The sequence below is a fragment of the Gossypium hirsutum genome, chromosome A02 (genome assembly GCF_007990345.1).
Source record: "Gossypium hirsutum isolate 1008001.06 chromosome A02, Gossypium_hirsutum_v2.1, whole genome shotgun sequence".
NCBI lineage: Eukaryota > Viridiplantae > Streptophyta > Magnoliopsida > Malvales > Malvaceae > Gossypium > Gossypium hirsutum.
The window spans coordinates 6,563,893-6,635,981 of NC_053425.1; the positions used below are offsets into that span (position 1 = coordinate 6,563,893).

Sequence of the window (72,089 nt, forward strand, 5' to 3'; positions counted from 1 at the left end):
ACTCAATGGCTCGGAAGGAGCATTCTATAGCATCTTTACTTACTTTAATGTATAGTGCGTCGGTGGAAATAGATGTTACAATGTCTTCTTCTCCCTCAACAGTGACCAAACAGCCATCCATTATAAATTTCACCTTTTGATGGAGGGATGATGGGACCGCTCCGGCGGATTGGATCCAGGGTCTTCCCAAAAGGCAGTTATATGATTGTGTAATGTCCATGACTTGGAACTCAACATCGTATATGTAGGGACCCACTTCTAGGGGGATCTTGATTTTTCCCGTGACCTCTCGTCTTGTTCCATCGAATGCCCTTACTGTGGAATGGGAAGGCCTTAAGTAGGACAAATCCATCGGAATCCTGGAAAGTGTGGCCAAAGGCATGACGTTGAGTGTCGATCCATTGTCGATAAGCACATTTGGTATTATGTAACCCCTGCAACGGGTTGTGATATGCAATACTTTCACAGAGCCTCTACCATTGGGCGGTATTTCATCATCACTAAAAGAAATAAAATTATCCGCGTTTAAATTATTCACCCATCTGTCAAGCTTCTCAACGGATATATTGTTTGCCACGTAAGCTTGATTCAACACCTTTAACAAGGCGTTCCGGTGGGGTTCTAAATTTAACAGTAGAGATAATACCGAGACTCGTGCTAGCTGCTTGCTCAATTGTTCCACCACATTATACTCAATATGTTTGATAAACTTTAAGAATTCCCGTGCTTCTTTCTCATCCACCGGCTCTTTAGTTTTTTGTTGCTCGGGCAGAGTTTCGTGCTTAGTTTCAGCCTCATACATTGGTGCCTTTCCTTTTTATTTCAAATCACTATTCTTCTTCACAGGTTCGACTTCTTTCGAATAACATCTCCCACTGCGAGTGAAATGACCTACTTCTCCAACGTTTCCAGTTACAGCTTTGGATTTTTCGTCTTCAGGTATGATGATATTGACGTCGTATTTCCATGGTACTGCTTTATTATCCTTGTAGGGGAAAGGAGATGGTACTTCAATTATCAGTTTTGGTTTCACCAGTTCCTTCCTTGCATCGTAATAAATTACGAATGGTCGATCGACGCTATACGGAAAACCTGATGATTGATTGTCAGAGGCACATACTTCTCTCTCATTGGCCTCTCCTTCATTAATGATCTCAATCTCCTTATTATCTATCCGGTCTTGCAGTAACCTTTTAAATTCCTCACATGATTGAATGTTGTGCCCTACAATTCCATGAAAATCACAAAAAACTTGACATTCTTTTCTGAGATTATCGTCGGGGCGACAGAGTAATCCCTTCTTAACCAGTGCCTCCCAAATTTTCTGCAGAGGCGTCCTTATTTCTGAAACACATCTTCTGACTTGCCTTTTATCTTCTTTCCCTACTGTGCTCACATTTCCTTCGGTATGGTTAGGGAATGAGTTTCCAGTTGTACCGCCAGTACCATCAAATCGTAGAATACTAGCATCGACGAGTCCTTGAACTCTCCTTTTGAAGGCAAGGCAGTTTTTCGTAAAGTGTCCCTGGTTCCCGGTGTAGTACACACAACTAGCGTTTGGGTCGTACCATTTCGGGTATGGGGGCCTCAAGGGTGCCATATAATGCGGGGATATCAATTGCTTCTCCAAAAGTTTTAGGTACAGTTCCCCATATGACACAGGAATAGGGGTAAATTGCGGTCTCTCGAAATTGGGTTTTGCTGGTTTCTGCTCATTTTTGGGTTGACCTTGGGCGGGTATTATATTTTGTAGGAATATGGTGGTTGGTCTCAGGTTATTTGTAGTGTAAACGGGGTAAGAAGAATAAAGAGGCGATGTTTGATAGTAAGGGGTTTGAGGAGGATAATAGAAATTTGAAGGTGGATAATTTCGAGGTCGGGATTGGTTTGGATACGGACTCGGGGTACAGTAGTTTCCAATCCCCACCATATGGGCTTCTGGTTCTTTCTTCTTCATGGGCGCTACCCTTTTTGAACTTTCTTGACCTTCCATTCTACCACACTTGACGGTATTTTCTATAAGCTCACCGGATATTACAATATCCGCAAACTCCTTCGTGGCACTTCCTACTAGTTTGTCATAAAATGGCGTCTTTAAGGTGTTGATAAAGAGGACGGTTATCTCTGTTTTTGTTAGTAAGGGTTCCACTTGGGCTGAGACGTCCCTCCATCTCTGCGCATACTGTCTAAAAGTTTCTGACGGTTTTTTCTCCATCATTTGTAAAGTCATCCGATCAGGCACCATATCTGATAAATGTTTGTACTGCTCACAGAATGCCGACGCCAAGTCTTTCCAAGATCGGATCCTTTCCTTACTGAGTTGGTTGTACCACCGAAGAGCCGATCCTACTAAACTATCTTAAAAATAATGTACAAGTAGCTTATCTTCGTTCACGCAACCGGTCATTTTTTGACAAAACATGATAAGATGTGGTTTTGGACATCTTGTCCTATCGTACTTTTCGAAATCAGGCAACTTGAACTTCGGAGGCAGGATTAGGTCAAGTACCAAACTGAGTTCTTTAGCACTTACTGCAGAGAAGACTTCAGTGCCTTCTATTGCCTTAAGTCTTTCCTCCAAGCTCCTATACCTCTCTTGAGCCTCGTGATTATCTATTTTCAACTTGGCTATTTCGACCGGATCATCTAAATTTGGAACTACAGGATTGACAGGGGTTGCTCCGGGATTTGACAGAAATGTTCCTTGTCCTAGATGAGCAAATGGCATAGGTCGTTGTTCCAAGCCTATGGATTCCCCTTGAGTATACCCTCTTTGTGCTACGTGGGCATGCGGTGGAGTGAATCCTGGGGGATAGAGTAGATCCTGGTCATGATTAATTCTTGATTGAGGTTCCATACTGTCGGGGTTCTGCATGGGTCCTTTTCCTTTGACCAAAACTGATATCATCTCCATCACTCTAGCCATTTGATCCTTCTGTTCAAGTGATTCCTCTCGAGATCTTACTATCAAATCCCTCGCTTCTTGCTGTGACTTAGCCAGTTGTTCTTGTAATTCCCTCTGGACTCTTTCCATCCTTTCGATTCTTTCATTGAACTCAGCCTCCATTGCTCTAGCTTGTCGACGCGTTTTATACGAATGCCGTGGTTCTAGATTTGAAGTGTTGCAACTGCGAATTATATGATTCTAACCTTAGCGAATAATTATGGGATATGTATAATGAATGAATAAATGTACAATGAATGCCAATCATGAAAGAAATGCAAGAAATTGGTGTTGATTTCAAGATAGTCCCTATTTAGGCATTTCATTAATCAAAAGAGTATTACAAAGCGTTTTGGTCACTTGTGTAATTGACCTCTTCATCAGAAACCCGTTTTTGGCAACCAATCTCTAATCGACATTTTCCTAACAAGATGCCTAGTCGTTTGACTTTTGTCGATTCCCATGTTAATTGAAATAATTTTACCTAATTAGGGTCCTTTTTGTGAAAATCTAATGCATGTGATGAAATGCAATGCAAATGCAAGGGATGAATGCAAAAAGAAAGAGAGGCGTTAATTATGAATTCAACTCCATTAGAACAACTTTTCTAGAAAACAAATTTCTTTACATAAAACGGATTACATATGCAGCCTTGTCCTCATATTCCAAACGAAGACACCGATATTTTTCTTCATATCCGGATGTTATGGTCAAATCTTACGAATTTTTCAAAAGATGTCTCTATTATCTTTTTTCTGCTCGATCTAGATCGTGACCCGTTACTCATTTATCCCTACGATACTCGTTAGCTTCTTTAAGACATGACAGCTTGAATCCTCAGGCGATGGATCAAAGTCGTGTATTTCTTCATGAACTATCAGCCTTCTCTTGTTGTTTACTCGGACCATATTCAGACAACCGCGTTATAATCTACTTTATCAAGAAATTCGTTTTCTTATAACAAACTGTTCTATTTAGTAATCAAATATGAATCAACACCTTCTTTCTATGATGATGTAATGCAATGCAGTCATAACAAAACAAAACTCGTTGGTATATGAGAAATAAATAACAGAGAAAGTACCTATTCGGGTGACCACTAAATTTGGGCGTGGGTCTACCTAAGGGTGAGCTCCTAGGGTTCTCTATATGTGGTTCGGTTCTAGAGAAAGGGTACCTGAACCAGCAGATTCCTCAACCCTCACCCATTATAGGCTCATATGGATCAAGTTCGGCTCAGGGGAATACATTTCCCTATGCCCATGCGGAGGTGAAAACCTCACGAAGACATATGTACGGATGTATTCCGGAAGCGATCCCCTAGCCCATGCGGAGGTGAAAACCTCACGAAGGCATAGTTTCTCACTCCCACTTAAAAAGTGTGACCACAACGGTCATGCGATATGTAATGCGAGGGGACATAAAAACATAGAACTCAAAAAAATATGAATTAACATGATAAAAACCATAAAACCCACGAGATGCAATAAAAGTATCGTATGTTAAAAACCAAATTTTAAATTTTCAACAAAAAGACAGAAAATGATCAATTTTACGGCTTGACTCTCTTTGGTCCCTAGTGGAGTCGCCAAGCTGTCGAAACCATTTTTTGAAGGATGGGGTCGACTTTGCTTGGAAACAAAAATTAAAACGAGAGTCGCCACCAATCTTTATTTGGTGTGATCGGATCACCTTTGTTTTAATAAAACAATTTTAGTTTACTAAAACGGCATTTTGGTCTACGAATTCCAAGAGAACAAGTTCGGGAGTCGGTTACGTGCGAGGAAGGATTAGCGCCCCCGACACGCCCAAAAATTGGTACCGAATTGATTAGTTAGTGTCTTAATGTCGAAAATCAAAATCGGGAATGAATTTGAAATATGATCTTTTCTATCAATATCGATTTTAAATTTTTTGAATTAGCTCAAAACAATTTGTTTAAAGATTTTCTTATCTCGAGATATCGGAGCATCACATCCCGTAAGTTAGGACACAATACCATGAATTCTCGAGCATAGGTGTATCTTTAATTTTAATTAGAATTTCGTGTATTTTAAAACTCAAAAGGATACTTTGCCATTTAGAACCAATGAGAAAATCGAAACCCCGTAAGTTAGGGCACAATTTCTCGATGTTCTAAAACGCGAAACATTGCCTTATTTTAAAATTTTTGTTTTTAAGTAGTAGCAAATATGGTATTTGAACGACGTACATTATTTGTTTGGAATAAAAAAAATCAAGCGATCCAAGTCGGGCAAGTATATTGGGTTAATGTATGATATGATTTAAACTAGATAAAACAAAAAAATATAACATAGAGTACGTAATAACAACACAAATACAATATTATACAAGCAAATGGCAATAACAAAAATACGAATAAACTAATTATACCATACACAATGGCAATAATCACATGACATATGTAACTTGAATACTAATCATTAATAATCAAAGACAAGTGAATTAAAAATATTATAACGCAAATTAAAATGACTAAAATCTAAAACAAATTTTAAAAAAATAAGAAATGAATTTAAAATAAATAATGAGAAAAAAAATTTAATCAACAATGTACAAAACAATTTAAAAATAGAATATATGTACACATATATATAGTAGGTAAGGAATATAAAATAAATAATACATATAAAATAGACCAATATAAAATATATGCATAAAGCAAGTTAAAATAAATAATAAGAATTTAAACAAACAATACATTAAAATAAGTTGGAATAGATGTAAAGTAAATAACATATAAAATATTTTAAATAACACATAGGTGAAATATTATTTTTTTTTAAAAGTTAATAAATGGATTAAATAGATTTAGGACATGGTTGAAAACGAGTTAAAATTTGGGGTACAAAATTATAAATACTGGAAAGTTAATCAGGGACCTAATCAAAAACCAAACGAAATCTGAGGGTTAGAATTAAAAAAACAAAAGAAAATTGGAAATGGGGGCCGATTGAATGGAGTTGCGAATGAAAATGACTGATCGCATAAATATCCCTTTTAGGGAGAATTTACAACCCCCCACTACACTCACGGTACCTTTTCAAATGATTTTAAAAAGCTTTCCTACTTTTCTATTCTGCCGGTTCCTTTTTTTCAAGAAAAAAAAACCAAAAACTCTTTCTTTCCACCTTTTCATTTTCATTTCTCTGAAACAAACCTCTCTCTCACCAAGTTCAAGTGAGAAAGCTCCTATTTCGCCCTCCGAATACTCGTCCCCCTTTCTTTTCCATGGCCTAAACGAGAAACCTGAGGGGTTTCGTGGCTCTTTTGGATCGGGGAATCTCCGATGGTGGCGGGACGCGAAGAATAGGTAAGTTTTCAGCCCCTCTTTCGTTTTTATTTTTATTTTTAAAAAAGATTTAACACAGAAAATAAAATAAAAAAATCTAAAGAAAGAAAAAACTAAGAAAAGAAAATATGAAAACAACCTTTTTAGTTATCTTTTTGATTAATAATCTGTGTAATACAATCCCCTTTTTGTATTTGAAAACAAACCCCCTTTTGTTTATTGATTTGCAATAAATTTGAAAGGAAACTAAGAAGAAGTTAAAACGAAATGAAAACAAATAAAATGAAATCGAAGATCCACCTTTCTGTGTTTTTTCTCTTGATTGCTAGTCTCCTGGTATTACATTTTTACCAGGCTATATAGCCGAATACAAAAATATTTCTACTGTTTTTTCGTTTTTTGCTCTTGTGGCCTCTCTATCTTCGCGTTCTTGTCTCGTTTTTGCAGGTGAAATGGGTGACCAGACGCGTGCATGGAGGCATGTGACGTACGTGGGGAATGGTAGTGGTAGTGCGCAAGGTGGAAGACAGCATGGGAGAATGGGGATGGTGCTGGTGGCAGACAGCATGGGACTAGGGTTGGCTGCTGAAAATTCTTAAGATTAGTGGGCTGTTATTTGGGCTCTTTTTATTGTTTTAGATTTTGTTATTGTTTTATTTGTCTGGACCAAAAATTGGCCATTACACATATGACACCTTTAAAAATGGTTTTTTAAGAAATAATACATTATAAAAAAATAAAGTGAATTTTTTTAATAAAGAAAAAGTTGAAATGATAAATAATTAAATATTCTTTTGAATTGAAAAAGAGCACTTAACTTATAACAATAAACTTAATCTAAAAAAAATCTCAAAAATCATTAATACAAAATATACTTTATATTTGCATTTTGTACCAAATTCTTGTTAAAATAGATTAAGTTATCTTTGGCCATGATTAGCTGATTTCATGAATTATACCAAAAAAAAAAAGCTCACAATCTAACAAATTAGTACTCTATCAATAAGTGATGGATGCAATAGTAAAACAATTTATATTCTTAAGGAGAAAATACATGTTCAAATCTTGATAACTACATTAATATAGAAATTACGCATAATTATAAATTTAATTTTTAATATTTTTTTTAATTATTTTGGTTCTAATTCTATTGATAATAGGAATCAATAAGGGGTGGAAGTTGGTCAGAGATGTGATAGTCATCCTAACGGGCGAAAAGTTGTCGTGCTTCAGTGGTAAGAACAGTGGTGAGAGTGGCTGAAATATAGTAGAGGGGGAATGTTAGAAGGTTAAGGATTTGACTTCAATTTTGAGATTGTTCTCCCTTGGCCCTGTTAGAGAAGTGGGAAGATTTATATACATGGGACAGAAGGGATGTCACGTGTTGAGGCCTCACTAACGGCAATGTTGCATCTTGTCTCCTTACAGAGGCGGCAATGTGATTTTATAGATTAATTTGTTACATTATAGGGCGATTGGTAAAAAATGAGAATGAGATTATCCAGTGCAAGGTTTGTTCAAAGGTGGCTCCACGTTGGAGGTTTGCTCAATGTAAGGTTCATTCAGGAATGACACATGTAACCGTCTATGGCGGTGGTATAACAAATTTTTTTTATCATTTTAGCTCTCAACCTTTAAATTTTAATTAAATTTATTTATTTTTAATGGAAAAACTAACTTGAGCGTTACAATTTTAATAGCAATGACATGGTAGCCCTTATGTATTTCATGAAAATTCAAAAATATTATTTACAAATTTCATAAAATATTTTAGAAAATCCACTCAACAATGAAGTTGATGACCAAAAGTGACAAAAGAGATAAACATTATATGTTAAATTTATCGAAACACAAGTTATGACCTATTGATCAGGTGTTCGCATTCCTTAGAAATAGTTTAGATTCAGATTGTCGTTGTATAAGAAAAAGTTAAATTAATCATTACGTATAAAAAATTATATACTCTAAATGTATCAAATATTAACCTTAAAATGTTATACTTAAATAATAGTTAATAATTTAGTTAAGCATTTCTAATGCATAAAGTGAAAATATTATTTTATAAAGTAATATTAACAAATGATTTTTACACCTTGCTTGGACTAAAAGTAGCAAAGGAAAAGAAAGAGTGGAAAGTTAAAAAAATGATTAAATTTATCTTGTTTGGATAATTAAATTGTGACACCCCAAATTTTGGATTAGAAGTTTTGGGGTTTTAGGGTTAGGGTCATAGGGAAGGGCGTGTTATTGTGTTTAGCCGCGTGTTTAAATGTTAGAATGGATTTGTTGGTTTAGTGGTAGATTATGTGTGAGATGTGTTAGTGTATCTTAAGGTTCTAGGTTCAAGTCTTCAGGTGCACATTTTGAAGAGCCTTTTTTATTTAGTTTTATTTTTAGTTAGTAATTATAATTATTTATTATTTTTATCAAATGATTTTTATAATTTTTCTTTTCTTTCTCCTGAACATTCTCCTCCTCTTTTTCTCTCTGTTTCTTTTCTTTTTGGTTCTTTATTTTTCTTTTGAACGGTTTGCTTGGGGATTTTGGAGAGTCACCTCTTCATCGTCAAGTCGGTGCCGGAACGTCTTAGATCGCAAAACAGGTGTGGGTTTCCTATCTTCTTCTGTTTAATATGCGAATTCTTTTTCGACTTTGTGAAAAGTCGACATCGTGTGTGTGAGTGTTCGTAAGCCTGTTAATTTCGATGTCGTATTGTTGTCTAATGCTTAGAATCTGCATCTTTTCGCATATTTTCAAACTATCGATGGCTAGAGAGTGCTTTGTGGCTGAAAGCATGTTTTTCGATGCTATTTTAGAGTGGCTTCATGACCGCACAGGTGGACATATAAGTGGCCACACAGGCGTGTGCCGATACATACGGCCGTGTGCTTTTGGGAATTAGGGTTTTCGGATGATTTGGGCATCTCACGGCTGTGTCCCCCGGGCACACATTTTTTGAACTATTTTGTCTATCTATTTTCACAGGGCTATGTCCCCCGGGCACACTGGCGTGTGAGTTTGGGGATTAGAGTTTGAGTGATTTGGTGGCACCACGGCTGTGTGGCTAATTTAGAGATTTAGGGATTCCACACAAGCATGTGAGACCTTCACATGGTCGTGTCTGCCCTGTACTCTATTTTAGTGCAATTGGACAGAGAGTTACACGACATGTTCCCACGGCCATGTCCCTGGTTTACACGAGCATGTGCCTTAGTCACACGACCGTGTGCTCCTTTTAACACAGGCGTATGCCTCAACCACACAGTCGTGTGCCCCTCCTCATACGAGTGTTTGACCTCCCATACGGCCTAGGCATTTTCACACGGCCAGAGCACACGAGCGTGTGGCCTAAGACACTAAAATTTAGTTTGTGTGTGTTGTACGATCTGAAAATGTGTCTGTGTGTTTCAACCCTTGGCTAAGCCTTAGAAAGGGTAATTAAGACCTTGATTTGGGCTGCGGCTTATGTGATATCTGTAATTGTCGTGTGAGATGTTTGACTCTGAACCCGGTTAGCTGGGTGTGTGTGTGTGTGTGTGTGCATATCTATTTCTGTCTGATTGTCTGTGGATGTGCTCTTTGTTTTCTATGTTAATGTATATATACATGCACTTGCATAAAGTTTTGGGTGGGATTGCGAAGTTAAGGGGGTCTGAATCTGATCTGATCTGGCAGTTTTACTGCAACATATTCGTACAGTGATTTATCGCACTATATTGCATGTGCGTCAGCTTTGCTGCATACTATATTCTGATCTGGTAGTATAACTACAACAGGACTGTTCAGTGGATTGCCACATTGCACTGTACAGTACATACGCCAGCTCTGCTACGTATTAATATCTGAGTGGCTTGGTCAACATATATGGTGTCTAGGGTTGGATGGACTTACGAGGTCCTATATGGTGTGTTTCGGTTGGTTGAGCTTAAACAGCTCTTATGGGGTGTGATTGGGGGACAGAGAGGTGTGTCAGCTGGATGGGTGAGTTTTATTACTTGACTGCATTTCATACACATTTATATGTATGTTCTGGGTGCTTTACTATCTGACCTTACGCTGTCTGTCTGTTGTGATTTGGTGTGCTCAAATGTTGTGTTCTGTTGGGACGTTAGTTCCTAGTTTTCTTTTCTGAATCAGTGAATTCTATAAATCTGATGCGCTATTGAATTGATTTTTGTGATTTGTTTAATGTTTCCCTTTTAGGTACCTTTTCTAATTTCCAACGCTGGGCTTGGTATGCGGAGGTCTCAGACAGTTTCAGTGGAAAATAAACTATTAGTTGGTTCAACTTCTACTTTATTTTTCAGTTTTGAAATGTAAAGTTTTTAAAACTGTGGCACCAATTCCGATTTAAGTTTTATTCATTTTTATTTCGTTTATATATATTAACTTAACTGTAATTCTACTGATTGGATTTTAAATGATTAAATATTTCGATTCGACGTGACAACTTTTTTTTAATTATCTATGATCACTTCGGTGATCAATGTAACATCCGAGATTCAGTTTAAACTTCTAAGCCGGGTGTAGGATGTTACAAAAACTAATAAAAGTGAAGTAAAGTAAAGTAAAGTAATTTTAACAATTTTTGTTTAGATAATTCATAGAAAAGAAAGAATCAATTATAACGAACTTTTATAAATTATAACATTTTCATAAAATTATTTATAAAAGAAATAGAGGACAGAAAAGACTACATCTTAAAATTTTGTTCTACCTTCCTTTCCCTAGCTTTCCCCCAAAATTAGAGTAAATAAAAAATTTAACTTGTAAAGGAAAGCAGGAGATACTTAATTTCCCGTACTTTTCCTAGCTTATATTATTAAATCTATTCAAACAAAGGAAAGAATCACACTTTCCCTTACTTTCCATTCCTTTCCCCTCCAACTTCCAATTCAAACATAGGCTTTGAGACTCGTAAATAAAATTTTAGGGATCCAATTAAAGAATATTTATAGGCATTAGTTAATACTTATTTAATTATAGTTAATTTTCTTTGTAAGAGCTCCACCTGTGTTTCAGAAAATTAGATGTTATAGTTATAATTAAGCTTCGATTTTTTGGATGACTAACTTTGAAGTGGCGTCGGCTTTGGAACATCCGGCATCTCCTATTCCTTCTAAGTTGGAAAGGGTGACAAAGAAAGTAAAGAACGAGGATACTTTGACGGCCAATAAAAGAGGTGATGTGGTAAATGCATGGAGTTTGGTAGATGATATATATTAAAGTATTGCCGGAGGATGTCACTATTAATCAGGAGGAAAAGTATCCCGAGATTAGGTTTTCGTCTCAAGTGCATGATCTGATTGATAAATGTATGGAGAGAGTTTTGATAGTGTGGTTGCTTAGGAGAAACATTGGTTATAGAGCTCTAACGAATCGGCTATAGCTCTTTTGGTCGTCGGTTGGAAAAATACAACTTGTTAATCTGAAGAATGAGTATTATCTTGTTAAATTTTGTCACAATACAGATTATGAAAAGGCTTTATTGGATGGACCATGGACTATCTATGGAAGTTATCTTACAATTCAGCCATGGATCTTACGGTAATCCAAATTAACAAATAAATCGCATCCATCTCAAGTTCTTGCATGGGTCAGACTTCCTAGATTACCGTATCGGTACTAATGGAAAAGGTCTTTTCCATACACTTGCGAATGAAGTCAGGCGTATTGTGAAAATTTAATGAAGTCAGACTATAATACTATTGGAGGGAGAAGGGGTAAGTTCACACGTTTAGCAATTGTTGTTGATTTTAACAAACCATTAGATTATATCTTTAATAAAATTTAAAAATGTAATTTTATTTTTGTATATAAATTTAAGTATTTTATTGAAAAATATCTTAATTAAAATTTAAGGTTTTTATTTCACTAGAAACAAAATTAATTTTATTAAAATTTAATATAAAAGGTTGATACAGATAACTAATTTAGTAAATAATGTATTTCATAGTTTATTGTTGTTACTATTATAATTGAAAAGTTGTTATAAAGGATAAAAATAAAAATATAAAAAAAATCAGTTGTATAAATTGATATAGAGAATGATTATTACGAAGAGGAATAACCTTAAAATTTTGGTTTTTTTTTACGTTCTTTTTAATATATATTTATATTAAAAATAATTATTTAATTATCAATAGTTTTATGGCCTTTGATGGCACTCCTAACGACGAAGGTTTATTTAATTATTTAATTAACCTAACTAATTTGGGTCTTCTTTTTTTTTTGGGAAATAAGTTATATGTTAGGTTAAAAGTAATAAAATTTATTGATCCTTAACTTTATTTTCCAGCATTTAATGCTCTAACACATCAAATTTTGAAGCACATAAATGTTGTTTGAACCTATTTTATGCTAATGAAATATTCATGATATTAGTTAAGATATTAATTAATAATATTTAGTCATTTAGTTAATATTAAAAAACCTTTCACTTATTAAGTATATATTGATAAATTTAGTATTTCTTTCAAAACTTTATATGTATTAATATATTTATTAATAAATTCAACAATTAAATTATTAAATCATTAATAGTAATAATAGAAATAATAAAGAGCTAAACAAATATTATAGTAGGGTAAGTAACTCCATCCTCATATGTGTACATAAATGTGATTTACGGGAAGCCAAAGACAATATATAAGAAGGTGAGGAGTAGAGTGGAAGGAAATAGAGGATCAAAAAGTGGGGGTGTGCCATGTCGAGTATTTGTGAGTTGATTTTGAGGTTTATGGCGCTGCTGCTAACACTTGCGGCCGCCATAATTATCGGGGTAAACAAGCAGACCAAGTTCTTCCCTGTTCAGCTCAACCCAGCTTTCCCTCCTGTTGAGGTTGCTGCCCGTGTTAAGTGGCATTACCTGTCTGCCCTTGTGTAAGTTCAGTTAGTTCTTTACTACTATTATCCTTGTTATTATCATATTTGTTTCCATGCAAAGAAAAAGGGCAATCTAGTAGGGTTGAAATCCTTTCCACCATGCTCCAAAGTCACATATATACTTACAAGTTTCTAGTCATCTCTTGCTATATATATTACTTAACTCTCAAATCCTTGTCTCTTATAAGAATTAATCTATATGTACGTAAATGAATTTGTTGTCTTCATAGACATGTTTATCACCAATTTATGCAATCATATTTCGAAACAAAATTATTACACGTTTGGTTGATACTTTGGCTGCTTTTTTTGTTTTCTTTCATAATCATAGTTTTAAGACTAATGTTTATCGATTTGGTCATTTTGGTTCTCTGTTTCTGGATTATTTTGGTCTTCAACTTTCAAATTTTAGTTAAATTATTTTTTGTTGGACAAAAAAGCCAACTTTGAGATGGCAACCCATATTGTAGTTTGTGTACTTAATTACTGATGTGGATAATTTTTTAAAAAAATTATAATATTTTTAAAATTTTTTGAATTTTAAAATAGTTTTATGAAGTATAAGTGGAATGTCGCGCGAGTTATCACATTAGTGCTGAATTGAGCCGGTATTTTTTTCAACAAAAAACAATTTGACTAAACTTTAAAGATTAGGGGCCAAATTCATCTAAAAAATAGTGTCAAGGTAACAAATTGGATAAACATTATAGGCTAAGTTTATCATTATGCATACATAATTTTAATAAGGTAAAATTAGGTATAAGTCTCTATACTATTTGTAAATTTAGAATTTAGTCCCTATCTTTTATTTCTAAGAATTTAGTCTCTTTTTTTTTTAGATTTCAAAAGCCAAGTCTAACTGTTAATATTGTTAAAACTATTTGTTTAAATTTAGGTTTATTACAAAATCATTTTTTTAGTTACAATGCTATCAAACGAGTTTTTTTTTTTCAAAATGCCATATCAATAAATTTAACAATGTTATCAACTGAACCTAAATTTTAATATCTAAAAAGTAAAAAAGATAAATTTTTAGAAATAAAAGTATAAGCACTAAATTTTGAATTTGTGAAAGAATACAATGACGTCTGATATATTTTAATATTATAGAGAAAACAAATATTAAAAAGTAGAATTTGTAGTAAGCCCATACCTACGTCGCTATCAATGAGCCAGATTGGACAACTGTCTTGATCTTATTATTTTCCTAACCCAAGCCTAGGTTGGGTCAGTACCCATGTTACTTTTCAAAAAGATATTAAAACATTAAACTTTCTATTAATTTTATATTTATAATTAAATTTAAAATAAAAATATATATTTGTAGTAAAAAATAGGCTTGAATTTGGTAACTTTTCTTTCATTGAGGTAAACTAAGCAATTATACCCACATTGGTACTTGAACTTTTTTTTATCCATATTAGTCCTTGAGCTTAACAAATGTTTCCATATTGAGGTCTGAACTTAATGGTTTTGAAGGATTAATTTGGACAAATAAAAAGTTCAAGCACCAACATGAGGATAATTGGCAAGTTTAGAGCCTAACTTATTTGGTTGGAATATGTTTTGGCAGGTATTCCCTGGTGGCAAACATAACAGCAAGTTCATATGCAGCGCTTTCGACCCTGATTGTGTTGGCAACCAGAAATGGGGAAGCAGGGTTTGCCCAAGTTATCACTATCTTTGATGCAACGATTGTTGGGTTGCTGTTTTCAGCCAATGGGGCTGCCTTAGCTGTTGGTATCATTGGTTACAAAGGGAACTCTCATCTTCAATGGAACAAAGTTTGTAATGTTTTCGACAGTTTCTGTGACAGAGTTGCCATTTCCATTGTTCTGTCATTGGTCGCTTCTTTTGCGTTTATTGCTTTGGTTGCTTTAGCTGTTCTATCTTTGCAGAAGAGATTTGCAACTAGAACTTAGAAATAATATTATCATTTGATGTTTTTATTTGGTAGAGAAAATAAATTCTTTGTGGGAAACAAAAATTAAGAAAAAGCTTGTATGATTTGTTATTTTATTAATTATTACTATTTGGATTTTCTTTTATCTACTTTGGGTGGATTTTTATTTCTCATTTTTTATTATAAATAATTGGATGTTAAAATGAATTTCTCCTTTCTTTAACACATCATATCCAAAATGATTAAACTGACCAAAAAATCTGCTTAATACGATATTGATATTTTGAAAACTCGAACCAAACTTAAAATCTGGACCATAATTTAGAGACTTCTAGTGCAATTAACCCTAATAAAAATAGAAAGTCACAAGCTGCAATTTTACAAGAGAAAAAATGGATATATTACCATCAAATTCTCTAATGTTTGTTATTATTACAAATTATCATATAGCGTTTACATCAACCATAGAACCATTCACAGTTTCATTTTTTAACTCTGAAATGGAGAACCCATAACCTGAGAAATGTTTATGAGAGAAGACATAAAAATGGCACAATCATTTGAATAATAATACACTGAATCATATAATCAAATCCAATGACGATGATGGATCGAGATGATCGAGACATGATATGCAAATTCGAAGAATTCATCTCCGTTTTTACAGTTAACGAGCAGACCTTTAGAAGTCCGGAGCTCACCGGCTTCGGTTCTTCGATCATGATCTCATCACTGAGGGAGTTCTGGAGGGGCGATCGTCCGGGTGTTGTAAGATCTACAGTGACTGCATTTCTGTCCGATTATGTGGAAGTAAACCTCGGTAGTGTCGTCGCAGTCATTGCATAGAATCCAAACCTGCATTTCAATGGCATAATCAACTCGAATGACAAGGATCAAAAATAAAAACAGCAGATTATTAGACATGAACATGAACTGAAATTATGGACCTTCTTATATCGGTAATCCTCCGGCATTAGGGTCGCTTCAATCTGTCAAAAAGCAAGATAATTCTTTCATGAATCAGATTCGAGACGAAAACATTTACAGTTCAATGACCTTAAACTTGAAGAAACGTACCTCTTCGTCCATCCTCTTCCAGACTCGGGACATATCGATCACCGACTTTGAGCATATGGGACAGCAATATCTGAGCAAAAACCATGAATTTATATTATGAATGGAACTCAGATTGTGAGCAAACTAATTCAGGATTGGGATCGAGCTTTAAACAAACAAGAACAAACTGTTGCTTACTTGTCACGCTTTAGCATCTCATGGTAACATTCATAGTGCATCGTGTGACCGCATTTCATCACAGTCGTATCTTTCAACGAATCGAAGAGGTACTAGAGAAACAGAACAACCTATAATTAGCGAAGGAGAATAGTTCGAGATAAAAACAGAGAAAAATCGAAAGACCAACCTCGTAACATATGGGGCAGTGATGCTGCATCGAATTCTCCACACAAGTATGATTACCTCGCAAGGCAACAGAGTAACAAGACCCTATGCAGATGCAGATTATATGAATAGATACAACATAGAGCCGAAACCATGCCAAACACTAGCAGTTCGCAACTACGTTAATTGGATTTCAGGTGTATCCCCTAACCATGTCTAGATATGTTTTGGAACAAGATATTTCACGAAAAATGAAAAATCTAACCAAAGCCACCATAAAATAAGAAATGGGGATTGAATCTAAACTAAGAATAAGACCATCAAAATAATTAAGAAAGAAAAGATGAGATGTTTAAGTACATACCACACTTCTTGCAGTGAAAAAAATTCTCTCGGCCACCAACTCTATTTCCAAAACCATTCAATTAGGTACATTCACTTGCATTTGATTAGTTAAATAACAAAATAATAGCCATATGCATATTCGTAAATTGAAAGACAGAGAAAACTAACCTGCAGATCCCACAATCATCACAATGAAACTGCCCTTTCTCAGTCTGCGTTACATATAACAAAGATCAATAGTAATTAACTAAAATTATCAACTACTTCAAATTATATATGTGTCAGCTTACATCATCATCAAAGAAGTTGCAAATTTTACAGAAGTATTCTCCCATATTGACTCCGCAATTTGAACAAAGTTGAGCAACCTAGAGCAACATAAACCAACATCAAATTTGAGAACATAAAACAAGAACAAAAATGGGTATGTCTGTATCTAAAAAGTTACAAATCTGAAACAAACATACCGGCTGCTCTGTGTCACAAACCGAGCAAATAACCTTTAAAAAAATGGAGATTATTTACATTATAAACACCAAAAAAAGAGAAGAGAAAATGAAACTAAAGTGAAAAAGCTTGGTTTTTCAATGTCGTACTTGTTTAACATCTTTTCGAACAAGCTCGTGCCTGTCAAAAGGGTTACTTAACAGGTTCTGAAGCCAATACAATAAGTACCCAAATCAGCAAGTTGCATAAACAATCAAAAAATTACGAACTTTTCAACTTAAAACAGAGGGGGGAAAACAGGGGAATGTAAATGAAAAAGAAAGTACCACAGCTTCGTTATGGCAATGCCGACACGAGAAAACCTCGTTGCAACATGGAGCTCGAATCTTGCATCTCCTCCTATAATGTTGGCATCTAAAAAAAATCCAGAAAAACAAACAAATAAATTATATGTGGAAATGAATCTTTAAAAGAAAGAAAGAAGAGATACCCATATCCCATCTTCCCAAAATGGAGGCGTTGACTGGCTGAAGAGGCTTCCATCTCCATGAGTATTGGGGGTAGGAAAACAAAGAAAGATTTGGATTTACTATTTGGGTTTTCTATTTTCCAGATAAATCCAGAAAGAGGGAGGAGTTTCCCGATTACGAAAGGTGGGGTTAGTTTGGGTGGTTTGTCGTAATCCTCAAAAGAGGAAGAACCGAAACGAAGAGAAATGGAGGCCACCCCACCTTCAAGAAAAGGCCACTCATTTATGTACTTATATTATTTAATTCATCGCCATATGGAAAAGACAATAATTTAATGGGAGGAGATAGGATAAGGCAGATGATGGACGGTTTATTGATTTATAATTTCACTATTTATAATTGTTATAATCGTTTACATATAAAAAAAATTTTGAGTTTCGAAATTAAATTATATAATTTTACAATATTAAAATTTTATAAATTATAAAGAGGTTTAAATAGAAATTTTTCATTTTAAGGAGGACTAATACAAATTGTTAGGGTTGACAATAATTATTGACGTTCTAGGTGGTACAAAAAAAATGTCAATTTTCACTATAAGTGGTATAGAGAGTCGTAAAAATAAGATTTATTTAAGTTAGAAGAGTATTGGGATAAAATACATTTATAGTGAAAAAGGATTTAGAGAGCTCCATGATTGCCTTATTGATATAGTTTAATTTAGAATCAATTTAAGGTATGGTTCGGATGTGACTATCTTTAAGGTCAATAAGTTTGAGAAGTTGAAAACACTAAATGATTATCCTTAACATGATAATGCCCTTTTCGTGGTGGTGTGGAGTGTTCATGTACAGGTATAGGGGTATGGCACTAATATTATAACATCTTATGTATTTGCTAGTGATGCTACATTGGCTATGTTGGCAAGGTTGAGGTATTGGGTCATTGAGGACTCAAGTTTCGAGTTTTATCATGTGTAAATACTATAGAGAGATTCTCTCTTGAATCTACTTTGGGTTGGAATCTACCATAGTTGGCATTGTTCGAATATATTCTAGATTTCAATTCGATTGTGCTCTGTATTAATTTCATTCTAATTATAGTTACTTGGACATGTATTGTCTTCGTAATTTTTAAATTATATAATTATAGTCTTGATTTAAACAAAAGTTGTTAATTTATGTTGTTCCTAAAATGTTATATAACAAACATATTATCACATATATAATGTCACATTTGCTTATTATTTTCACTTAGCACCTACGTTATTCTAATTAATAGAGTTGATAGTTATTTTTTGAGCTAGAGCTAAAATTTCAAATTTCAAAAACTACACAGACTAAAAATAATCAAATTAGATAATTTGGACATAATTCACTACTTACACATAATATGAGATCATTAGCAAAATATGGCATAATAATTTAACTATTATCGTTTTTGGATCAGGACTCAATAATAATAGAGTTTGAGGTCTTATAAAGGTTTAAATAAGCCAAAGATCCCAGTACTTTTTTGAGATTTAAAATTTAGTCCTTATATTTCAAATTTGAAACATTGAATCCCTATTTTTTTTTTATTTAAAATCTTGATTACTCTGTCAATTTCGGTGTTAGAAGTGATGATCTGGTTATTATAAAAAAGTTAAAATAATTATTCTACCCTTCAATATTTATACATAAACAAATACAAAAAAATATTTTAAAAATTAAAAGTCTTTTTCATATTTTCAATAAAAATATAAAAAAATTACAAAAATGTAGAGTTGATAGATTTTCAATTTTTTTTAACCCAGCGAGCCGAATCACCAATTGATCTCTGTCTCTTTCTATTTTGGTTTTCTCAGGAAGGACCTCTGAAAAAATTCAAGACAAAGGAACAATTGTTAAAAGCTACTGCACTGTAAATTCTACCAAAACGCCAACGTTTAGTTCCATTCCTCGGCTTTAATTTTTATATAAATATGCTGTGAAGTGTGAACCACGGTGGGTATTGGGTTGGTGAATGGTTGTGGGTGTTGCTGATTTTCTTAATTGAAAATTTTGATTATTTTAATTTAAATCAATTCATTTTTATTTTTATTTTTAAAAAATTATAATAATATTTATATACATTATAATTAAATTTGCATAAAAATATTTTTTATATAAAATTATTTTGATTTAAAATAAAACAATTTATCCAAATTTGATTTAATATGGATACCCAAAGTACCATGGGTAAATAACACATTTTTTAAATTTTTGGAAATTTTTATATTTTTCATATTTTTAAAATTATTTAAAATAAAATTTTAAATTTTTTTAATTTTAAACTTTTCACGATTTTTATATTTTTATTAAAAATATGAAAAAAAACACTTTTAATTTTAAAACATTTTTAATTGTTTATGCACTTTTAAAGAGTAAGGATCAAATTGTCAAAAAAATTATAAATGTTTGAGGGCTAAAAAATTATTTTACCTTTTCTAGTGAAAAAATTGACAGAAGGACTAAAATTTTAAATTAAAAAAAATAAGGATTCAATATCTCAAAATTAAAAGATGAGGACTAAATTTTAAATTTAACCTTTTATAAAGTAAAGGTAGTGTTATTAATTAATATATCCAATTTGGTGTGATGACTTTGAGGGAAATGAATGAATGAAAAAGAGGGGCGCCGCAATGTGAGCGAATCATTTTCAGACTGTTAATTTTCCTTTTTCAGGCATTTTAACAAACATGTGCATGCGGTACACATCACATCATCTCAACCCTAAACTTTAAATGGAATAGTAAAAAGTTTTAAAGTATTTTTTTTATATTTCGAAATTAAATTATTCTTTTTTTATTTTTTAATTTTTGAATTTAAAAATTCAAGTTTAATTGTTAAATTGTAAAAATTTTATATTGAGATTAATTGATATGATATTTTGGAATAAAAATTTTCATTTTACAGCTATGTTAATCAATTGTTATCAGTAGAGGAGGTCGTGAGTTCGAATATGTTGAAACACATTATTTTTATATTTAAGGGTTGAGGAGAGACTATAGGTAGTTCTAGGCATTATATAAATAAAAGCATATATCTACCTTAACCAGTGGTCGAGGGGTTGATCATCACCTTGTGTATAGAGTAACTTTAAAATTCGTAGTCAACATCTACTCTTTAATGAACTTAAAGAATGCAAGAATTAGTTATTGGAACCAAATTTTAAATCTATAAAAAATATAAAAAAAATTAACAAAAAAATTTCATTTATAATCCAATTAAATTTACTTTTTTTTTAATTTGATTGATAGTTACGATAATGACTGATTTGAACAATATTTTAGAATGTAGCTATTGTGAGCATAATTGTTATTATTTGATACTTTGGGTTGTTGAAAAGAATATGTACGTTCAGAGAATTTGTCAAAATTTGATGGTTACTTAATATAGTTCACATCACCTAATTTTGTATTATTTGTTCATCAGTACAAAATTAATTGTTTCTTTCTTGTACGGTTTAAGTATGATTTATCATACTCTAATTTAAGTTTCTATTTTTAATTTTCTTAAGATGAAAGATGTGTGGTTTAATAAATTGAAAAATTAATGTATACGGTAAAATTGTTTAGTATATTAGTAAGATTTTTTTTTATAAGCGAAGATGTATGGTTTAATTAATTGAAAAATCAAATATTAAATATTAAATTTTATAAATATTGAATTTATATTATAAAATTATTCAATATATCAGATTATGAGGAGGGATTCACTTATACCGGTTAAAACTTAAGACTTTTTATATTATTAATATTTTATGCCCATTCACTTAGATAATGCAGGTCAAGTTTAGAATAAATTGAAAATTTCTAATTATTCTGTTGGATTGTTAAAATATTAATTATATAAAAAATTTAAAGAATGTAAAATCACTTAAGTTTTACACTGATGTATTTTTTAACACTTCATTCAAATAAACTTGTTAGAATAATTATCATCATCGGCCGAAAATTCGAATGAATTTGAGACCGGATCCTAATGAGCTCATGGGATGAGTTCGCTCTCCTACAAGGTTACACGTGCATAAGACCTTATAAACACGATCTGAGTTTAGAGTAAAATATGTATCTATATGCGTGAAACTATCTAATATGTCATTTTAATAAACAGTATCCATATAATATAAATATGCAAAAATTATTACCTAAGAAAAATAAAGAAACACTCAACAAAACTTATATACTTTTATTTAACCCTTAGATTTTAATTTATATGTGACTTTTCATTCAAAATAAAATTTTAATTAATAATTTTAAATATGTTAGCCTTTAACGTGTGTGTGTGTCTCTCTGTGTATATATGTAGTAATCAGATCTGAAGGTGTCGATGCAAAGAGTTCTTTTCTTGTACATAATTCCAAAGAATAAAAGGAAAAGAAAAAGAGAAATTCTAGAATTGTGTGCAGTGTTTCGTCAGTGGCAAGTGAATTGTATCTTTGAGAATTAAGATATACGCATAGATACGATCCACTTTGAATCCATTTTTGCGTGGGATCCAAAACATATCATTATAACCACAAAAATTCTTTAGTATTTGTTTTCATCTAAGTCCAGGGCGGGTTGGACCACCCACTGACACTTTTATTCTTTCACCATAAGCTGCTGCAAATTAAACTATCGATATGGGCAACAAATGATTTTTTTTCTTGATTTATTCAGTAAGATGGATCCGTTAACCAACCATTTAATAGAAAAAGAAATGAACTGATAAAAAAAAACCATTAAAACCGGTTAAAAATCAATTAGAAAATCGTTAAAATCGAATTTAAACTAGTTTATATATCTTACTAGAATTTATAAAATGATTGTTTCTGTTTCAATTTACTTGTTTGTATTTATTAATTTTTTTTATTTTTTTATTTTGTCATGATTGAACTGAAAATCAGTAATTTAATCGCTTCAACCGCCTACACCAAGATTCAATTAGTTTCTCATGAATTATAAGATTCAACAAATGGGAGGATATTAGGAACTGGCCATTAGCCTAATATCCATAAATATAATAAGAAATGTACACATTTCGGAGGATATTTACATGAATTCATTCCTAACGAAAACCTACATTAGTAATGTTCTTTTTCAATGACATTTTACATTTGCTTCAATGGCAGAACGAAAACGTAGTTACCTGAAGCAGTCAGAAATCCATAAACCGTGGCAGGGTGAAACCATAAATTGATCAATTATGCACTAGCTTTAACTTCCCCTTCATTCGACCGAACACGCGTGGCTGGTGCTCTGGACAAAATGAAATTTCCTTTGTGATCCGTTTTGCCATACTTCGCAACACGAGGATCCATCACGATTCTGCATGATCTCCATTCTTGGCACATTAAATCGACACCATAATAGTTCAAATGGTCCATGATGCTGTTACCTGTCACCGACCTGCAGTAGAAAGTGAAAATAGAAGAGTTCCTAACAGATTCCCACAGTAATAACACAACGTAAATCTATCCATGCCATTATTTTCCTTTTCTTATCGAGAAGGTGAGAGGAAACGATGAGTCTCTTAGAAATTAAGAAATGAAGGAGACAAAGTTGCTTAAGCTTATGCTACTTGAGTGTGATTATTGGAAACGGGTACATGTCTAACACGGGTATGTTCAAATATTTTTTAAGTTGTTCATGCACTTGGAGGAACATATCCCGATACCCATGTTAGAAATGTGCTAAACACAGATGACTCAAGAAAATTGAAGGGTCAGAGCAATATAGGCTTAAGTAATAAATGAAGTTCATTGTACTGATAAATTTCCATCACAATCAAAATCAACATACCAAAATAGGCTTACCTACTACAGGTTGGATCTTCACCGGAACCATCACAGACCTTCTCAACTCTATAAACCAGACTTCCCAGTCCAAGGGAATACAGCCACACCTACAAATAGAATATAATTTAACAAACTTATCCATGATGTTCTAAGTTTAATCACGCTGCAGCCTTACATGCATCAAATATGAGTCCTCTATCCATCACATCTCCAATATAGAAACTTTAGGCTTAAAATGTCAAACAACAGGGCACAAGTGCATCCTTACATTTATGGATGTTAAATTGTATAGACACTCAAAAAGAAAATAACTTGATCATATTTATATGCATGGAACGCAATAACCATTAGTACCATGAGAAAGTCTCTTTCGAGAGTCATTAAAAACATGCGACACATCTTTATACTGACATTAACTGTCAGTGTTACTCAAGAATCAAGACAACAGATGGATATTAGTAACAATCCAGGCTTCCCTCATGGCAGCAAAAGTTTTTATACTGGAAGTTACATAACATTCAAATTTTCAATAATCAAGTACCAATAATTGATATAATCCAATTAGTAAAACTCTCAGGCCTACATTTACATTTACATTTACATTGCCAAGTAATACCAGAAATCATAGAGAATTAATTTCAACACTCACAGATACTTACCTCTCTAGGAAAGTGATGGTATGTCTTTTGAGGGAAATAATAATAGTATGGTGGCAGATGAGGGACGATATCATGGTCATTTGTCACTCTAATTGTATTTGGCACGAGTTTGGCGTAGAAAGAAGCAAACGCAGCATTCCCAATCCGAGGCTGTCCAAATGTTATAACTTGAACACTCTTAGCTTCATGATTAACCTGGAAATAAAGATTCATGTTCGCATTACAACTCTGACAAAGCAACCAGCAAAGCTCCCAAAATTTAAGAATGGAAAATTAACTGAAAAGATTTGGAAAAACCATGCTACATAATTCAAACTAGTGTTGCAATATAGAAGGTTTCACATTTATAGCACAATGAAAAAAGAATAACAACATATTTCCAACTTAAGCAAGAAAGATTCAAGATTACCACTAGATCAAGCGCACAAAAGGAAGCCATAGCCCCTCCCATTGAATGACCTGTCACCATGATATCAAGGTCCCCATAGAACTCTTTTGCTTCTTTAACTGCATGCAGAACTCCGTGGCGTATGGTTGTGTTGTGGTAAGCAGTATAAAATCCATGGTGCACCTGAAATAGCCAAAAAAGACAATAAGATTAATTACAATCACTCCAGCAAAAATACAAAATTTGGGAGGAGTTTGTTATGCATACCATAGCATCAGGCATGCCAGGGTAATTTAAATCAAGCTGTTTCCAGAATAAGTCTTCAACCCAATTCTGTATGCTGCAAACAGACAGACAAATCAATCAAACAGAAAACAGTAAAACATATTCATTTTTAGAAAGAACAAAGACTATCAGTTTCTCCATACTTCAAATCTTGTTTATCATTTATGTTTTGATGCCATGAATAACCTTCTTTTGAAAACATTAATTGAACAGAAACTAGAGAAGCAAATGACGTTAGAACCTGTGTTCCTGCGTTCCTCTAAAGGCAATAACAACGGCATTAAGATTCTTCGCCACTCCGACAAATGCCTATCAATTTATAGTCAATTTCATGTCAATTATAACCATTAATTTTAACACCTACATGGGTTGTGATTTCAATAAATATCGAAGCACACAAAGAGATGCACCTGTAAACAGTTCTCAATATCAACAACAAGCTCAATAACTTCAAATCCCTGTTTCAATAGAAGGGAGCATTAGTACAATACATTCGACTAGAAACCTAGTTAAACATTGAAGATCAAAGAAGAAACCACTAGAAAATCAAGTACCTTGGTCAAACCATTACATCTTTCACAAGTCCAAGTAAAAAGTTCCGTCAAATCCGAAATGTACACCTACAAGAACAAAATTTTCCCAAGCTATCATAACAACAATAATGAAATACAAAGCAATATAAAGAAGCAAACAGCAGCGGTTATAAAACATCTAGACAACAAAATTGAACCCATTGACTAATCTATTCTAAGAATCCTCATGTCACTTGCTTCAAATTTCATCCAACTATCGAATATGGATACATATAAATGAATAAATCAGCTCATTATTTAACCAACTGCAGCACAAAACTAGAATTCCTCGAAAGCTACTTAATCCGTAAAAGCTCAAATTCATAAGAACAAACTTTACCGCGGAAGCGTATTCTACTAAAATGGTGGCAAGAGTATGATTGTAGACGGGGAGTTTATGCTTGTGGTCGACCTTCAATTCTGCAGTAAATGGAAGCAGATCCCTTAATGAACTAGACTTTAAAAAATCTCAAAAGCTACGAAAATCAAATAAAAATAGAAGTTTTTCAGCTGATTACTACATTTATTTGCATAAATTAGGAATCATTCATGATAATTATAACCAAAAGACCTAACTTTAAAAAAGAAATTTTCAGAAATTAAAATAATTGAATTCAAAAAGCACCTCTCCCACAAGAAGATGCAATTAAACATGTAAAAATCACCAAAATTAGCCAAGCTTTTTGCTCCATTATCTGAAATCAAACAAAAATCCATTAGATATCGTAACGAACAACGAAAAAGAAAAGGAAAAAAAAATCAAAGCAAAACCAAACCAAACAAAGCAAAGCGATGTAATCAGAAACGGACCTTGTGAAAAGCGGATATCGGAGCTCCAATCAAGAAAGTATCAAAGCTTATTGACGGCGAGTATGCGGCCTCCGATTGGCTAGAGCGGCGTCGTTTTGGAGGGGGTCAATGTCTTTCAATGATTAAGAAGAAGAAAACACTGGAAGAAAAGGGAAAAACCAAAACGGATATTCTTTTCGTATTTTCTTTTTTTCAATTACCTAAATTACCCTTGTTGAACTTTTGTTGTTGACTGCCTGTTATGAAACACTGGGGGGTAGATATAGATGGGTAGGATGGTAATTTAGAAAATTAGTTACGTGCATCAACCACCATTGAGAAATTAATTTCTCTCGGCTTGGAGATTTATTTGCAGATAGGATTGGGTGGGTCTACAGTGTTTCTCTTTTCTTATCTATCTGCTTCTCTGTCGGTTGGGCTGTTTTTATTTTATATATTAGTATAATTATAAAAAATATTTATTTAAGTAATTATAATTAGAATAAATCAATGTAAAATATGTGTATTTGAAATTCAAAACATATTTAAATAAGACTTGTACATGATGGATTTGAACCTAAATATAAATAAAGAGAAAATTTATATATAATAATTAAATATGATGAGACTTGAATTTAGATATTTAAAAATTTAGGATTTCAAATTCACAACATACCCAAAGAACCATTGGCTGATTGGATTTTCAATATGAGAAGTAGGACAATGTTACTCATTAAGTTTTGGGTAAACTATCTATTTTATCACTTGAGTTTATCCAGGTTCTTATTTAATTCATTTTTTTTAAGCTTTAGTTCACCTATTTTAAAGATAAATTATTTTAATTACTAATATTAGATGAGTTGTCGATTTTAGTCACTCTATTGTTAAAATGAGTTTGATCACCGAATAAAATGCAAACTTGACTTAGTATAATAACAAAATTAGCTCTCAATATTTATCTATTTTACTAATTTAATCTCAACTTTAAAAAAATAACAAATTAACATTTAATATTTACATTATACTAATTTGATCATAATTCTAAAAACTAAAAAATTACATAAATTTTATTAAAATATATAAAACACTCAAAAAGATTGTAATAAATAATAATGATGCAAAGCAAACTACTCGATATATATTTAAAAACTAATTTCATAAATACCGAGAAATTTTGTTTCGTCAAGAACTTCAACTAGTATCTTTGTAACATTCATCCTAAAAAAACCCATCAATGGTTGCAAATAAAACAAACATATATATATATATTAGTTTTTATTTCGTGCGATGCTTGGGTTAGATTGTATTAGAGATGTTTATGGGTTGGGTCGGGTTCAGACCGGGCTCAACTAAAAATTCAGGCCCATTTACTAGGCCCGGGCCCAACCCGAAAAATGGGCTTAAAATTTTGCCTAAGACCGACCCAGATAAAAATGTTAAAATCCAGGCCCGACCTGACCCGTTTTAATTTTTATATAGTTTTTAAATATATATAATACATCAAAAATACTAAAAACATCAAAATAAATATTTTCTAACAAATTGAAAATAAATTTTAAAAATATGTAGACTTAAATAACACTAAGATAAATGTAACTTAACAAGTAAATGCCTCTAAAATAATAACAAAATTAACAAATGCCTCTAAAATAATAACAAAATTAATAATAAAATAAGTTTTATACAATATCCAAACAATAATAATAAAATCGTAGCAACATAATAGTAAAATGGTAACAAAATAAGGAGAAAACAACAAAAAATAACATTAAAAAAAAAGAACAATTTTTTTTTGTCATTTAGTGAATTCGGGCCAGACCCGGGCTAAAAATGCATTATCCGAGGCCCAGCCCGTTTTTTAAATGGTCTTATTTTTTTTGTCCAAGCCTATTTTTTGGGCCTATATTTTTGCCCAAACTCTTTTACATTTCGGACGGGCCTTCAAGCCGAGCTGGTTGACCTGACCCATGATCAGGTCTAGATTGTATGCATTAATTTTTAAATTTTATATTTATTAGTTAAAAATTTTATAACATTTCAATAATATTATGATTGTGAAAGTAAAATAAATAATATAAATGCTTAATTTTTATAATTAAGATAATTCCTATTATGATAAATACAAGTTAAAAAAATCAATCGAATGTGTAAAATAAACTTGAACTAATTGTTGATATTCATCAAAATGATCGAAAAATAAAAATTTTAAAAAAATAAATTAATGATGTCAATATTTTATATATTCAACTCTACTCTAAATATTTGTTTCAAAATATTATTATAAGTCTAATTTTAAAAAATAATAAATAATTACCACGTGAGTATATTGAAAATGTTGTGTTTACTTTAATTAAAATGACATAGTATCAATTATTGCAATATTAGCATAACCATAATGTGTATTATTTATAAGTTTTTCACATTTTATATAGGTATAATAATTTATTTGGTCCTCTAACTTTAAAAAATTTTATTTTAATCCTCTATTTAATTCACCTCTTACACTTGCATTGTTCAGAACTCAAATAATTAACCTATAACTTGATGTTTTCATATATTCTCCCATACTTTCTTTTCTATTATATGATATGTATATAAATCTATATTTAACTACTGACTAAACAAGAAATAGACACAGTCCAGACTTGGTTCATCACCCAAACCAAGGATCGACTCAGGAAAATAAAAACAAATGAAGATTCTGGTGTACCCTTTACCATGGAGTTTTCAAGTAAAAATATGAAAAAATAAAAATAAAAACAGCATGAGGGAAAGAAGATTATATATTTAAGTAGTTTACAAAAGAAAGAAAAAAGGTTGAAGCCTTCATGATCTATTGTCTTCCATTAATTCAAGTCCTTGAGGTTTTGTGTCTTCCACAATACTCTCTAATGAAGGTCTTCAAGAAGTATATATGTGGAGTGCTTGGCTTTGCATCATTATTTTTTATAACTTTTTGAGTATTTTATATATTTTTATAAATTTTAATCATTCTCGAATTTTATGTGTTTTTTTTAATTTATATTTTTTAATTTTTAGAATCATGATCAAATTGATATGATGTTAAATATTAAGGGTTAAATTTGTTATTTTTTTTCAACATCAAGATTAAATTAATAAAATAAGTAAAGATTGAGGGTCAGCTTTGTTATTATACTAAGTTACGTCAACATTCCATTTGGTGATTAAACCTATTTTAACGATAGAGTATTAAAATTTACAAGTTATCTAATGGGAGTGACTAAAATAACAAATTTTTGAAATAGATGACCAAAAATAGAAAGATAGGCAAACTCATGTGACTAACTATGCAATTTACCCTTGAGTTTATTTCAATTGGAACTATTATTATTGCAACAATAAAAAAGTTATGGGTTAAAGCACATTTAAACTCTTTTTTTTCTAATTTAATGGTTAGGGTTTGGGTACAAATAAACATTGTATTGAAAAATTGGACCAAAGAATTTTAATAATAAATGAGTATTAAATAAAAATATACATTTGATTAGATATAGTTTTCAAATAAAAGGTCTACTAATAATTCATTAATAAATAAAAGAGTATAATTAATGAATAAGTGTTTAGGATAATGATAAGTTTTATTACACTTTCAAAGAAAGAGAATGCAAATTTGATATTTAGAGACTAGGGTTTAGTTTGGATGGGCGGTGTGTTTACCTCTAGTGAGGTTAAAAACAGCAGTGGCGGTGAGATTGGATACTGTAGCGGTGAGATTAAAAATAGCAGTGGAGTGTGTGTTTGGATTCAAACGCAGCTATAGCGGTGAGGTGAAAATAGAAAATAGCTATTAAGGACATTATATTAGAAATAATATATAATAGAAGTTTTTAAAATTATTTTACTTTTATGAAATTATTAAAAATATGTGAATTTATAAATTCATTTAATAAAATATAAAATATATCTTCCATATTTTATTATATAAAATAGAAATTTTTAACATTTTTAAATTAAAATAATTAAAAATTAAAATAAATAATCTAAAAGTAGTTAATTCAAGGAATGGTAGATTAAAATTTCTTTTGATAAAATGTTTATTATTATAAAATAATGAGAAAAATATTTATTATTTTTAACATTTGTATGCTGCTGTAACATACATATTGCTCTTTTCAACTGGTGCTTGAATTTTTAACTGGGCATAAATGGAGCAGTGGAAATTTTAGGGTGTGGTGCGTTTTACTCCCTTCAACTGCACTGAAATTTGATCATCCAAAGGGAAGTTTGTGCTGCAGTTGCACAAAAATCAATAAAAAACGCCCTAGACTGATGCCAAACGGAGAACCAAAGGCACCCTAAATTATTAAAAGAGACAATAAAAAAACTATAAAACTTAAAAGTGTTGTCAAGTGTTGTCAAATAGATATCAGTTGAGTTAAAGTTTCAACTTAAAAAAAGTGTTTTTTGGCAAATGGAAAAGTTAAAAATTTTAACTTTTTCCCTTAGCCAAAAGTGCTTTTACTGCTATTTACATTTTTAACCTCAGTTTATTTCTCCAAAAGACATGTTAGAATATCCATTTTTTTCTTTCAAAGTTCTTTCCTCTAGTTCTCTTCTCTTTTGTTCCTTTTTTAATTCCTCCACCGGTGAGTTTCTTTTCTTCTTCTTCTCTTCAAGTTGGTCATTTTTTCTTCTCTTTTAGTTTAGTTGTTTTTTGATTATTTGATTTTCACAAAAATTTTACAAAAATTGATTGTTTGATTTTACAGAAATTTTAATACCAAAAATTTTACAAAAATTATTTAAATGTATATTTGTTACTTTATAATATCATGTTTAAAATAGAAATTTTATTTCTCAAAAATACTTTTTGACAATAATATTAAACACTTAAATTTTAAACAAAACCTTCCAAAAGTATTTATCAAAAACATTTTTAAAAAATACTTTTCAAAAATAATAGTAAACTAGCCCTTACTTCAATAGGCTTAAAAGAGTCTACTAGCTTAAAAACAATAGAATCAAAAGATAAAATTTGGGCCCATTCAACAAATAGCCCAACAAAAGAGTCACTTTCCTTCTTTCATTAACAATGATTGGGCCTTCGCCCATGTGGTGCTAAATTTTAATATAAATCAAATGGGTTAAAAAGTTAAATTTACTATTATTATTTTTTAACAATTTCGTTACGGAAGTTAATTATATCTACTATTTTTGATACAATGCCTATTTTAAAATTATTTATAATCTCTCTCCAACCCATAAATAGGAAGATAATATGCTTCAGCGCACTGGAACTCACGTCTTCTTACATTGACAATAATTCCAATGCCAATCGAGCTAAAACTCAATCAATCATACATGACAATTATTTGATACATAGCTTGTCGAGCTTTTTAAACCCTATAAGTAGCTTGTGAGTGTGATAAGTGTTTAATTTATTTATATATTTAATTTTTAATACATTCTCTAAGACATATGTCACACTCTCAATCTACTTATAAAATCTAAAAAATTCCGCATAATTGTTTAAAATCAAGCAATTTGATAACATATATTAAATTAAATGAATTTTTTATTTTTAATCATTTCAATTAATCCCAACATCTAATTTAATTTTTTTTAGAATTTGAAGGGATTACATGAAACGATGTCTTTTAATAAAATGTGATATTAGGGATTGTCATAGATATTATATGTTGTGCATTATAAGAGTAAAGGTGGTGACAAAAAAGAATTATACATTCTATTTAAGTATAATGATTTTTTAATCTCCAACTTTATAAAAAAACTTTTCAGTCGTTCTTTTGATTTTTCGTATTTTTTAGCTCTCGAACTTATATTGTTTGTCAAATTAAGATGAATGGAAAAGTTAATGCTTGCTACAATGCTTATGTGGCATAGCAATTTAAAAAAGAAAAATTATAATTTTTTTTAATAATTTTCCATTTTTAAAATATTTGTTTGATTTTTTTAATTTTAAAAAAGTTAATCAATTGTTGACGTTGCATTCACGTGACAATAAATATGTATGTCGCATCAATAAAGTTAACAAAATTTAACATTTCCATCTATTTTGGGGTAATTTTACAAATTTGCAAGTTTAAAGAAAAAACGAAAAAACGAAAAATTAAATAAAGAACTAAAATAATTTTTTATTATAAAATTAGAGGGCTGAATAAGTTATTATGTCTTCTACCTATTTAGTTTAATACACCAATAATGAAATAAAATTATTAAGGGTTAATATTTTATTGACGTTGCAATTGAAAAAGTACTTTTGAAAAAAAATGCTTTTGAAAAATTACGTAGAAAAATATTTCGGAAAGTATGATTTGTTAATTTCAAATGTTATGCATTACTATTAAAAATTGTGATGGGAAGTTATCAACCTAACATATCCATTTATGATATGATATTGATAAGTAAAAAATGAATTAATATAAATATTGTTTAAATAATTTAATATAACAATACATAAAATATAAATTTTAAATATAATTAAAATAATTAATATAAAACCTTTTAAAAAAATGGTACATAAAATATTACAAAAATTTAAATATAACGATAAATGATAGTTAAAAAATTAGTATAATAGTACATGGTATTTAAATAGTTTAATATAAAAATACATAAGGTATGAATTAATTTATATTTTTAAACAATTAAAATAAACAAATGTATTTTGATAATTTCACCATAAAATACAAATGAAAAACTAAAGCACTTGAATCTCAGTTTTTACATTTGGGTGAAAAATTACTTTTCCACCACAATTTGTTCAAATTTGGTTGGTTTTTGTTTGTTTAAAGATTTCTATTTTATAAAATAAAAATTAATTAATTGGATATTTAATTTTATATTTAGATTAAATTAAATTAATTGAGTTGTGTTGTGTTTGGGTTGAGTTGAATCATGTTATTTTATATTGGAATATGTAATTTTATATTCAAAATTTTCTAAATATTTATTCAGATTAAATTATTTAATTAGGTTGATTACTTTTTATTTGAATAATTTATTTGGGTTGGATTATTTTTTATTTAAATATTTTAATTTTTGAGTTGATTTATATATGTATATTGGATATTTTAAGGGTTAATATATAATTTGTGGTCCTTATTTTTTTTTAGACCTAATTGGTCATTGAACTTGTATCCTGTCAACTAGGTTGGTACTAGGAGCGAAATTAGAAAAAAATTTTATAGGGGGCAGAAATTAAAATGTCTATTTCTTTATAATTTTAAAGAATTAAATCAAATTTTTATCATTTTTAGGGGGACCAAAGTATAAATTTACTTTTATTAATTTAAAATTTTTAAAAATTTAAAAGGCCAAAATGACAAAATTTCCATTTTAGGGGGGTCGAGGCCCTTACCAGTCCCCCCTAAATCTGCCTCTGGTTGATATCTCTGCACTAACATCGTTAATTGTGCTGACATAACATTGCTAGCTAATTTAGTGGTGCCACATAATAGCCTCTCAGTATGCCATGTGGTAAAATAAATTAAAATATAAAAATATAAATTATGTTTTCCATGTGATGTTCGAAGAGGCTACCACGTGGTATCACCAAATTGATTAGAAATGTCATGCTAACACAAATTAATGGTGTTAGTATAGAGAAACCAACCTGGTTGAAGGAATACAAATTTAAGGACCAACTAGATACAAATGAACAAATTTAGGAATCAAATTATGTTTTTTCCCATTTTTAAATCTTAATGGATGTATGTGTTTCGAATATGTAAAACTGAAAGTTGAATAAAGTAGCTATCCGAATGAGCAAATAGAATAAAAACATCGAATAATTTTAATATATTCCTCACAAAAAAACAGCGAAATTTGTAACCTGCTATTTCGAAGGTAGAATTGGCAGCTTCAAGAATGATTCTATCTTTTTGTAGAAGGATTTTCTTTTTCATGGAATTCCTAGTCATTGGATCATCAAGTGGTCTATTTTGGACTGTTGAAAATTTTGTTGTTTTGTTTGGTTACATTGCCAAAGCTAGTGAAATTGTTGGAATGAGACAAATGTTGTTCGACTCATCCCGAAAAAAAGAATAATTTCTTTTAATCCCTTTAAAAATTACAAATTTTTAAATTAATTCTTTAAATTCCCATTAAACCTTTTATGAAACTAACGTTACTTGAAAACCAATCATTTAAATGGTACAAATATTTGTAGTAGCTATGAAACTTTTATAATAGTAACTGTTGTAACATTTTCAAATATTTATAGTGTTCCAACAATTATAAAGGAATGGGTGTAATCAATCAAAAATTATGTTGAAAAAGAATTATAACTATTCAAATAATATTATTTAAATAGTTATAATATTAAATGAATAATTATGTATTTATTTTTAAATATATTATTATTCAAAAAGACACCTATGGAAAGATGTTTCTATTAAAATACATGAAAATTCCAATAAATAGGAATGTGATTTCATTTGGAAAACACACCAAAAAATTCTAATATTTTTCTTTCCTTTCTTCATTTTCTAATATTATTAGATTATTCTATAAAGTATTACTGTAACACCCCCTACCCGTATTCCGAGCCTAGAATAGGGTACGAGGCATTACCAAACTTAATATGATCAATCATGTAAAAAAAATCAGCCATAAATTTTTTTCTAAATTAAAAAATTTCATACATATGTTTAACGTCCCTTATATGGGCCTACGGGGCCCAAAACATACATTCAGGGTGGTTCGGGACCAAACCGTAAATATATGAAACTTTTGCAACACTTAGAAAATTTTCACACTTTGGAGAGTCACACGCTCGTGTTTTCAACCCGTGTAACTCTCTGTTTATAACTTCATCACCCTTGTCAGTCGTACACTTCATATAAATAACAAGAAACGTGTATGAGCTTAATTCTCATTCAATTTCTCATATATATACACAATTTCACATTATGTAATCATACAACATATATCAGCCATATTTCTGTAATCTAAATATATTTTCATAACAACTTATCTTGATTTCAAACTATTTCATATTTAAGCTTAAATAACTAAAGTATTTGAAATATCATTTTTATGCAAATAGTACACATGAGGTATATAATTCTATAATTATGAATAAACACATTTATCAAACATTTTTCATATTCATATATCAATGTCTCATGTCTCCATATATCAATAACCGTCATTTTCATGAATTCTGAGTTCAATTTCATAATTATTTGTCTCGTGTTCAATTTATTCCATATCGGAATTTTATTCATTAAAACATTTGAATTATCAATACATATGGACAGTACATTCAAGTTGAACAATTAAATGAATTCATTTATCAACCAAGTTCTATACTCGTATCTTATCAACTCGTACTTCCTTGTATCACATAATTCCATGTAACAGTTACCAAACTTTGTCAAATTAGTGAACGTCTTACGGAATTGAGTACTTCGTTTTCTCGATGCCATAGTTCAACTACGGTCTTACACATCTTCACATAATGATGCCATAGCCCAGCTATGGTCTTACACATATTCATATATCGATGCCATAGCCCAGCTATAGTCTTACACGAATCACGTATCTCACTGATGCCATATCCCAGATATGGTCTTATACAGTAGCATATATCACACCGATGCCATATCCCAGATATGGTCTTATACGGAAATCACTTGTCACTTGTCACTTGTAACCGAAGCTACCACTATTCACTGATCAGGTAGCCGAAGCTACCATTTTTCACTTATCAGGTAGCCGGAACTATCACTTTTCACTGATCAGGTAGCAGAAGCTACCACTTTTCACTGATCAGGTAGCTGAAGCTACCACTTTTCACTTGTCATTTGTCATTGATCTATTAAGTGTAGCCGAAGCTATCACTTATCACTTTCACTTTTCCTTGATCAGATAAGTGTAGCCGAAGCTATCACTTATCACTTGTTGCCATGGTCCAACCATGGTCTTTTCCTTCAATTCATCTTGTCATTGAACTGAAATGCTCAATTTGATCATTTATTCAATTTTCATGATTTTACATTATTCACGATTTTATCATCAATACATATGAAATAACACATCATGAAATTCATAAAATTAACAAATAATAACTAAAATTTAGCCATATAAACTCACAAGTTCAATTTTTGTATTATAACGATAATCATAATTTCATAATAAATATACCAAATAAAACATTATATCATTTCTAATCCAACACTTATCGATTATAATGGGGCATGTGATCAATTTATACTCGAATCATTCATATATTTTTGTATATTTTCCTCCTCCTCCTCTCCATCCACATCCTTAGTATAAACAACACACTTGTAGGTAACATTATCCATAATTTTCACTATCTACTTATGTGAATATTCAAGCTGTCCATCTGTGTTATAGTCACTAAATTATTTTTATCTTGAGCTACATAACTCCAAATTAAGATCCATAAATTTTCCCAGAAACTAGACTCATATGTCTTCTTACCATAAAAATTTCATAATTTTTGGTTGGGCCAATTAATATAGTTTATTCATTGAAGTCTCCCCTGTTCTGTTGTCTGACAGTTCCGACCCTTCTTCACTAAAAATTAATTATCTTTTCGTACAAGATTCGAATGATGTCCTCGTTTATTTATCTTGAAAATAGACTAATTCAAGATTATAAACATATAAATTTAATCCTCTAATTATTTTTATCCAATTTTTAATGATTTTTCAAATTCAAAACAGGGGAACCCGAAATCATTCTGACCTTGTCTCACAAAAGTTATTGTATCTCATGATTTACAATTCCATTGCTTATATAATTTCTTTTATAAGAAACTAGCCTCAATAAGCTTTAATTTTATATTTTATTCATCCTCTAATTCGATTTCTACAATTTTTGGTGATTTTTCAAAGTTAAACTACTGCTGCTGCCCAAAACAGTTTTAGTGCAAAATGTTTATTTCCATTTTACCCCAAATTTCACAATTCATACAATTCAGTCCTTGCTCAATTAACCCCTCAATTAAGATAATTTTCTCAATTAATACTTTTTCTAGACATTATAAGTTATTTAATAACTATTGAAATTCATAATTTTCACATAAAACTCTAACTTCAAACTCTTTTATAATTAGGTCCCAAACATTCACTTTCTATTCAATTCTTTCAATAAAATCAGAATATAAACAACTTAAAGCTCTAATTCCATGCCAAATCATCATATACTTCCAGCACTCATCCATAAAAATCTTCAAAAATTAGACATGGAATCAAAAACTAATGAAATAGTAAGTTGGACCCAATTGTAAAAGTCCAAAAACATAAAAATTTCAAGGAGAAAGCAAGAATTAAACTTACATGAAGCTAGAGTATGAAAACCAGCTTGAACCCTCCTCCATGTCTGTTTTTAAGCTGATGAATATGAAGAGAAATGAAGAGAATTCTAGATATTCGAATTTAGTCCCATTTTTATTTAGCCAATTTTGTCAATTTTCTAATTTTGCCCTTATTTCACCCATTTCCTGATTTTTCTCAACTATTGCCGCCCAAAATATCTCATTTGGGCTTATTTTCACTTTAGGTCCTTCCTCATTTGATAATTGAGCTATTTAATCCTTTTAGTAACTTTTACACCCTTTTCAATTTAGTCCTTTTTATTTAATTAACCACCCAAACGTCAAAATTTTCTGACTAAATTTTATTACTACCTCACCAACACTCCATAAATATTTCTAAAAATATTTATGGCTCTATTTATGAAGTCGAGGTCTCGATACCTCATTCTCGACCCAATTTACCTAATTAATTCTTTTAAATCACCAAATTCACTAATTCAAAAATACTTTTATATTCACATTTGACTCATAGGTATTAATTTATTAAATTTTCAACTCACCCGTCGGATTTAGTGATCTCAAATCTCTATTCCTGATACCACTGAAATTTAGGCTGTTATAATTACTGCAGAAACCCTTTGTAGAAATTGAGTTTCTTGTTATACATTGCTTAGTGCGTAATGGATTATTCTCGTCAGTGCAAAACGCAAATAGTCATTGGCTTCATTGTATCCTTGAGGTTAATTTTCTTGGAACTCATTTGCATATCGAAGATAGGTGTGAGCGAATATAACCTTAAAGATGGTGGCTTGAAACATGCCTTGGAGCCTTGTCCTATTTCTTTTTTGTTTCTGTTCAAGTGTGTGTTCGATATTTTCCTCACCGGAGATTTGTACTAACAGGATCCAGATCAGATATATATATTGATCCCTACTTAAATATTTTACGCATTACCAAATTACATATAAAGTATAGCATTTCGGGCAACTACAACTGTGAGTAATGATAACTTCGTGACTTACTATTTTTTATAAAAGTAGAAAGTTATGGAAGAAATGAATAACGATGGGCAAAAAATGATGCATCTAAATAGTTGTATAAAAATAAATAAATGTTTAGTTTTAGTTTTATTTGTAGTGGCGACTTCATTTTTTGTCTTTTTATTGACTTGGCAAGAAAAGGTTACACCCCAAGCAATTGTCAAATTTGCACTCAGTTGTAATACCATAGAAATAGAAGAAGAACCCCCCGATTACATCCAAAGTACCAAAATCCAAACCAAAGTCAATGGCTACATCAACATCGGAGGAAAATGAAGGTACTAAACCGGTAGTGATGTATTTGGGGTGGAAACCATGATAGAGTTTTTCAAGAGTTAACTTCTAACTCAACCTCTTTTAATTGACCAACGCAAAATGAAAACACCCAAAATGCTCTCTCACAAAGACTCGAACCAACAACCTCAACCTCCACATTGAAGTAGCCACTTGCTAGAATCGATCAATTAACTTGATATAATTTAACCAAAACAAATTACGTAAATAAAAATTGGGGCGTTACAACTTTTCCCCCTAAAAGAAATTTTGGCATCGAAATTTACCTAATTCTTATTTATGTGGATATGTTTGACGAATCGACTCTTCAGGTTCCTACATGGCTCCATTAGTGCTATGATTACGATACAGAACCTTTAACTAACAAAATAGATTTCCTCCTTAAGACCTTAACGTCTCGATCCAAAATTTGAACCTGTTCCTCCTCAAATGTTAAATTCAGTTTAACCTCAATCTCCTCAACTGGAACATTATAAGATAGGTCCAACCGATACCATCTCAACATAGAGACGTGAAGCATATCATGAATGAGGTTTAACTCTGGTGGTAGGTCTAATTGTTATGCGACTGGTCCCACACGTTTCAGAATCCGATATTACGCAATGAATCTAGGGTTCAACTTGCCATTATGTCCAAACCATAGAACTTTCTTCCATGTAGATACCTTTAGGAACACATAATCACCTACGGAATACCCAATGTCCCTCTTTTTTAAATTTGCATAGGACTTCTGTCTATCAAAAGCCGCCTTAAGACGATCCTGAATTAGTCTAACTTTATCCTCAATCTCAGAAACCAACTTAGGACCCAAAATCGGTCGCTCACTTAACTCAGTCCAGCACAACGGAGTATGACACTTACGACCATATAAAGCCTCGTAAGGTGTCATCTGAATACTAGACTGGAAGCTTTTATTGTAGACAAACTCGGCTAACGGCAGAAAATCCTTCCAACTACCTCACAAATCGATCACAGAAATCCGAAGCATATCCTTTAATATCTGAATCACCCTCTCAAATTGGTCATCTGTCTGAGGATGGAACGCAATATTGAAGTTAAACATCGAACCCAGAGCCTCATCAAGTTTTGTCCAAAATTGAGAAGTGAAGTAAGGATCTCTATTAGAAATAATTGAGACCGATACCCCATGAAGCCTCACGATCTCTAAAACATATAACTCGACCAACTTCTAAAGAAAATAATCTGTCTGAACATGAATGAAGTGGGTAGACTTCGTCAACCGATCCACGATGACCCACACAAAATCTTTTTTAGTAGGTGTTAAGGGAAACCCATTGATGAAGTCCACGGTCACACGTTTCTATTCCTATAAGGGAATCTTAACTGGTTGAAGTAAACCCGAAGGTAATTGGTACTCAACCTTAACTTCCTAACACGTCAGACAACGAAAAAATCTGTTACCTTCTGATTCAAACCAAGCCACCAGTACAGTTTGCAGAGATCCCGATACATTTTATTTCTACCGAGATGCATAGTGTAAGGACTATTATGCACTTCTCTTAGAATGGACAACCTTAAATCAGGATCATTCGGTAAACAAACTTGTTGTCGAAAACACAGAACCCTATCACTATTTAGCCCAAAATAAGAAGTACTGCCATCCTCCATCTGACAGAATCGCAGAACTAGAGAGTCATCCCCTAACTGTTTATCTCGAATTTGATTAATCCAAGTTGGCTTAACTTGCAACTTGACTAACAGACTCATATCATCAAACAGACTTAGGCGAGCAAACATTGCCCTCAAATCAGATATTGCCCTATGACTAAGAGCATCAGCCACCACATTGGCCTTACCAGGTGATACTTAATCGTGTAGTCATAATTAGGGGTGAGCATTTAATCGAATCGAATAGAAAATTTTCGAGTTAATCAAATTTTCGAATCTTATTTTATCATCCTAACTTAATTTGAAGTTTTCTCGAATCGAGTCGAGTGAGATGGAATTCGAATCGAATCAAATATATTTGTTCGATTTAAATTTAAAAAAAAAAGACTTTAGTGTTGTTTATTTTTATGTAATTTTTCAAAAAAATATTTTTTCATACAACAAAAAATTGAAGTAAATAAGTGAATAAATAAGTAAATAAATAAGTGAGTAAATAAGTAAAAAATAATTAAGAAGAAGGAGAAGGAATGAGAGTTTATTTTAGGGTTTTTTGAGAAAATAGATTTTAAGGTTTGAATTGAATGAAAATGGAGAGAAGAAGAAAAATAATTTGGGGTTTGGAATTTGCTGGGGGTTTGATTTGGGGGAGGAATTGGGATTTGGGAAAATAAATCTTTGGGGCTTGGGCAGACGGACTTGGGGAAATGGAAAATATAAAATGTTTGGGCTTGGGGGAAATTGGGTTTAAGTAAAAGCCTAAAATTTTAAAAAATTAAAAAAATATAGTATATATTCGGTTTATTCGAATTATTCGAGTTATTCGAATTCAAAAATTCAACTCGACTCGAACTCGAAATTCGAAAAAAATTCGAGTTGATTCGATTAACTCGATTCGAATAATTCGAAATTCGAATTTTTTTTCGATTTTTTCGAATCGAATCGAATTTTGCTCACCCCTAGTCATAATTCTTAAGCAGTTCAATCCATCTACGTTATCTGAGATTTAACTCTTTTTGGGTAATGAAATACTTGAGGCTCTTGCAATCTGTGTAGATGATACACCTCTCACCATACATATAATGCCTCTAAATCTTTAAGACGAAGACAACCACAGCTAACTCAAGATCGTGCGTAAAATAGTTACCCTCGTGTGACTTAAGCTGTCCGGAAGCATAAGTTACTACCTTAACGTCTTGCATTAGTACATAACCCAAACCGACATGAGATGTATCACTGTATACCATGAACTTCTTATCGGATTCAAGTTGTATCAGAACAGGAGCCTGAGTCAAAACGGATTTGAGTTTCTAAAAGCTCAATTGTTGCTCATCAATCCAGACAAATAGGGCGTTTTTACGCAATAGTGTAGTTAGAGGAGCTGCAATTAAATAGAACCCCTCGAAAAATCTCCAATAATAACCCACAAGCCCAGGAAACTAAGGATCCTAGAAACACTCCTAGGCTGTTTCCACTCAAGCACAACCTCAATTTTTTTAGGATCAATTTGGATCCCCTCTGCAGAATCCACATGCCATAGAAAAGTCACCTCTCTCAACTAGATATCACACTTGCTCAACTTAGCGTAAAGCTGTTTCTCTCGGAGTATCTGAAGAACTACTCTAAGATGCCCATCATGATCATCTTCGGTCTTAGAGTATATCAAAATGTCGTCAATGAAAAACCACGACAAACTGATCTAAGTATAGCTGGAAAACCCGGATTATAAGATCCATGAATGCAGCCGGAGCATTCGTCAAACCAAAGGGCATAACTATGTATTATTGTCAATTTTAATATGGAAACTATGTAATTTTCTGTTCTAGATGGTTATAAGAGGATGGAATTGAAAATGATTTGAAAAATGAGACTTAATTATAAAAGATGTGATAGTTTTGGGTTTAGAGACTAAATTGAATAGAAAGTAAAAGTTTAGGAAAATATTGAAAAATATTAGTAAAGAGGGTCATATGCGTATATTTGGACATGATAAGGTGTTTGAAATTGATAATTGAATGTAATTTATTATATAGATCAAGAAACGAACTAACTGGTCAACAAATGCGAGAAAGGAAAAATTTCAGGATAGTTCTTGGTGTCGTATTTGTTTCGGTTTTTTTATTAGGTAAGTTTGTAAAATACTTAAGATGATTTATAATTGCTTTTGTGAAGTATAGTATGCATATATATATAACTTGTGGTTGAATATCTGTAGAATAATAATTTAGATTGTTGGAGATACTAAATTGTGAAGTATGGATATAAATTGAGGCCCGTACAAATTTAGTGAACGACTATGATACAAATAACATGTCATTAGAATATAAAAGATACAAGGAGTTAGTATTAAATATTTTACCGATGACTAAGGTTAATCATATGATGCGAATCCTTCACAGCTGATGTAATCAGCATCAAGTAAATTTATCATCCCAAACTCATATAGCTCGTGTGAGCATTTGCATTCAAAGCTCCTCCTAATAACATTTTCTTGTTACTCTATTTTTAGTCTATCTTTTATATAAAACTCGATAAAAAATATATTCTCTCGTCCGTACTCTTGCCTCCTTGCCCCCAAATGTTTTATTAATCCAATTAAAAACTAAAAAAGAAAAAAAATTCCAGGCCACTCCCAGCACAAGCTGAGGGCCTACTTTGATTTAATATTTGATGTATACTTTTGTAATAAAACCAATAGAAGAAGTAAAAAAAAAAAAAGGATCTAAAAAGAGTAAGTGTCACCACGAGCTGAGGACATAAAAAGAATAAGTGTCACCACGAGCTGAGGACCTAAAAAGAGTAAGTGTCACCACGAGCTGAGGGCGTTCTTTGATTTTGGAATTTGATGAGTACATACAAGTTTATTTCTTGGATGAAAATAATTATTAAAGTGGTTGGGCGAAGAGTTTGCTTACCGTTTATACTTTATAAAATTTTAATAATATAATTATATTTTAATTTTTTAAAAATAACAAATTTTAATTTAGTTTTTTAAAATTATAAAATTATATTTTTTTATATAAAAATATAAAATTTAATTCTACGCGGTTTCCCCCGCAATGCATGGAGTGGTGGGTGGCCTTGTTTTCGGCCAGGCAGGTCAGTTTTCATGAACTGAAATACATATGGATTGAGGAATAAATATAAATGTTTGATTCTACACTGTCCATTATTATTCTTACAAAATGTAATGTTATCAGTGAAAATAAACTTTTTTTGTTATTAAAATATTTATTTTTCACTAAAATAATAAAAATTATTTGGGCTAATATGCAAATTTATCATTATATTTTAAGTTAAAGGTTGAAATTTTTTATTATACTTCATTCCGATTCATATTTGCCATTGTCTTTTTAAGCCAAAGATAAATTTTATCTTCAATTTAGTCACTTTATTTTTGTTTAATTGAATTTTTATAACTAAAATTTTATTTTTGATTGAATTTTACTATTCAGATTTAATTTAAATATGTTTTGAAAACAAATTTAATACTTAAAAGATAATAAATGAATATAATATCAACAATAAAAAATAGTTATTTATATATTAAAAAAGTAAACTTAATTTTTTTTCAAGTTTTTCTTTTATTAAATTTTGAAGTCTATGTGCCATTAAAATATTTAAAATAATATTTTCTTGTCAAATTTTATTTTCAAACAATGAAAATCAATATTATTTGGTAAAATTTAATTAAAAAATAAAAATTAGCAGTAAAATTTAAAATTAAATTGTACATTTCAACCACATAAAATTTGTGTGATATAAATTTAATCATATTCTCAAAGCATAATGGTAAATTTCAATATTAGACAATCATATGGTTACAATTTTACATATTAACCAAAATTATTTTTGTACTTAATTTTATTAAAAAATATTTTTCCTTTTAATTTTTAATTTAATATGAAATTTTAGATTTCGCTTATGTTTTATTTTTATAAAACATTGAATATAAATTTAAATGTGGACAAGGAACCCTTTCCTTATTTTAAAAAGCTTTTCTCTTTCTTGCGCACCCCCATCGCTTATATGGAAATTGACAACAGCTAGATTCCCCATTTATATTCCCATTTATACAGTTTCACCCCCATCACATGGCCTCATCCTCTTTAAAATCCCCCGCATTTCATCAAAACCACTTTCATCCTACTAGCAAAATATTTTCTCTTTAGTTTTAAGAAAGTAGAGTTGCGAAAGCATTTTTGTGATGGACTCAAACAATGGCTCACCTGCAACATTGAGTTTTAGCATGACGGAAAGCTTCAAGTTTAACGGGAAGTGTGCTTTGGTTTTGCTTATGGTTGTCATGATTGGGTTGATCATATCTGCAACAGTGTATAAATGTAAGAGAGGTTGTGCAGATATCAAAGATAAACCTGAAGTTGAGCTTGGTGAATGACATATCCGATGGACGTGTATCATGGTATGTTGTAGCTAATTCTTTCCTTTCTTTTTTTTTTCTTTTTCATTTTTATCAACTTTCTGAAGCAGCTTTCCTCCAACACAAAACTTAAGATGTGTTCATCTGTAGAACTGATCCAATTCGACAAAAATATAACTTAAATCGGTGCATGACCCCGAGTTTGTTGATAATATATATATATTACTTGGGCATAATCCATGATATAGATGTATATATTACATGGAGATTTGTGTCTTCATTAGAGCTGATCATGGGCTGGGCGGCCCGGCCCGGCCCGAAGGCCTGCCCGAAAAATGAGAGGGTTTGGGTAAAAATATAGGCCCGAAAAATGGGCTTGGGCAAAAAATGAGGCCCGTTTAGAAAACGGGCCGGGCCTCGGGTAAGAGTTTTTTGGCCCGGGCCCGGCCCGAATTATATATTAATATATATTTTTATTTTATTTTTAATTATTTTAAATTTTTATATAACCATTTTTTATTATATTATTAATTTGTGTATTGTTTTAAGAATTGTTTTAGTATTATTTTTATTTATTTTAATATTTGTTTTTATGTTTTTAAATATATTTGATTTATTATATTTTTAAATTTTTTTATTTAATGAAATAAAAAAAATTAATATGGGCCGGGCCGGGCCGGACCCAAGCTTAGTAGACGTGCCCAAAAATTTGTATGGGTCCGGCCCGACCCGGCCCATGATCACCTCTAGTCTTCATGGATCATTTTGGAAAGAAATTATGTGCTGTTTTAACCTTTCATTACATGATGCTTTTTTTTTTCCTAAAATAGTATTATCATTTTGAATTTTACCTTAATTTGTGTCTTTATGGATCATTTCGAGAGAAACATGGGTGTTTTTATTTTAAATTTTTTCTAGAGAAATTAAATTACATTTTATTTTTTATTCAAAAAATAAATAAATTATTACTGTGTGTTACCTTAAAAGGCACACGTATGACGTACCCTACTTAAAATTCAAATCCCTCAAAACCATTTTTCATTTTATGATCCATAAAATTCGTAGCTTAACCCCCTCCACGTTGCAGTTGAAAAAATTCGAAATTATTCTCTGAATCCTACTTTAATTGTAAAAAGCCTTAAAAATATATGGTATTTTAACGTCTTACAATGTAAAAGATCGGAATCTGAAAAGAAAAACAATCCTTAGGTCATTTAAAAGATCAACTACACTAATTTTTAACAGTAAAAATAAATAAAATTTTTAATAGAAACAATCAGTATATTCTATAATTTTAAAAGAATCAATTAATACTTATATATATATTAACTAAAAGTGATGCGGTTAGTATAAATTAATTGGAAAGAAAACATAAAAAATATATATATGTTCCCAAATCCCATATTTCCATGAATCAAACTTTGAGGTTTGTTTTTATTTTTGTTTAAAAAACAAAAACAAGTCTAAATAATTATGTTATCAACTAAGGACATTTCCTCCCTAAGATTAGCTTAATTTTATTGAATTAAATTATTAAGACAAAAATATAAATTTTAAATTAAAAAAAGTTTAACGACAAATTTGGTCACTAACGTTTGTATGTTTTATCAAAATGACTCTAATTGTATTTTTTGAGCCTTTTTTAGCCATTAACTTTTATATATTTTTTTCAATTTGCTTTTCCTAACAGATTTAATGAAATTACTTTAAAAAAAGTACTTTCAATTATTAAGATTTTTTTTGTTAAATTGGTTGTTCTGACATTTTAAAATATAAAGAAATACTCATTTGGTCATCTTAATGTAACTAAAAAATTGATATTGCAATGAATCTAAATTTAACAAAATTATTTTGAAATCTAAAAAATAGAGAGACTAAATTCTTAAAATTAAAAGTATAGAGACTAAATTTTAATTTTACAAAAAGTATAAAAATTTATTGTATATTTTAACCAATGCGAAATAACTGACCATTTTGTGTGAAAATTGTGGAATAACCACAAAAGAAAGAGAGAAAAAAAAATGCAGCTTCGGCTTTTTTACTAACCGTGAGATGTAGAACCAAATAATCTCAGCCATTGGAAAATTTTAAAAATAAACCAAAATAGTTAAAATCGGGAAGACCTTGTCCAAAGACAGTTTTCCTCTCTCTTTTTCAATGAAAGGAGAATGGCAGCATCTTCAAAGAAATTTCTGAAGAAAAATTTCTTTCAATATTCTTTTTCTTTCAAAATATTAAATAAAAAATTCTTTTAAATTAAAAGTCATTGAAATGATCCGTAAGGAATGTTGAAAAATATGGACATCACATATATAATAAGAGTAATTACATATTATTATTTACTATCATGATAGGTTAAGCCTAAATTAAAAGTAATCTAATTTGGTTGTTGTCGAAACTATTTTTTGAAATGTCGACTTTTTATTTAAAAACGAAAATGAGGGTCACCACTAATCTTTTTTTTATAAGGTGTGATCGGGTCACCTCGTAATTTGATCATTTTAATAAAAGATTTGATTTACTAAAACAACAATTCTGGTCTACAAAATTCACAAAATGGGTTCGGAAGTCGATTATACACAAGGAAGGATTAGCAACCTTGTAACGTCCAAAATTGGTACCTAGTTGATTAATTAAAGTCTTAGTGTCGAAAGTTGAAAACTCAAAAAAATTTAAAATACGATCTCTCTTTGTATTAATGTTAAGTTTACTTAAAAATCGCTTGAATAAATCGAAACAAACGTTAAAGACCCTCTCGTCTTGAGATAAAAAAATTTCACATCTCGTAAGTTAGGACACGACACCTTGAACCTTTGAGAATAAGCTTGTCTTTTTTTTTTATTTGAAATATTATGTATTTTAATTCTAAAAGGATATTCGGTTATTTAAGTTCAACGAGAAAATCAAAATCCCATAAGTTAGGGTATGGTTTCTCATATCTCTCAAGTATGAAACATTGCCTTATTTTTGAAACTTCTTTTTTTTTTACGTATTTGAGTAAAAATTAATGTAATATTTAATAATAACATTGATAAAATATAATAATAATGATGTAATTACAAAGATGAATACAAAATTAATAATCAGGTCGCGATAAATAAAATGAAAAACGCATGATTAAAATAATAGCAAACATTACATGAAAATATTTAAAAATAAATGGAACAACGCAACAATAACACGAAAGTAATAATAAAATTAAAAAATGCGTACTTAAAAGATTGCAAATAGTCCAAATTTAAGTGTAAAAACATAAAGAATTAATAATAAATAAATGACTAAACAAAATAAATAAATAAATAAGGAATTTGTGGAAAAGGTTGAAATCAAACAGGCCAGGGATTAAATCAGAAAAAATGAAATTAAAAGTAAAAATTATGATAAAATAAATAAATAAAGACTAAAATATAAGGCACGAAAATCAGCGAGGACCAAATGAAAAAATAACCCAATCCTCTGGACATGCGTCCCTTGTCGAGTTAGGGACTAAATTGAAACACACGAAAAATTTAGTGGCCAAATTTATAAAATAAAAAAGAGAATAAAAAGGACAACTGAAGCACACCGCAGAAGCTAAAGGGCTGATTGCACAAATACACCAAAAGTTGAAAATGCTCGGATCCTCTTGAACGGGTCGGGTCGGCGCGTGGGTCAAGGGTGAAACGACATCATTTTAGATTATTGGAATCAGCCTCAAAACAACGCCGTTTTATAGGGCTTATAAAAGATGAATTTTTTTTAAAAAAAACATTCTCATCCTATTTTCCAAAAAGAAAAAAATAAGAAACTCTCTTATTTTCTCTCAAAACCCTGCCGACGGTCTGACGACCGGCCACGGTGGCCGGAAAATAAAGAAAAGAAAGAAAGAAAGAAAAGAAAAAAAAGAAAAGAAACCAAGGGACCTTTCGGTCTAGATTGTATGCATTAATTTTTAAATTTTATATTTATTAGTTAAAAAATTTTATAACATTTCAATAATACAATGATTGAAAAAGTAAAATAAATAATATAAATATTTAATTTTTATAATTAAGATAACTTGTATTATGATAAATAGAAGTTAAAAAAATAAATTGAATGTTTAAAATAAAGTTTAACTAATTGTTGATATTCATCGAAATGATCGAAAAATAAAAATTTTTAAAAATAAACTAATGATGTCAATATTTTATATATTCAACCTCTACTCTAAATATTTGTTTCAAAATATTATTATAAGCCTAATTAAAATATAATAATTAATTAACATGTGAGTATATGTTGTGTTTGCTTTAATTAAAATGACATAGTATTAATTATTGCAATATTAGCATAACTATAATGTGTATTATTTATAAGATTTTCACATTTTGTATAGGCATAATAATTTATTTGGTCCTCTAACTTTATAAAAAAATTTATTTTAACCCTTTATTTAATTGTTCACCTTTTCAACTTGCATTGTTTGGAACTCAAATAATTAACCTATAACTCAATGTTTTTATATATTCTCCCATACTTTCTTTTCTTTTATATGATATGTATACATATCTGTATTTAACTACTGACTACTCAAGAAATAAACACAGTCCAGACTTTGTTCATCACCCAAACCAAGGATCGACTCAGGAAAAAAGAAAAAAAAACTAATGAAGATTCTGGTATACCCTTTACCATGGAGTTCTCAAGTGAAAATATGAATAATAATAAAAAAAAACAGCATGAGGGGAAGAATATTATATATTTAAGTAGTTTACAAAAGAAAGAAAAAAAGGTTGAAGCCTTCATGATCTATTGTCTTCCATTAATTCAAGTCCTTGAGGTTTTGTGTCTTCCACAATACTCTCTAATGAAGGTCTTCAAGAAGTATGTGTTATAGGCCAATTTGGCCCACTTACAAATTTAACCCAACTAACCCAATTTTAAACCCAATACAAAACCCAGTTACCCTTTTACAACAGAAGCCCAAACTAAACCCAAATATCCCTTAACCCAAACCCTAACCCAAAACCCAGAAACCCTAACCCCTATTCCCACTTGCGCCACCTACCCTCTGCGCCCCCATACCCCATCCCTTGGCACCAGTCACCTGCCACTGTCACCTCCACCGCTGCAAGAAGGCAGAAAAGAAACAGCAGACAACACGAAATAGGAAAAAGTTTGTATTTCATTTGGCTATAAAGCCATCAAAGGAAAATGTAAAAGGGGTTCGGGAAAAATTCAATCAAATATACTAAAAACCCATTCAATTTTTTGAGCAAATATTACTTCTATCAGTATTTAAATAGAATAATATCATCAAATCAAAAGAGTATATCAGAGATTGAAGAAACAAAAAGGCAATAAAACCTAAGGTAAATTTTTTATTTTCGTTACTGTTTTAGACTTGTTTTTTTATACACAAATATTAAAAGAGTATTACAAATCTATAAAACTATAAATAATAATAATAATTAAAAAATAAAAAAAGTTAACGGTGGCCTGCGCCGGCGCCGGCGACGGGCCGACAATCAGACCGGAGCCCCCTGGCTAGATTCTCTCCCCTCTCCCCTTTCTCCTTTTCTTTTTTTTTCTTTTTCTTCTCCAGCTGCACAAATGAAAAATTTACAAAAAATTGACTTTTATAGGGGACCAAAACGCACCGTTTTGGTCCCCTCCCCCTTTTTAAATAAAACGGCGCCGTTTTGGGGCCCGGGTCAGGTCGATCCGACCCGCTCCAGGTCAGGATCCGCGTGTTTTTTAGCAGAAGGGAAATTTTCAAATTTGGCCCTTCCTCTTTTCTGATAGTTCGCAATTAAGTTTCTTATGGTTTTCAATTTGGTCCCATGATTTTTGCGATTTTCAAATTAGTCCCTGTTGATGCGCTGCGTTTTGTGGGAGAGGAAATATTTCTGTTTCGGTCCCCCCAACGTTTCACGCGCGTACAAAATAGTCCTTTTCCTTATTTTTATTTCAATTTCACCCCAAATACTTTGTTTTCAGCTCAATCTAATCCTTTTTAGTTATTTTACTATCTAAATTAATTACTTTAGTATTATTATTTTTATTGTATCTATTAATATTATCACAATTATTATTATTATTATTATTTTCATATATTAATGTATAGTTTCATTACATATGTATATGTATATACTTAGATATAATGTTATTTTTAGTTACTTTAATTTCATGTTATTATTATTAGTATTATAATATTATATTTATTATTAATGTTAGTGTATACTTTAGTATACATGTATGTATATATATACTTTTACATGGTATCATCGTTTCTATTATTGTTTCATTTATTATTTTCACTATTATTATTATTTTATTATACATGTATATATATATATTTCTTAGTACTTATTACAATGTTTTCTTATTATATTATTATGTATATTATTTTTATTCATTTCTTCATCATTTTTTATATTTTTAATACTCTTATATCCTTATATTATGTATATTGTTATTTTTATTATACATATGGCGTATGTGTTTTAATGTCATATATTTATTATATATGTAAATGTCTTTAATATATATAGGTATATCTTTATGTAAAATTGGTATTGTTATTAATATTAGTATTTTTTTAAACATTATCATTATGTGTGCATATTACGCAAATATTTTAATATTATATTGTCTATACGTTTTATATATTAGGAATATATATACCTTTTTACTTTGTATTTGTATATATGTCATGTATATATTATTATTACATTTTTTCCTATTATATTTATTATTAATATTGGCACATATATTTTATTATACGTGTATATATATTTTTATATAGTATTATTTTCATATAATATTATACTCATTAATATACTTGATATTTTTCATATTGTCACTTATCATTTTATTTTAATATTGTTTTATGTTATTTGGTGTACATACATCTTTTATTATTATCATTAGTATATAAATATATTTTCTATGTTTTCTAATATTCCTAATATATATAGTATATGTTCATTTATACTATGTATATATGTATTTAGTATGTATATATTTAGTATTATTATACATATGTATCTTTTAGGCATCATATCTTCATACGTATCATGTATATATTTCGGTTACTATGTTATATTTTTACATCTTATATCTTATATATATGTATATTTTTATATGTTATGTACATACTCTTAATGTCATTGTTTTTATATATATATTCGTTGTGTTCTCGTATTTGATATTATAATTATATTTAATCTTGCATGCATTTGTTAGTTGTAATGGCCCAAATTTGAGGTTATCGGAACAGTAGTTTCGGAACCACAAATCCGATGAGAAAAAATTTATTTTTCTTATATTTTTATGGTCTACAATTTCACAAAATGATTTTTTGAAAATTTCGTTCGAAAATTTCGACGTTTGGGCACTCAATTTAGTCAAAAGGACTAAATTGTAAAAAGTATAAAAGTTGAGTTCTACATGTTAGAGGTGTCCAATTGTTATGAAACTTTAAATTGGAGGTCCTTATATGGTAATTATACCATTAGTAACTTGGTAGACAAAAATGGACATGAGATAAGTGAAATAGAAAATTTTTAAGTTAGGGGCAATTTGGTAATCTAGTAATTAAAATGAATTAAAAGGAAAAAAGATGGCAAAAATCATCATCTTCTTCATATGAACGAAATCAGCAAGGGGAAGCCATAGTTAGGGTTTTCAAGCTTCCAAGCTCCATAGTAAGTGATCCCAAGCCCCGTTTTTAATGTTCTTTACGTTTTTGAGATCCCGATAGCTTAATTTAGCTTATTCTAGCAATAATTTAACCTAGGGTTTATATTTGGAAAAATACCCATAGGTGAAAAGTGTTTATTTTGATGTTTTATGATATAATATGAAGCTATAAATTATGTTAAACAACTTTTGCTAAGCGATTTTAAGTGAAAACGAGTAAAACGACATAATCGGTAAAAATACCTAATGTTCATAAGTACATGTTAGAGTGGGAATTTGATGTTGCCATAGAAGGGAAAAATATTCATAATGTTATAAAACATAAGAATAAGAGATGAAGTTTAATTTCCGAGCCTTGGGGCAAAAATGTAATTATATAAAAGTTTAGGGGCAAATTTGTAATTTTAAAAAAGTTAGAGTCGAGGGCTGTTTTGATGAATGTGATTATTAAATAAGTTAAATTTACTATTTTAGATCAAGAAGTACGAAACTCGAGGTTAGACAAAGGGAAGAATAAAGTTGAAGACTAAGTTGGTGAATTTGGCTATAATTGGTACCGAGGTAAGTTTACGGTAAATAAATGCAATATTTCAATATTTATTATTAATGCTGTTAATTTCCAGCAATTATGAATTTATTTTATGAATTTATTTGATGATGATCCAAGCATGAAATGATAGAAAATTAAAATTTAAAAGTCCCGTTGATACATAAGGATGGTACTGGATACGAATGTCATGACATTTGGGTAAAGAGATCCCATGTAAGACCATGTCTGGGACATGGCATTGGCATCTTTAAGATCATGAGAGGTCCCCTGTAAGACCATGTCTGGGACATGGCATGGGCACCGAGACGAGAGGTCCCATGTAAGACCATGTCTGGGACATGGCGTTGGCACCGAGATGAGAGGTCCCCTATAAGACCATGTTTGGGACATGGCATGGGCACCATCACGAGAACATCCCATGTAAGACCATGTCTGAGACATGGCTTTGGCATGTTATTATCAGAAGAGACCCGAGTATCATTATTATTCCAATGTAGCTCAACGGGCTTGTAAACGAATCATGTTCATGAAAGTTCAGTTTAAAGCATAAATGGCAAGCTCAGGTAAGTTGTAAGACTTAAGAACTTATTATACTATCAATTGATGTTCAACGATGCAGCAAGGATTGAGTAAGTTATGCACACAAGTATTCTAAGTAAACAAGTAAGAGAACTAGTATGAGATTAACTAAAGAGTAAACTAGAGATATAGACATTGAGTTTAATTATTTAAGTTAAATATTGTTATTTATTTGCTAGTAAACTTACTAAGCTTTATGCTTACTTCTTTTATTTCTCTTTCTCTTATAGTATTGCAAAGCTACTTCAAGGATCCTAAAGAAGTCGGAGATCGTCCACACTATCAACTACAACTGCTCGTATTTTATATCGAAAAATGTTTGAGTTATGGCATGTATAGGGATTTAGTTATTTTGTATGTTTGTAATGATGATTTTGCTAATGAGTGATGTGTAAGTATTTGATGATGTATGGTTATTAAAATGATTAAGGATGAAGGTGTTTGTTGTTATGAAAGATTAGGTGATAAATTATGCATGGAAATCATGAAAGGATAAAATTTTGCAAAGAAACAGAATTCAAGCAGCACAGTGACGTGAATTTGAAAAATCACCCAAGATAGTATAAAATGAATTAGAGGGTGAATGATATATGGAATTAAAGCTTGTTGAGTCTATTTTTATGAAAAAATAACGGTGTAGAAAAAGGAAATTTATATTTTAAGATATGTGAATTTTAGTAAGATAGGGTCAGAACTGTTTTTGGAGTCCCCTGTTCTGAGTTTAGAAAATAATTACAAATTGTACAAAAATAATTATGTGTTTTAATTTATATATTTAAAATCCTTATCGAGTCTATTTTCAAGAGGGATAGACGGGAACATCATCCAAGTCCCGAATAATGAAATAAATTTTCAAACCTAGTTTTTATGCTCTGAATTGGTAAGATAAGCTAAGTAATGCCTCGTGCTCGACTCCGGAAATGGTCTCGGGTAAGGGGTGTTACATTTTATTGGTATCAGAGCAGGTTTAGTCGGTTCTCGGAAATACTCAGTAAGAATAAGAGTCTACCTATACATGCCATACTTATATATTTTGATAGTGTGACGACTCCTGACGATTTTAAAATGTTTTCTTTTATAGTTATGGATCCTGAACGAGCTAGTACAGATGAAGTAGAGAGTAATGCGCCTATTCCCGCAGAAGGGACGGTGCCATCAGATGTTAATGTTAGTGAAAGACCTGCATCAGATAGACAGGGAGGAGGAGCTAGAGAAGCCTTCTTCCAAGTCATGACTGATTGGTTTGCCGAGTTCGTTCGTACGAATCCGGCTGTAAGACCTCCACCCCCTCAAGATTCACAGGTTCCCCATGTAGCTTCCCCAGCTGCAGGTATATTTATCAGGGAGAGACCACCTGTTGATAAGATTAGGAAGCAAGGGGCTGAAGAATTTCGGGCTACCAAAAATGACGATGCAGAAAAAGCAGAATTCTGGCTTGAGAATACCATCAGGGTTTTTGAAGAATTATCTTGTACACCGGAAGAATGTATAAAGTGTGTGGTCTCACTTCTCAGAGATTCCGCTTATCATTGGTGGAAGACTCTCGTGTCTATCGTACCGAGTGAGAGGGTTACTTGGGATTTCTTTCAGGAGGAGTTTCGAAAGAAGTATATCAGCCAGAGATTTACAGAGCAGAAAAGGAAGGAGTTTCTTGAGCTAAAACAAGGTAAGATGTCCGTGACTGAATATGAATGCGAATTTGTCAGACTTAGTAAGTTTGCTCGGGAATTTGTATCCACCGAAGCCAACATGTGCAAGAGATTTGAAGATGGGCTTAATGATGACATCCGACTATCAGTGGGTGTATTGGAAATCAGAGAGTTTGTTGTTCTGGTAGAAAGAGCTTGTAAAGTAGAAGACTTGTTAAAAGAAAAAGAGAAGAGCAAAGCTGAAGCTGGAGCGCAGGATACAAAGAAGAGACAAATGAGTAAATCATTTCAGTCTACATCTAAGAGGCCTAGGGAGCTCTCTAGGGAGCTCAAACCACTACAGTTGCAAGTACTGGCAGTACTCGACCTCCTAGATCGGAATGTCCTCAATGTGGGAGACGCCCCCCCGGAGAGTGTAGAGCAGGTGAAAATGTTTGTTTCAGATGTGGAGCATCCGATCACTTTATTCGGGATTGTCCTGAAACAACTAAAAGAGAAGAAATAACGAGTGCGAGATCAGGTAATGCTCCTACCAGAGGTAGACCGCAGAGAAACCCAGGAGTGGGGGCAAGTAATAGGGGTGCATTCAAAGATTCAGCGGTTAGATCAGATGTTAGAGCACCTGCAAGATCATATGCTATTCGAGCTCGTGAAGAGGCGTCCTCTCCTGATGTAATTGCGGGTACATTTTCTCTCTATGATACTACTGTTATTGCATTAATTGATCCTGGCTCTACACATTCATATATATGCACAAAATTAGCATTTGTTAAAAATTTTTCTGTTGAACCTACTGAATTTATGGTTAAAGTCTCGAACCCCCTGGGCCAGTTTGTGATAGTGGATAAAGTTTGTAAAAATTGTCCACTGATGGTAAAAGGTATTTGTTTCCCGGTTGACTTGATGTTATTGCCTTTTGATGAGTTTGATGTGATATTGGGCATGGATTGGTTAACTCAGCATGATGCAGTAGTAAACTGTAGACAAAAATATGTTGTGTTGAAATGCCAGAATGGAGAATTACTTTGGGTTAAATCTAATCAGACAAAGGGATTATCCGATATGATTTCAGTTATGACAGCTCAGAGGTGTGTTAGAAAAGGGTATGATGTTTATTTGGCGTATGTGTTGGATACTAAGGTATCTGAGTCAAAGATACAGGCAGTGCCAGTTGTATGTGAATTTTCTGATGTATTTCCAGAGGAGTTACCAGGGTTGCCACCAGAAAGAGAAGTGGAATTTTCTATAGATCTGATTCCGGGAACTGCCCCAATTTCCATAGCTCCGTATCGTATGGCTCCTACAGAATTAAAAGAGTTAAAGGCACAGTTACAGGAACTTGTTGACAGAGGTTTTGTTCGTCCGAGTCATTCACCTTGGGGTGCTCCATTTCTGTTTGTGAAAAAGAAAGACGGGTCTTTGAGATTGTGTATTGACTATCGGCAGCTTAATAAGGTAACTATAAAGAATAAGTACCAATTGCCTCGAATTGATGACTTATTTGATAAACTGAAAGGTGCCACAGTATTTTCAAAGATTGATCTCCGATCGGGTTATTATCAGTTACGGGTAAAAGAGCCAGATGTGCCAAAGACAGCTTTCAGAACCAGGTATGGGCATTATGAGTTTCTGGTTATGCCGTTTGGGTTGACTAATGCACCTGCAGTATTCATGGATTTGATGAACCGGATATTCAGACCGTATCTAGATAGGTTTGTAGTAGTTTTTATTGATGACATTTTAGTTTATTCTCGGGTTAAAACTGAGCATGCAGAACATTTGAAAATAGTGCTGCAAATTCTGCGTGAAAAGAAACTTTATGCTAAATTCAGTAAATGTGAATTTTGGCTTCGAGAGGTAGGTTTTCTCGGACATATTGTATCCGCAGAAGGCATCAGGGTAGATCCGAGTAAAATTTTAGCTATTGTCAATTGGAGTCCACCGAAGAATGTATCTGAAGTTCGAAGTTTCTTGGGTTTAGCTGGTTATTATCGGAGATTTGTACAAGGGTTTTCTATGATAGCTTCTCCAATGACCCGTTTATTACAGAAAGATGTTAAATTTGAATGGACAGAAAAATGCCAGCAAAGTTTCGACCGATTGAAGGAGTAATAGCCTGTGTTGGTACAGCCTGAATCGAGTAAGGAATTTATTATTTATAGTGATGCATAATTAAATGGTTTGGGTTGTGTCTTGATGCAAGAAGATAAAGTAATAACCTATGCTTCAAGACAACTTAAGCCACATGAAATAAACTACTCGGTAAATGATCTCGAGTTAGCTGCTATTGTATTTGCATTGAAAATATGGCGGCATTATTTGTATGGTGAAAAGTGTCATATTTATACTGATCACAAAAGCTTGAAATATTTGATGACACAGAAAGATTTGAATTTGAGACAACGCAGGTGGCTTGAATTGATAAAGGATTATGATTTGGTTATTGATTACCATCCGGGTAAGGCTAACGTGGTAGCTAATGCTTTGAGCCGAAAATCTCTATTTGCTTTACGAGCTATGAATACCCGGTTGTCACTGTCTAATGATGGTTCAATCATAGCTGAATTGAGAGCTAAATCGACATTTCGTCAACAAATATGTGAAGCTCAGAGGAATGATGAGAAATTACAGGCTAAACGGGTGCATTGTGAGTCAGGTAATGATTCAGAATTTCAGATTGGAACTGATGGTTGTTTATTATTCAGAGGCAGAGTATGTGTACCGAAGAATTCAGAACTTGTACAGAAGATTTTACACGAAGCACATAGTGGTATTATGTCCGTACATCCGGGAGGTAATAAAATGTATAATGACTTGAAAAAGATGTATTGGTGGCTGGGTATGAAACGTGATATCTCTGAGTTTGTATCAAGATGTTTAGTATGTCAGCAGGTTAAGGCTGAACATCAGGTACCTTCGGGGTTGCTTCAGCCAATCACTATACCGGAATGGAAATGAGAAAGAATCACTATGGATTTTGTATCTGGGTTACCGTTATCTCCGAGGAAGAAAGATGCCATTTGGGTAATTGTCGACCGATTGACAAAGTCCGCGCACTTTATCCCAGTATGTATGGATTATTCTTTAGATAAATTGGCTGGATTGTATATATTTGAGATTGTTAGACTACATGGAGTGCCTGTCTCCATTATATCAGACAGAGATCCCCGATTTACGTCTCGTTGCTGGAACAAATTGCAAGAAGCTTTGGAAGCTTTGGGTACTTAGTTGTATTTCAGTACTGCATTTCATCCTCAGACAGATGGCCAATTTGAGCGTGTAATTCAGGTATTGGAAGATATGCTCCGATGTTGTGCATTAGAGTTTCAAGGTAATTGGGAAAGGTATCTACCTTTGATTGAATTTGCTTATAATAACAGTTATCAGTCCAGTATTAAAATGGCTCCGTATGAAGCTTTGTATGGTAGAAAATGTAGAACACCATTATATTGGACAGAGCTCAGTGAAAAGAAGATACACGGGGTTGATTTGATTTGGGAAACAGAAGAAAAAGTAAGACTGATTCGGGATAGTTTAAAAGCAGCTTCCGATCGTCAAAAGTCATACGCCGATCTTAAACGAAGGGAGATTGAATTTCAGGCGGGTGATAAAGTATTATTAAAAGTGTCTTCTTGGAAGAAAGTTCTCCGGTTCGGTCGAAAGGGTAAATTGAGTCCAAGATTTATCGGACCATATGAGATTATAGAAAGAATTGGACCAGTTGCTTACCGATTGGCTTTACCACCGGAACTCGACAAAATTCATAATGTATTTCATGTATCTATGCTACGACGGTATCGATCAGATCCTTCACATGTTATTACTCCAACAGAAGTAGAAATTCAGCCGGATATGACTTATAATGAAGAACCGGTTAAAGTATTAGCACGAGAAACAAAGGAGCTTAGAAACAAAAAGGTAAATCTGGTGAAAGTGCTATGGCAAAAGCACGGGATTGAGGAAGCAACATGGGAACCGGAAGAGACAATGAGGAAGCAATACCCGAATCTCTTTACTGGTAAGATTTTCGAGGACGAAAATCCTAAAAAGGGGGGAGAGTTGTAATGGCCCAAATTTGAGGTTATCGGAACAGTAGTTTCGGAACCACAAATCCGATGAGAAAAATTTTATTTTTCTTATATTTTATGGTCTACAATTTCACAAAATATTTTTTGAAAATTTCGTTCGAAAATTTCGACGTTTGGGCACTCAATTTAGTCAAAAGGACTAAATTGTAAAAAGTATAAAAGTTGAGTTCTACATGTTAGAGGTGTCCAATTGTTATGAAACTTTAAATTGGAGGTCCTTATATGGTAATTATACCATTAGTAACTTGGTAGACAAAAATGGACATGAGATAAGTGAAATAGAAAATTTTTAAGTTAGGGGCAATTTGGTAATCTAGTAATTAAAATGAATTAAAAGGAAAAAGATGGCAAAAATCATCATCTTCTTCATATGAACGAAATCAGCAAGGGGGAAGCCATAGTTAGGGTTTTCAAGCTTCCAAGCTCCATAGTAAGTGATCCCAAGCCCCGTTTTTAATGTTCTTTACGTTTTTGAGATCCCGGTAGCTTAATTTAGCTTATTCTAGCAATAATTTAACCTAGGGTTTATATTTGGAAAAATACCCATAGGTGAAAAGTGTTTATTTTGATGTTTTATGATAGAATATGAAGCTAGAAATTATGTTAAACAACTTTTGCTAAGCGATTTTAAGTGAAAACGAGTAAAACGACATAATCGGTAAAAATACCTAATGTTCATAAGTACATGTTAGAGTGGGAATTTGATGTTGCCATAGAAGGGAAAAATATTCAGAATGTTATAAAACATAAGAATAAGAGATGAAGTTTAATTTCCGAGCCTTGGGGCAAAAATGTAATTATGTAAAAGTTTAGGGGCAAATTTGTAATTTTAAAAAAGTTAGAGTCGAGGGCTGTTTTGATGAATGTGATTATTAAATAAGTTAAATTTACTATTTTAGATCAAGAAGTACGAAACTCGAGGTTAGACAAAGGGAAGAATAAAGTTGAAGACTAAGTTGGTGAATTTGGCTATAATTGGTACCGAGGTAAGTTTACGGTAAATAAATGCAATATTTCAATATTTATTATTAATGCTGTTAATTTCCAGCAATTATGAATTTATTTTATGAATTTATTTGATGATGATCCAAGCATGAAATGATAGAAAATTAAAATTTAAAAGTCCCGTTGATACATAAGGATGGTACTGGATACGAATGTCATGACATTTGGGTAAAGAGATCCCATGTAAGACCATGTCTGGGACATGGCATTGGCATCCTTAAGATCATGAGAGGTCCCCTGTAAGACCATGTCTGGGACATGGCATGGGCACCGAGACGAGAGGTCCCATGTAAGACCATGTCTGGGACATGGCGTTGGCACCGAGATGAGAGGTCCCCTATAAGACCATGTCTGGGACATGGCATGGGCACCATCACGAGAACATCCCATGTAAGACCATGTCTGAGACATGGCTTTGGCATGTTATTATCAGAAGAGACCCGAGTATCATTATTATTCCAATGTAGCTCAACGGGCTTGTAAACGAATCATGTTCATGAAAGTTCAGTTTAAAGCATAAATGGCAAGCTCAGGTAAGTTGTAAGACTTAAGAACTTATTATACTATCAATTGATGTTCAACGATGCAGCAAGGATTGAGTAAGTTATGCACACAAGTATTCTAAGTAAACAAGTAAGAGAACTAGTATGAGATTAACTAAAGAGTAAACTAGAGATATAGACATTGAGTTTAATTATTTAAGTTAAATATTGTTATTTATTTGCTAGTAAACTTACTAAGCTTTATGCTTACTTCTTTTATTTCTCTTTCTCTTATAGTATTGCAAAGCTACTTCAAGGATCCTAAAGAAGTCGGAGATCGTCCACACTATCAACTACAACTGCTCGGTATTTTATATCGAAAAATGTTTGAGTTATGGCATGTATAGGGATTTAGTTATTTTGTATGTTTGTAATGATGATTTTGCTAATGAGTGATGTGTAAGTATTTGATGATGTATGGTTATTAAAATGATTAAGGATGAAGGTGTTTGTTGTTATGAAAGATTAGGTGATAAATTATGCATGGAAATCATGAAAGGATAAAATTTTGCAAAGAAACAGAATTCAGGCAGCACAGTGACGTGAATTTGAAAAATCACCCAAGATAGTATAAAATGAATTAGAGGGTGAATGATATATGGAATTAAAGCTTGTTGAGTCTATTTTCATGGAAAAATAACGGTGTAGAAAAAGGAAATTTATATTTTAAGATATGTGAATTTTAGTAAGATAGGGTCAGAACTGTTTTTGGAGTCCCCTGTTCTGAGTTTAGAAAATAATTACAAATTGTACAAAAATAATTATGTGTTTTAATTTATATATTTAAAATCCTTATCGAGTCTATTTTCAAGAGGGATAGACGGGAACATCATCCAAGTCCCGAATAATGAAATAAATTTTCAAACCTAGTTTTTATGCTCTGAATTGGTAAGATAAGCTAAGTAATGCCTCGTGCTCGACTCCGGAAATGGTCTCGGGTAAGGGGTGTTACATTAGTGTTTTTAATATTATTGTCATTTTGTTATTTGCTTCAACATATTTCTAGTTTTTCCATTTATTACATCTCAATTTGCTTTACATTACTTCGAAAATCCCATTCGTATTTTCTAATTAATTTCAATAATTAAGGCAATGTACCGATTTAACATTAAGTCATCGAATTTCATCGCTATGTTGGATGGAATTTGTTGGCTCGTGTTAAAGACGAAACACCCTTCTAAAAAACCAAAAACTAAAGTTTCTAGTCTTTTCAATTGGATCACGAATAAATGTTATATTGAACTCGTATTTTTGAAAATCAAGACAACACATGTTTATAAGATACCAATTTTGGGCGTCGCGAGGGCGCTAATACCTTCCTCGCGCGTAACCGACTCCCGAACCCTAATTTTTCTCTGGATTTTCATGTAGACCTAAATTCAGCCTTCTTTTGTTTTAAAAAAATAAATATATTAGGTGTCCAATCACACCTATAAAAAGGATCGGTGGCGACTCCCTCTTTTATAAAACCGAGATTCCATTTTCAAATTTTCGATAAATCGCCACAATTAGTGACCGAAGACTAAAACTTTTACGTCGCTACAGTATGTATGTGGAGTGCTTGGCTTTGCATCATTATTTTTTATAACTTTTAAAGATTTTATATATTTTTATAAATTTGAATCATTTTCAAATTTTTTGTGTTTTTTTTATTTTAATTTATATATTTTTTTAATTTTTAGAATCATGATCAAATTGGTATGATGGTAAATATTAAGTATTAAATTTGTTGTTTTTTTCAACATCAAAATTAAATTAATAAAATAAGTAAACATTGAGGATCAGTTTTGTTATTATACTAAGTTACGACAACATTCCATTTGGTGATCAAACCTATTTTAACAATAGAGTACTAAAATTTACAAGTTATCTAATGGGAGTGACTAAAATAATAAATTTTTGAAATAAGTGACCAAAAATAGAAACACGGGCGAACTCATGTGACTAACTATGTAGTTTACCCTTGAGTTTTAGTTCTATTGACACTATTATTATTACAACAATAAAAAAGTTATGGGTCCAAGCACATTTAAACTCATTTTTTTTTCTAATTTAATATTCAGGGTTTGGGTAGAAATAAACATTGTATTGAAAAATTGGACCGAAGAATTTTAATAATAAATGAGTATTAAATAAAAATATACATTTGATTAGATATAGTTTTCAAATAAAAGGTCTACTAAGAATTCATTAATAAATAAAAGAGTATAATTAATCAACAAGTGTTTACTCTAATGATAAGTTTTATTGCACTTTCAAGGAGAGAGAATGCAAATTTGATATTTAGAGACTAGTTTATTAAAAGAGACAATAAGAAATTCAAATATGAACTATAAAACGAGTATTAAAGATTAAAAAAATCATTAAACAAAATGTAATGTAATTCAATTGAATAGCACAAATCAAACCTACTTAGGCCCCGTTCAGCAGTGCTTTTGAAATGGGCTTTTCACTCAAAAAACACTTCTTACTTAAAAGTATTGCCAAACAGATATCAGTTGAGTAAAAATTTTAACTTAAAAAAAGTGCTTTTTGGCAGATGGAAAAGTTGAAAATTTTAACTTTTTCCTTAGCCAAAAGTGTTTTTGATGCTGTTTACATTTTTAACCTCAGTTTATCTTCTCCAGAATACACATTAGAATATCCATTTTTTCTTTCAAAGTTATTTCCTCTGGTTCTCTTCTCTTTTGTTCCTCTTTTAATTCCTCCACTCGTGAGTTTCTTTTCTTCTCCGTCTTCTCTTCAAGTTGTTCATTTTTTCTTCTCTTTTAGTTTAGTTGTTTTTTGATTGTTTGATTTTTATAGAAATTTTACAGAAATTGATTGTTTGATTTTATATAAATTTTAATACCAAAAATTTTACAGAAATTATTTAAATGCATATTTGTAACTTTATAATATCATGTTTAAAATATAAAATTCATTTCTCAAAAGTATTTTTTGACAGCATTACTAAACACTTAAATTTTAAATAAAACTTTTCAAAAGTACTTCACAAAAAATATTTTAAAAAAGTATTTTTCAAAAGTAATACTAAATTAGCCCTTAGTTGTATAAGCTTAAAAGAGTCTACTAACTTTAAAACAATAGAATCAAAAGATAAAATTTGGGCCCATTCAACAAATAGCCCAACAGAAGAGTCACTTTCCTTCTTTCATTAACAATGATTGGGCCTCCGCCCATGTGGTGCTAAATTTTAATATAAATCAAATGGGTTAAAAATGTTAAATTTACTATTATCATTTTTTAATAATCTCGTCACAGAGATTAATCATATATACTCTTTTTGATACAATGTCTATTTAAAAATTATCTATAGCCTCTCCCCAACCTATAAATAGGAAGATAATACGTTTCAGCGCACTCGAACTCACGTCTTCCTGCATTGACAATATTTCCTATGCCAATCGAGTTAAAACTCAATCAACCATACATGACAATTATTTGATACACAACTTGTAGAACTTTTTAAACGCTATAAGTAGCTTGAGAGTGTGATAAGTGTTTAATTTATTTATATATTTAATTTTTAATACACTCTCTAAGACATTTGTCACACTCTCAATCTACTTGTAAAATCTATAAAATTCCACATAATTGTTTAAAATCAAGTAATTTGATAACATATATTAAATCAAATGAATTTTTTGTTTTTCTATTAAATCGTTTTAATTAATCAATCCAAGCATCTAATTTAGTTTTTTTTAGAGTTTGAGAGGATTACATGAAACGATGTGTTTTAATTAAATGTGACATTAGGGATTGTGATAGATATTTTATGTTGCATTAAAAGAGTGAAGATGGTGACAAAAAAGATTTATACATTCTATTTAAGTATAACAATTTTTTTAATCTCCAAATTTATAAAAAAAAAATTAGTCGTTCTTTTGATTTTTTGTTTATTTTAGCTCTCGAACTTATATTGTTTGTTAAATTACTCTAAGATGAATGAAAAAGTTAATGCATGCTACAATGCTTACGTGGCATAGTAATTTTTTTTAAAATATATATTTTTATACTATTTTTAATTATTTTCAAATTTTAAAATATTTGTTTGAATTATTTTTTTAATTTTAAAAAGTTAATCAATTGTTGACTTTGCGTTTACGTGACAATCTATATGTATGTCACATCAATAAAGTTAACAAAAATTAACATTTCCATCTATTTTGGAGTGATTTTATAAATATCGCAAATTTAAAGAAAAAATAAAAAATTAAATAAATAGCTAAAATGATTTTTTAATTATAAAATTAGAGGGCTGAATAAGTTATTACGTCTTCTATCTATTTAGTTTAATATACCAATGAAATAAAATTTTTAAGGGCTAATTTTTTATTAATGTTGCAATTGAAAAAATACTTTTAAAAAAAAAAAGGCTTTTGAAAATTACGTGGAAAAATGCTGTATGATTTGTTAATTTCAAATGTTATGCATTACTATTAAAGATTGTGATGAGAAGCTAACAACCTAACATATCCATTATCTGATATTGAAAAATAAAAAAAATGAATTAATGTAAATACTGTTTAAATAATTTAATATAATAATAAATAAAATATAAAATTTAAATATAATTAATATAATTAATACAAAATATTTTAAAAATAAATGGTACATAAAATATACAAAAATTTAAATATAATGATAAATGATAGTTAAAAAATTAGTATAATAGTACATGATGCTTAAATAATTTAATATAAAAATACATAAGGTATAAATTAATTTATATATTTAAATATATGTTTAAATAATTAATATAAACAAGTGTATTATGATAATTTCATCATAAAATAAAAAAAAATTGAAAATTACTTTTCCACCCCAATTTGGTCAAATTTGGTTGGTTTTTGTTTGTTTAAAGATTTCTATTTTATAAAATAAAAATTAATTAATTGGATATTTAATTTTATATTTAGATTAAATTAAATTAATTGGGTTGTGTTGTGTTGTGTTTGGGTTGAATTGAGTCATGTTATTTTATATTGGAATATGTAATTTTATATTCAAATTATTTTAAATATATATTCAGATTAAATTAATTAATTAGGTTGATTATTTTTCATTTGAATAATTAATTGGGTTGGATTATTTTATATTTAAATATTTTAAATTTTGAGTTGATTTATATATGTATATTGAATATTTTAATGGTTAATATATAATTTCTGGTCTCTAAATTTTTTTTTGGACTTGATTGGTCCCTGAACTTGCATTCGGTCAATCAGGTTAGTACTTCTGCACTAACACAGTTAATTGTGATAATATGACACTGCTAGCTAGTTTAGTGGTGTCATGTGAAAACCTTTCAGTATGCCACGTGGCAAACATAAATTAAAATATAAAAATATAAATTATGTTTGTAATGTGGCATTTAGAAAGACTATCATGTAATACCACCAGATTAGTTAGAAATGTCATGCCAACACAAATTAACGGTGAAAAGCCAACCTGATTGGCAAAATACAAGCTTAAGAACTAACTAAATACAAATGGACAAGTTTAGGAACCAAATTATATATTTTCCCATATTTCAATATTAGTGTGTGTTTATAACTTAATCAATTTATTTGTTTGGAATATTCAAAACAGAAAATCGAATAAATAAGCTATCTAAACTGAGTAAACAAATAGAATAAAAAGGAAAAACATCCAATAATTTTAATTTATTCCTCACAAAAATAGTCAGATTTTTAATCTACATGTGAAAGGTAGAATTGGAAGCTTCAAGAATGATGAATCATGTTTTTGTTATAAGAATTAAATGATGAATGATGTTTTTGTTATAAGAATTAAATGATGAATCATGTTTTTGTTATAAGAATTAAATGATGAATGATGTTTTTGTTATAAGAATTATCATCAAGTGATATAGTTTTGATAAAAGTTTACCATCATCCTTTCTTATAAAGTTAAATAATATTGTACTTCATCTATTATTTAAATAATCAATTTATCTAAAAGTAGCATTAAATATAAATATTAACTCGGTTCGAAAAAAATTTCATTTAAATTCTGCTCGTAAAATATGATTCCTAAACTTAACTAACTAAAAATTTTGAAATTTCATTTAAATTCTGCTCGTAAAATATGATTCCTAGACTTAACTAACTAAAAATTTTGAAATTTTTTTACCACTCCTTCTGATTTAATAATCACCAATGCGGCCATGTACAGAGACACGCTGGACCAGCGGCAGAGAAATTTCCCGTACAAACAAAAAGAGATGACAAATCCAAAACCAAAAAAGGTTATTTAAGAGGTATGAGGCAGCCCGATTTTCTTACACTAACCTGTGCCCATTTTCCTCACATTGCCTCTAATTCTGAACCCCCAGCATCTTCTGCTATTTTTCTTCGAGGTTTAGTAGAAGTAGAGTCACGAAAGCAATTTGTGATGGATTCAAACAATGGCTCATCGGCATTAAATAGCATTAAATATGATTCCTAAACTTAACTAATTAAAAATTTTGAAATTTTTTTACCACTCCTGATGATTTAATAATTACCAATGCGGCCATGTAACGGGAGAGACGCTGGACCAGCGGCAGAGAAATTTCCCGTACAAACAAAAAGAGATGACAAATCCAAAACCAAAAAAGGTTATTTAAGAGGTATGAGGCAGCCCGATTTTCTTACACTAACCTGTGCCCATTTTCCTCACATTGCCTCGTATTCTGAACCCCCAGCATCTTCTGCTATTTTTCTTCGAGGTTTAGTAGAAGTAGAGTCACGAAAGCAATTTGTGATGGATTCAAACAATGGCTCATCGGCAACAGTTAGCGTCACGGAGACCTTCAAGTTCAATGGGAAGTGGGCAGCTCTGGTTTTGCCTCTGCTTCTTATGGTCTCCGCAGCTGTCTATAAATGCATGAGAAGCCGCACCAATGTCCAAGCTGAAGTTGAGCTTGAGCTTGAGCTTGGTTAGACGTCGGTCTGCTTCATCGTGTCTTGTTGGTAATTTTCTTTCTTCTTCGGTCCTTTCAACTTGTAAAACCAACAGGTTTTTGATCGGAGTCCAGAAACTTTGCTGTTATATATTAGGCCGATTAAGTTTTGCTCCCTTTGCTGCGTTTATCTCGCAACTAAACTGATTTGTTGCCATTAGCATTTAGACTATCGGCCAGATTCTGCTCGCTCCTACTCCTTTATCTGTATATATCTATGATGAGGGACCAAGCAGTGACTGGCGGGGTTGGTTAAATGGCTATATTTCGGTTTATTTCGGTTTAAGCCTTTTGGTTCTGTACATGGAATTTTTTATTTTTTCTGGTCTCTCTTAAAATTTAATTTTTTAATATAAGTCCTTTTGAAATTAAACTTTTAGATTCATTCAACCTTTGCTTTCTGTTGTCACCCTTTTTTGGCTTTCTTCATATATTTTGCAATGGATCTCCATTTAATTAATCTCGTTACTCCCTATAATTTATCAATGATGGAACTGATTATTCACTAATCTTTGCTTCGTTTTTTCCTCTTTGGCAGGTCATATTACGACGAGAGGAATTGTTATCTACTTATATCAATAAAGATCGAAGACAACCCTTTCTTTTTTATTTTTCTTTTTATTTTTGGTATTTTGTAGGTTTAGTTTTACTTTCTATATTTAGGGTTTGTAATTATCGCTCTTAATAATATCATTTCTAAAGATTGAATATGTGTTTGTAATTTATCATTTTATCTAATAATGCTTGATTTTTTAGTATCATTGTTATTGTTATATGTTGTGATTTAGAAATTGGAAACTTGTTTGTTGCTGTTTAATTTTTTTTTTATTTCTTAAAATATCTACGCATATGTAGACCTATTAACGCGTATGCTATAAGATAAACATATGATTCCATCTTTCGTGGAATTTCATCATGCACTATAGGTTTACTTTTTTAAAATTTGATTTTGGTGTCTATTGTTTTGAATTTTTTTGAGTAGATTGTATTTCTGTTTTTTTTTTAATTAAAATTTGAGGAACATTCTTGGAAAAAGAAAAAGATGATGAATTTTATCACGAATCAATCTAATTTGAAAGAAAAGAAAAATGAAAAGTTTAAAGGTGAAAAGGTTCTAAGGATGAATTTAAAAGTTGGGATATAACTTTTGAAATTAATGAAGCCATTACCAAGTGGCTCTGTTTTCCACAAGGTTGGATCTTTCCCTGTTTAATCTTATAAAATTATTGCCCCAAAGCAGTCATTGGATTATGTTGTCTTTTATAATCACGTGGGTTATGAGAGTAAACATAAAAGTCAGCTCAAATAAATTAGGATTAGGATCCACTAATTATATGTATAATCATTATTTAATCCCACTGCACCAATTTGCTAATTCCCACCTACTCTTTTTTACATTTTCTAATGTCCGTACCCAGAATATTTATTTACTAAAAAATTTCATTTGCTTTTTAAAAAATAATAATAATAAACTGATGTTCCACAAGTTCAGGGTTCTGTGCTCTGCTTTGTTTCAGTAGATTACTTCAATTCTAACTTCACATTAATTGGTCAACAATTATTCGTTTAAGTACTTTTTTATTATTATCATATTCGTTTACAATTACACCGGGCTTGGAGAGAAACAAAAGAAAGATCCTTCTGCCCCCACACGCTCTCTCTCCCCACAGCTACCGCCTTTTTATTATTAATCATGCATTTGGTAGTATTCAATGTTTTGACTGGTGCCACACTGCACTTTCCTATCCACCCCGACATGCCGGAAGGGTGGACTGGATGAAATGAGTGGATGCAGTCAGAACAAGACAAAATTTTCACTTGGGTAAAAAATATTTTATTGGGATGAAATCACCAAATTAAATTGTAACTTTTATAATAAAAAATATAATTTTTATTTTATTTTAATAGTTTATATTTTTATAATTTTTAAAATATTAAATTAAATTTTTATATTTTAAGGGGTCAAAGTATAATTTTATCTTTAAAAATTAAAAGGGCCTAAATAGAAATTGTTTCATTTTAGAGAGGTCGAGGCCCTGTCAGTGCCCCCTAATTTTGCCCTTGTAATTTATTGTTTCGATAAGGGACGAAGCTAGAAAATTTTGTTGGAATATCAAAATTAAGTAATATATTTTTGTAAGAGCTAAAATGCAATCTCATCATTTTATTAGTTTATATCTTTATAATTTTTAAAGGACTAAAATAAAATTTTATCATTTTTTAGAATCCAAAATATAATTTCACTATATCCTAACTTATAATTTTATAAATTTTAAAACGTCAAAAGTATATTTTCCCATTTTAGAGGGCTAAAGCCCCTACCAACCCTTTTAACGTTGCCCCAAATTTTGTTTTTCTACTGAAGCTAGTACGAAATTAACTACATTTATATAAACATATAATATAAAGTGTTAAATATATCACATAAGAAATCTAATTTTGAATGATATGTCACATGAATTGTATTAACCATCTTATAAATTATTATTGAATAATAATTACATAATCTTTTTAGGAATAATGTCGCATTTGATTCTATTTTTTTATACAATGTTTAAAATTATCTATAGTCCCTTCCTAACCTTTAAATAGGAGGATAATACACTTTAGTACTATTGAACCCACATTCTCATGCACTGACAATAATACTTTTAAAACGTTTTTATAAATATTTCTACTTTCAATCTTTTTTTATATATACTATAAAAAAAAACCCAACCCAACACCACATTAAAAACTTATTAATGTATTAAGAAGGAATTTAGTTGTGATAATTTCAAAACGGAATGCTTGATGTGTTAATGGAAAGAATGTTTGGAGGATGTGATTCATTCGTTACTACGTGTTTTAACTTTCAAAGAAGTCATTGGTGTTATGTTATTAACATCTTCTCTCCACTGTTTAGAGTCATTTCTAAAATAAGCTTAACATTTACTTCAAATATAAAAGATAATTGTTACTGATATTTTAAACAAATCTAAATCATGTTAAGTTGATATTTTCCATATCTTAAGTAAATTATTTAATTTCTTAAATGTACTTAAAACATTAAGGGCTTTAAAGAAATTAGAGGTGTTCATTGGTCGAGTCCGGTTCGGGTTGGTCCTAAGCATGTTATTAATGTATTTATGCTTGTCTAAGCCAAGCTCGGCTTGACTTGAAATATGGGCCTAAAATTTTGCCCAAACCGGCTCATATTTGTAAAAGACTAATCCAAGTCTATTTTAGGCTTGCCCATATTATTTTTTATTTTTTAAAAAGATATTTGTATTTTTTATTTTAATATTTAATAATTTTATACATTTTTTATTTATTGAAAATTTTTATATAGTCATCTTAACATTTTTAAATGTTTATATTAGAGTAGTATTATATATTTGTATAATTTTATCTTTTTAATGCGTGATAAACTTAAAACGAGTTGGTCATTGAATGTTTAAACCCAAGCTCAACCTATATTTTAAATAAGCTTAATTTTTTACTCAAACCCTCTTGAATTTTTGACGGGCCTCCGGATCTGGATGGATAATCCATCCCATGAACAGGTCTAAAAGAAACTAAGTAATTTTATTATTATAATATTTGAATTTATATGAATTAATATATTTTAATTATGTTTGACTATTTGAATAACGAATATTATTTCACACTAATTATAATAATAATAAACATATTATTTTAGATATTTTTATAATTAAATTGATATATAGTTAATTCGGAAAAGAAATGGATTTAGAACTATATTTAATAAAAGTTTATAAATGAAATATAATTAATTTTTTAAATAAGGATAATACTATTTTTTCCCTTTCCATATTAACTCCAATAATTTTAGAAGAATATTTGATAAATAATGAATGAAGTTTTAGAACTCCATAAATAAAGATGGAGTGATATATAATTGTATGGTATAGTCAACAATTAAAAATATAAAGATATACACATGATAATTTTTTAATTTTGTTTGCGAAATTTAATTAAAAAAACAGTAATGATATATCAAATATTGATATTAGTTTTAATTAAGAAATATTAAAAAGTAAATGTAATAGAAAAACCATCCAATGAGAAGATGATGACGTTGCATGGAACATTTATGGAATGTATGATGATTCAGTCCTCCTTCAGCAATGATAGTAGACCATGTTTGGTGTAAAATAAAGGGACTTCGGGAAATCGAGACAAAGATTCAAAGTTGATTAGATTGCTTACTATATGAACGTTGATTAGATTGCTTATACATGTA

General features: G+C 30.9%; 3 protein-coding genes across 3 annotated transcripts; 1 reads left to right on the forward strand and 2 right to left on the reverse strand.

Annotated features, from left to right (window-relative positions):
* Positions 1-12,835: 12,835 nt before the first annotated feature.
* Positions 12,836-15,190, forward strand: LOC107949403 (CASP-like protein 1E1). The gene is made up of 2 exons (XM_016884089.2): positions 12,836-13,139; positions 14,716-15,190. Exons 1-2 carry the CDS (start codon positions 12,964-12,966, stop codon positions 15,062-15,064), a joined length of 525 nt encoding a protein of 174 aa, XP_016739578.1. The 5' UTR covers positions 12,836-12,963; the 3' UTR covers positions 15,065-15,190.
* A 231-nt stretch (positions 15,191-15,421) lies between these two features.
* LOC107949159 (E3 ubiquitin-protein ligase MIEL1) lies at positions 15,422-18,096 on the reverse strand. The gene is made up of 12 exons (XM_016883887.2): positions 17,729-18,096; positions 17,565-17,652; positions 17,388-17,444; positions 17,259-17,291; positions 17,082-17,159; positions 16,960-17,003; positions 16,811-16,851; positions 16,469-16,551; positions 16,300-16,391; positions 16,123-16,192; positions 15,993-16,034; positions 15,422-15,900 (listed from the first exon to the last, which is right to left on the reverse strand). Exons 1-12 carry the CDS (start codon positions 17,785-17,787, stop codon positions 15,775-15,777), a joined length of 813 nt encoding a protein of 270 aa, XP_016739376.1. The 5' UTR covers positions 17,788-18,096; the 3' UTR covers positions 15,422-15,774.
* A 4,600-nt stretch (positions 18,097-22,696) lies between these two features.
* Positions 22,697-26,578, reverse strand: LOC107949158 (lipase). The gene is made up of 11 exons (XM_016883886.2): positions 26,225-26,578; positions 26,040-26,109; positions 25,755-25,834; positions 25,397-25,462; positions 25,253-25,300; positions 25,084-25,151; positions 24,825-24,897; positions 24,579-24,740; positions 24,170-24,364; positions 23,529-23,617; positions 22,697-23,121 (listed from the first exon to the last, which is right to left on the reverse strand). Exons 2-11 carry the CDS (start codon positions 26,104-26,106, stop codon positions 22,917-22,919), a joined length of 1,053 nt encoding a protein of 350 aa, XP_016739375.1. The 5' UTR covers positions 26,107-26,109; positions 26,225-26,578; the 3' UTR covers positions 22,697-22,916.
* Positions 26,579-72,089: the final 45,511 nt, after the last annotated feature.

Excerpts from the sequence above, each read along its gene's own strand:
- LOC107949403 (XM_016884089.2), top strand. The coding sequence starts at position 12,964 with ATGTCGAGTATTTGTGAGTTGATTTTGAGGTTTATGGCGCTGCTGCTA. Across the intron at positions 13,140-14,715 it reads CATTACCTGTCTGCCCTTGT|GTATTCCCTGGTGGCAAACA; the intron begins GTAAGTTCAGTT and ends ATGTTTTGGCAG.
- LOC107949159 (XM_016883887.2), bottom strand. The coding sequence starts at position 17,787 with ATGGAGATGGAAGCCTCTTCAGCCAGTCAACGCCTCCATTTTGGGAAG. Across the intron at positions 16,193-16,299 it reads GAGATGCTAAAGCGTGACAA|ATATTGCTGTCCCATATGCT; the intron begins GTAAGCAACAGT and ends GTTTTTGCTCAG. Across the intron at positions 16,035-16,122 it reads GGAAGAGGATGGACGAAGAG|ATTGAAGCGACCCTAATGCC; the intron begins GTACGTTTCTTC and ends GCTTTTTGACAG.
- LOC107949158 (XM_016883886.2), bottom strand. The coding sequence starts at position 26,106 with ATGGAGCAAAAAGCTTGGCTAATTTTGGTGATTTTTACATGTTTAATT. Across the intron at positions 25,152-25,252 it reads ATATTGAGAACTGTTTACAG|GCATTTGTCGGAGTGGCGAA; the intron begins GTGCATCTCTTT and ends ATAAATTGATAG. Across the intron at positions 23,618-24,169 it reads ACCATCACTTTCCTAGAGAG|GTGTGGCTGTATTCCCTTGG; the intron begins GTAAGTATCTGT and ends TTCTATTTGTAG.